This window comes from Scardinius erythrophthalmus, assembly GCF_964197995.2.
Source record: "Scardinius erythrophthalmus genome assembly, chromosome: 1".
Lineage (NCBI taxonomy): Eukaryota > Metazoa > Chordata > Actinopteri > Cypriniformes > Leuciscidae > Scardinius > Scardinius erythrophthalmus.
This window is the reverse complement of record NC_138221.1, coordinates 62133720-62205808: the sequence shown is the minus strand read 5'-3', so window position 1 is coordinate 62205808 and position 72089 is coordinate 62133720. Positions and strand designations below refer to the sequence as shown.

The 72089-nt window shown below is 42.0% G+C and overlaps 2 protein-coding genes across 3 annotated transcripts; both read right to left on the bottom strand.

Annotated features, from left to right (window-relative positions):
* Positions 1–20931: 20931 nt before the first annotated feature.
* Positions 20932–30640, bottom strand: LOC308702756 (tripartite motif-containing protein 16-like). The gene is made up of 6 exons (XM_081385829.1): positions 29958–30640; positions 28719–28814; positions 28390–28623; positions 27287–27446; positions 22699–22746; positions 20932–22451 (listed from the first exon to the last, which is right to left on the bottom strand). Exons 1-6 carry the CDS (start codon positions 30528–30530, stop codon positions 21931–21933), a joined length of 1632 nt encoding a protein of 543 aa, XP_081241955.1. The 5' UTR covers positions 30531–30640; the 3' UTR covers positions 20932–21930.
* Positions 30641–38503: 7863 nt separating this feature from the next.
* LOC308702897 (5-hydroxytryptamine receptor 3C-like) lies at positions 38504–45223 on the bottom strand. 2 transcript variants are annotated; one of them, XM_081386057.1, is made up of 6 exons: positions 45046–45220; positions 44914–44951; positions 44639–44799; positions 39630–39840; positions 39215–39346; positions 38504–38928 (listed from the first exon to the last, which is right to left on the bottom strand). In XM_081386057.1, exons 2-6 carry the CDS (start codon positions 44945–44947, stop codon positions 38687–38689), a joined length of 780 nt encoding a protein of 259 aa, XP_081242183.1. In that variant the 5' UTR covers positions 44948–44951; positions 45046–45220; the 3' UTR covers positions 38504–38686. The 2 variants fall into 2 exon arrangements, with proteins under 2 accessions (XP_081242183.1, XP_081242184.1); XM_081386058.1 differs by having other exon boundaries at positions 38510–38928; positions 44639–44747; positions 44914–45223.
* Positions 45224–72089: the final 26866 nt, after the last annotated feature.

Sequence of the window (72089 nt, the reverse complement as noted above, 5' to 3'; positions counted from 1 at the left end):
CCATTTCAAAAGTGATTTTTTTGCTATAGATTTGGCCTTAGAGACCCCAAAGTTGGTCAAATTACTATTCATGACCATCACTATAATATTTAAGAGGATTTAACAGCAAAATTGCAACGCATTTAGCATTTACATTATTTATTCTGTTAAATTCCCCCTATAATTACATTCCTTAAAATTCATCTTTGATCACCAAAATGACATTTAAACATAGACATATAAACAACATTAAAAGCTTGATTTTTGCCACAGGGGGACTTTAAAACTTTTGTATTTATTTGAGCTGTAAAAAAAAAAAAGTCCAGTTATCTCTAAATTTGTTATGTCTAATCCTAAAAAAAAATTGTAAAGGGTAAAAACACCAAATAGCATATTTCAAACATTTTTCTGACTTTATGCTTATTCCATGTCATTGTACTGCAAAATCATAAAACCAATTTTCCAGCATGAATCATCATCTGTGTGATCCAGACACTGTATAACTAAGGCAAAATAACAAAACCAACACAGCAGGAAAAAGACGATCACTAAAGCACGTAATGAATGACTGGACTAATTTCAGTGTATTGTGTATCAGTGTATGTTTACCTGCAGACACACATGCGGCTGTACGGCTTTCCAGGATGGCTCTTTTTGAACTCCGCCACCGTGTCCGGCTGGTAAACATCAAAACTAATCTGCCACTGGTCTGACGGGGACAATCTGACAAAAAAATATAGTTTGTTTAAAACAGCAGTTCAATCATCTCAAAGGCTTATTTGACTTCTCTGTCAATTTCAGGAGAAAGCTACCAGGTTTACTCTGACAGCGTTTAATTTCATCCCTGAATATGATCTGGCTACAGGACAGTAGATGTGGGCTTATTCACCTGGAAACTCCCTCCGACCAGCTCGAAGACTTGACAATGCTGATCTGGTCCAGCAGTTCACCTGCACCATGATAATACAAAACTGATGAATGTCACATGAGAGTGAGGCAATGACACGCATCTTTCACAAACATTACATTTTCTAACCACAAAAACCAAGATCATATATCAGACAAACCTAATCATCTAGTTTTTATCTGAAAGTACTTGGTTTCACTATTATGCTGGAAAGTTTTCAGTTCTGAAAGTTTTTGTAAAACCCTTCTTTCCTTCCTTGAGTTCCTTCCTTCTTTACTTACTTATCACTGTACCAACTACTGTTGTGGTTTAATTCTTTTCAGGGGAATGACTTCAGAGATATTTGATGCCAGAAAAAATTAGACTTTATTAACAAACAAAGCCGAGTGCCCCTCTGCAGAAAGACCCCTCCAGAAAGACCCTCCAGCAAACGTATATACCTACATCCTTCTCCCAAATATGGTAATGCATTCTATAGATTATTTTGAGAAATAGTTTGTACCATGTGACTTTACTGAAATAGAATTTTCTGCTGTAACAACACCTTGTGCTCTCAGGTTCCAAAGTCAGCCAAAGTCACCCACAGACAAGGAAATAATAGTGTACAAAAAACAGTTAAATTACTTATTTTCTAAATAATAAAATCTTCAACACTACTTAGCACTGTACCAACCCTGCAAAGTTATGGATATAATGTTAACAGTAATTAGATAGTGGTCAACCGACTTGGTCCAATGTAACTTTGATAAATGGCTTTTTTATTTTTAATTTTTTTTAAAAAAAAATTTAACAACTTTATTGAGTTTTTTCCTTATCACAATAAACAATAAAGACGTTTGACAAAGAAGAAAAATGACATTCTCAAAATGTACAATATAAATCTTATTGTATTATAAACTAAGAGTCACACCTCCTGCAAATCATCTGAAAAGACATTTTCTATACTGTTCACATGACAAGGGAGAACAAACTAGATTGAAAGAACTCAAAACAATAAAAATAAACTAAAACAAAATAAATAACATAAAACAAACCAAATAAGAGGGACTCAGCTCATCTGAAGTGTTATTAAACTTTTATGCAGTTTTTTAGCCTGGGCATTCTCAACCTTTATAAGACAGTTTTGAAACAGCAAAAGTTCATTTTTAAGTGCAGACCATGTGGGGGAGGACTTAGCAAATCGACATTTATGTATATAATATGTTGTTGCTATAATTAGATTATTGACCAAAAATTCATCATTTTTATTTTGTAGGATTACACCCATCTGAATGTTTTGATATGAAAAGAAATCTATGTTTATAGATATGGAGGACAACAGGTTGTGAAGAGATTTCCATAAATTCTGAGCCAGTTGACATTCATAAAACAGGTGTTCAGTTGTTTCAACATTAATGTTGCAGATATGACAATTGTCTACCTCAAACTTGAATCTTTTCTTTACAAACTCATTAGAGGGATATATATTATTTATTGTTTTAAAATGTACTTCCTTAAATTTAGGGGGAATTGGATATTTTAGGAATTTTGTTCTAATTGAAGATATTTCAGATTTGTTATAACCAAGAAAGAAGAGAGTGCTTCTTGTTCTACCCGGGTACAAAATGTTAACAAGAGTTTGCTTAAGGAATTTATTATTACATTTTGTATCTACCAGGTCCAAATAATCTATTTTAATTTTGTGTAGTCTTGGTGATGCAATGTTCAAAAGATTATTCTTTATTGCTTGAATAAGGACCTTTGGAATGTTCTGTGTTACTTTGTTGTAATCCACAATTGAGCAGTTAATATTATATTTAGAATTAAATTCCTCCAATTCAAGAATATTACCATTTTCATCCAATATATGAACAATTGACCATATTTGTTTTTCCCACCAGTCTTTCAGAAACATAGATTTCCTTCTACACAATATAACTCTGTTGTTCCATAATGGAACATTGTGGGGACTGAAGTTATGTTTGAACATCAGTTTCCACTGTAACAAAACCTGTTGATGAAAAGTTGAAAGTTTTATAGGCAATTTAGATATTTCAAAGTCACATGTTATTAAAAATGTAATACCTCCCACTTTATCAAAGATATATGCCGGTAAGGAGAACCATATCTCTTCGCCGTTCCTCAAAAAAGATTGGAGCCATTTAATTTTCAATATTCCATTCATAATTTCAAAGTCGATTGCCTTTATGCCACCTTCCTCATAATTTTTCAACAGATCCCCTTTTCTAATGTAGTGATGTTTATTTTTCCAAATAAAATTAAAATTGATTCTATTAATTTCTTTAATTAACTTTGGAGAAATAGCAAGAGAGTAGGATGGATATATCAGTCTGGAAATAGATTCAATCTTGGTCAACATCGTTCTTCCAAATAATGTTAAATCTCTTTGTAGCCAACTGTTTAATGTTTTTCCAAATTTATCAATATTATCTTGGATATTCTTTTTTTCACTTGTATCTGATGATTTGGTAATCCAAATACCTAGATATCTAATGTCATTTTTGACTGGTATATTATATAGTGAGGATTCGAGCAGTTATGAATGCTCATCAGTTCACATTTACTCAGATTCAGATATAGGCCCGATGCTAGTGAAAACCGCTCTATTACTTTTACAGCCACTGGTATTTGTTCCTTATTTTGTAAAAACAGAGTTGTATCGTCAGCGAGCTGACTTATGAGTAACTTGTGGTTGTTTATCTCTAAACCTTTAATATTTGAATTTTTGACCGCAATTGCTAGTAGTTCAGTCACTGCAATGAATAAAAGAGGAGAAATACTACAGCCCTGTCTTATTCCTCGTTCAACCGTAAATCTAGGACATGTACCTTCTGAGAGGGAAACACAGCTATAATATCCGTATGCAATATAGTATCAAGAAACTTATTTCCAAAGCCAAAGTGTCTCAGTGTGTTAACAATAAATAAATGTTCCACTGAATCGAATGCTTTATGGAAATCCCAAAAAAAAGATAAAACCATCTTCCTTAATTAAATAATTATAATCAATAAGATCCAGGACCAGGCGGATGTTATTATGGATGGATCTTCCTTTAAGAAAACCAGATTGTGTTGGGCTGATTAATTTAGATATACCTGTCTTTAATCTTGCTGCCAAAACTGTTGTTAGAATCTTGTAGTCTGTATTCAACAGTGTAATAGGTCTTAAATTGCTTAATATTTTCTTATCTTTTCCAGGTTTTGGAATCAATTTTATTATTCCTTGTTTCATAGTTTGCATCAGTTCTTTTTGATTAATACATTCATTTATAGCCTGAAACAATAGGTGTTTTAAGTCTTCCCAAAAGTGTTTATAAAAGTTAGATGTAATACCGTCTGGACCCGGAGAACGATCAGATGCCATTTTTTTTATAGCATAGTCAAATTCTACAATTCTTAGTTCCTCATCACAAACTTCTTTAAAATTTTCATCAATAACAGGAATCAAGTTGTTAATTTTATCAAAAAAAGATGAGGCATCTTGTTCTGAGTAGGAAGATTTATAAAGATTCCTATAAAAATTGAAAACTTCTTTTTCAATGCGTTTGTGTTCTGTACATTCCTCTCCATCAACTGTTAGACTACAAATCGAATTATATTCTTGTCTGCGTTTTTCTAATTTGCAGAAGTATGCAGTATTCTTTTCTCCTTCTTCAATCCACCGGGCCCTGGATCTAATATATGCACCTTTAGCTTTATCTATATACATTCTATCCAATTTGGATTGCAAATTACTTATTTTTTCTTTGTCCTCTTCACTCCAATCTGATTTACTATAAAGTGTCATGAGTTCTCTTACGAGAGGTCTCTCGTACTGCGTTGAAAACGCTATGGGGGAAAACTCTTTTTCACGAAATACTGAAGCAAAAAATTATCCTTTAATTTTAGAATTAATGTAAAGCGCGTTGCAGCAGCACACAGCCATGGGCGAGACGGCTCGCTCGCCCATTGGCTGCTCTGCGGCAACTGTATACGCCTATCGAGCGAGGCCTGCGGTGACGTCCTTGCCACTTCCCGCCGAAACGGGCGTGGCTTAGCCCTATAAAGGTAGCTCGAGAAGGCTGATTTACTGATTTTTCATCTCTTCAGCGAAGCTCACGCATCGTTGGATCACGAGAGAAGCAACGCGTCGTCTGAGAAGCACCTCAGCGGGACGAGCCACTCCAGAAGCTGCTGGCCAACGCCGCCTTCACCGCCGTACCTGCTACGCTATCCGGCGCCTATATCCTTTCTCTATATACTGTGTTTTTATGTGTATTATATATGCACTAAAAGAGCAGGGCGTCTTTTTCAAGATGCCCCCCTTTCCTAGAGGATCTCGCAGCTCTCGCGCTCGCTGACGGCGACAGGCAAAACACTCACGCTTGCCAGCAACGCCGATGAATACATTATGACGCTCAACGCATCCAAAAGCCTGTATCCCCCTGTGGCTCAGTGGTGGAATTATAGGCTTTTTGCACGGGAGACCGGGGTTCGATTCCAGGTCTAGCCGCATATATTTATGCCGCCAATGCTTCGCTCTGTCAGTCCCCTGAGGGCGACTGCAGGGGTGCATTTTGCAGCCAGCAAGCGCGTAGTACCCGCTTGCCTGCAACCGAACACCGTTTCTACGGTTCCCGTGCGTCACTGGCAAAGGAGAATGGAGTGTTTTTAGCCCCGCTGAAAACCGGGCGATATCCACTCTTCTCACATTCTGGCATTTTCAGGCGTCTGAAAATGTCAGTATTGCATGTTGTGCCTGCAAACAAACGCCAGTGTGGATAATACTCGCGCTAACCGAATTCTAATCCCGGGTCTACCGGCAGAAAATATTTATGCTGCCAAATGCAAATCACTCTGTCAGTTCCCTGAGAGGCAGCTGCAGATGTGTTTTTTGCAGCCGACGAGCACGTGGTACAGCCCGCGCTCGACTAGCCGCTCGTTCAGTCCCAAGAATTGTGACTGCTCCAGTGTATTCTGCAGTGCAGAGCTGCCCGCTTGCCTGAAAAAAAAAAAAGCCTTTTACGGCTACCCAGATAAATCCCACGGGATGTATCGTCTGGTGTCCCGGCCACGGCCGATGGTGCTATACGTGTAGAGAGATGCCTACTGCCTAGTGCCCATCCCTACACACAAGCACAGCCCGCGCTCATAAACTCGACTCAGGTCGATCACGCACACAACATAGTAAACGTGCCCACTACCTAGTGCCCACAAACACTATGTTCTGCATATCTCATGGTTTCTGTAAAGACGAAACATGTGTGCATTCACTCTGCTCAGGCAGACAGTGCGCTCACTGCAGTAAATGTGCCCACTCTTCCGAGCCCACATTCACTCACAGACATTACATGTCCTACGGGACTCGCCCAGCCCTCCCTCACTCGGTTAAACACCGCAGCGAGGTCGAGTGCGTCTGAAAATGTCAATATTGCATGTTATGTTAGTCTGCACGCTTGCAGACAAACACTCGCGCTAACTGAAAGCCAATGTGTCTTCCCCTGTGGCCCAGTGGTAGATTCTCAGGCTTTCGCGCGGGAGATCCGAGTTCGAATCCCGGGTCTACCGGCAGAAAAAATTATGCCGTCAAATAGCACAGCCCTTCACACAGGGCCCCATAAAATCGACTCAGGTCGATCGCGCACCCAACATAGTAAATGTGCCCACTTCTCAGTGCCCACAAACACTGTAGCTGTGTCCCAATGTGAAGACTGCATCCTTCGAAGGCTGCGGACTTCAAACGATGCAGCCGATGCGTCCTCCGAACGACACACCATGTAGCCTTCATAGGATTTCCTAATTGTGCAGCCAGGTGTTCCCGATTATCGCTCCAGGTGCCAAGCAACGGTGCGAGAGTATGCTGCCATCCTGACAATTCATTTGATATAATTGACCCTTTGCTAAGCCACGCCCGAAAACCGCCACAGGCCAATCGTGGCTTAGCAACCGTAACTACGCGCGGGAGGTCTGGCAAGCTTTCGAGCGAGAGAGACATGCCGAAGCGTTGAGCGTATGGATTGTGCAAATCTGATACCCGGTATCCTAAAAGTTTGGACGGGATGGTGGATTTTGTTCCCTTCCCGAAACCTAAAACCCAAGGGGAAAAAATGCCGGGCGTCATCTTCATTTATATAGCGCTTTTAACAATGTAGATTGTTCCAAAGCAGCTTTACATTGATAATAGGAAATTAAAAGTAAAGTGTTTTGGCTTTATAGCAGCTCTAGAATAAGTTATTGTCCAGCTCGTGGATCAAGCAGTGTGATTAAAGGCCTTTTAGTGAGACGGAGGCTCACTGACATAACTTAACGTTAACTTACTTAAAAATATATTTCAGCATTTTGTTAATCGACGGCCAAACCAGTAACGAATCCGATCGCGACTCTCCCGATGTTAGTTCTAGTAAAAGTAAAAGGTAGTTAGTAAAAGGAGGGAACATCAGGGGGCTTTCCGGAGATCTCCAAGGAAAAGTTTGGTATGCAAACTTAATAAGTTCATAACAGTAAGTTAGTCACTTATGTGACCCACGACGTGTGAGCAGTAACGTTAGCCTGGCGCGCTAAAAATATAAGCGGGAGAATGTTATCATTGCAAAGTGGTCAGGCTAATGTCTTGTGTTTATTCCACAATACTTATGGATAAGCTGTTTGATTTATAAATATTAGAATATTTTCAAATTTCACTTACCCTGCTGTGTATGCACATAGCTGTTCCTCAAATTTGTGTTTCCCATTTGAATGGTCAGCGTATGAGGCGGCTGCTGCTTGCGCTGGGACCTAACGTTATGCTTTATGTAGCAGGCTACAGCTGTCTGGCCCAAATGGCAATTCATTTGCAGTGCTGTGAGTGGTGCTGGGCAGTGAACAGTGAGCCAACCGCGATGGTCGAGTCCCTATATAAATCGGGACCTTTCGTTTGACAAGCTACGTCATTGACATGCGACTGTTGTCCTGTCTACCTGCCGGCCTATCCGTCTGATGTCTGTCTTGGTCTGCCTTGGTCATTTATTCTATCCTAGCGTTACAGGTAGGAAAAGCTCTGGTTCTTTGTTTCCACTCTTTTAACTTTATGACTGGGGCTTATAGGGAATGTTTTAATTTTAGAATCCCCGTTGCTGTAGTAGCCCTGTTAGCAGCTAAAGTTGTGCCCGGTTATTGGATCAGAGCCTGGGGCCGTGACTGGATGCTGTTTAGCAAAGGTATGTGACTACGATAATTAATAGATAAATGTTACGGTGAGATGCGTTTATAAGTAGACATTTTTTGTATTTCAGGGAAGGCTTTATAGCCGGGGTGTAGCGGCCAGTGGGCGACATCAGCGCCGAACGCCTGCTGCTTTGCTTACGTTTTTTGTCACGATTTGTTTGCGGATATAATACGCTCATGTCAACAACTGCGGCTGCCTTTTTCACCCGGGACCTAGATTAAGTGGAACCGTGGTTTGCTCACGTTAATCGGCAGCTTCCTGGTGATCTTGTTCCTCCTGTTATACCGTGAATTGGTTTCATTCAGCATCATATGGCCAGTTTCATGGTTTAAGTGGGGAGTGTTGGATGGACTGACACCACTAACTGTAATTATTTTGGTCTATATTTTATAGGCTCAGTGTTGTTTTGTTTGTTTATTTAAACTCTTGTAGGGAGGCTTTTGTCTGCTGCTGATATACAAGAGCATTATTCTGATTTATTTGGGTTGATTATTTATTTGTTTTGCTTTGTCTACCCCGACCAAAGATCGTTAAGCCAGAGGGCATTTTTGCCCCATTGTGCTGGATGGGCTATGATATTTTGTTTGTTTAATTTGTATTTTGATTTGTGATTTAATTGCTACCCATATCTTTAACTCTAGTACCATCTTGGGTTTAACAGTGTTTTGCAATTGTTGTGTTTAGTTTTGGTTGATTTTCACGTGTTTGTCTTTTGTCTAGGTGCTGAAGACCGCCAGTGGGAGCAGTGCCCCTTGTGGTGGTGGGTCCCTTGGTGTGTGCAGTGGCGGTGCGTTCACCAAATGTGATCATTTCCCTTGTGGTGCGTGTGTGTGAAATTTATCACGTGTGAGTGGGGTGTTGTGTTATGGATGTTCATTGCTCGGGCCACTAGCCTCCCACTGGTAAGTTTCAGCCCTAGCTTCACCTTGTGTGTGTGTGTGTGTGTGTGTGTGTGTGTGTGTGTGTGTGTGTGTGTGTGTGTACATTGTGACCAGAGTATATTGTGTGTTTGTTATTTGATTTGGTGTCAATTACATTCTATTTGCTGTGAAATTCGTACTATATGTTTGTTGTGAAATCTTGAATTTTTGGAGTGACTTTGGTGTGTATGGCTCCATTGGTCGTACATTTTTATAAAAAGTAAAAGAAGAGAAATTAATAATTGTAATAGCAATTTTATCTCACTAGGAAAACACAGCATCAGAGGGTTAAAGAACACTCAAGAGGCAAAATTGTAATAAAGAAGGTAAAGGTTTATTCACTGAGGATGAGTTACAGAGCCGCAGCCACCCGGCTTGTAAGTTACAATCCCGTAGACTCCATAAAATACAAACATTTTATACAGTTTCTTGGCAAAAACTCCTCCTTCCCCGGCTCCTTGTAAATTTCCAGAATGATATCCTCTATCTTGAGCTGGTTTGGACTGGTTTTCTACCCCCTGGTGCAGATCACCCTGTTCTTTGTCCCTGAGACACCAAAAGGCCTTCACTTATGACCTAAATTGCCTCCTCTTCCCTCAGGAGAGGGCCTGGTGCTTCGTTTATTAGTTAAATAACCCTGTATTCTTCTAACCAAACTCTTTCTCATGCTCAGGTATAAGTATTTTTATTACCCTGTCTTCCTGTCCCTGCTTCAGCTATTAGAAAACCCTCACAGAAGCATACGGTCAGATGCTATCACATAGTTAAAATGAAATCAACAAGTTTAAATGAATAAAACACAAGAACAATGAATTTTTCATTTACAATAATAATAAAATTATATTTTTGTATTTGACCACTGTCTCTGGCTGATCCCTTCACGAACCTGAGTGCCTTGTTAGCGAAAAACCATTAAGTCTTTGGGTGTAAGTCCCATCGTGGCGTAGTCTGCTATTTGTCTGGGTCTAAGCCCAGCTATATATATTCCACCTGCCACATTTAGCTTCAATTTTGATGAAATTATTCTCTAATCGTTTGCATATTATGTCGTGGATGTAGCCCTTGAATGCATACTGCAGTCTTGCTCTCTCAGATTTTCACCTGTTCGCCAAAAATGACTAATCTCCTTAGGAATGTCTGAAACCAGTGCATACATACTGTAATAGACGTGCCAGGCGCAAAAGCTTGACAGGCGTAGCAACAGTAACTAAGGAGGGCGGGGCTTAGCGAAGGGTCAATTAAGTAAACAGCTATGGAGCCAGAATTGGCTATTGTCATTTTTATGTTTTATATTTTACTGGAGGACCAGGCTTAGCCGAAGATTCAAATGTTCATTTATATCTTACCTTGATGCGATTTTGTAGGCTAGTGTATTCTTTTTATTATGCACATAAATGGACCATGGTAAATATATTTACACAGGTTTTCAACCCTATTTGAATATAAAACTCAGTTGAATATAAAAAAGTCCAGTGCGATGTTATTCCCGCTCGTCCTCGGCAGCTGTCAGTCACTGTTGCTAGGCGACAAGAACAATCCTCTGTAGGCTAGACCGGTCCGAGCGCTTCAGATGCGCCCTTTGAAATGGGACGGAGCTGTAGTTAGCAACAATTTGTTAATATTGTGACAATAAGCCTACATTTTGTTAGTTTAATTTTCAAAATAACCATGGTGGTATGTAAGGAACTAGGCTACATCGTTAATACTCGAAGTGATTTTCCCACACAGGACAGCAACACTACAAAATTATGTTATTTTACAATATGATGCATTGTTTTACAATAAACTACACAAAAGTATATAGTTTAAATGTATCAACCTTGAAAATATTCAGAAGTAAAATGCAACATATGCAGTAATATAAAAGCAGAACCATCATAAAAACCCTGACAAGGTTTTTTTCCTCCAGAATTCCTTTACTTTTACTCTTGATACCTTAAGTACATTGGAGTATGCAAGATAAGTTTGCTTAACTAAGGTTTGAAATATATGACTAGTAGTTTTTCGCCAAAGCGGTATTAGTGGTTATTAAAAGTACTTCAGTGTAATAAAGTATCTCAATATTTATTCCATGAGTCAGCCCTGCAAACCTGTTGGTAGACGTGGATAGTGTAAATATGCAGTCAAACACTCTGGAGACCATCCCAGATGATGTCCCACCAGCAGGAGGCCTTACCAGGGTCTCTATTGTGGAGCCCCCATCCCGGTCCAGCAGCACACCAGGGTCTCCCACTCAGCTGAATAAAAGTCTACATAATTTTTTCTTATTTTATGTACTGTAAATGTAAATGTTTATGTTGATTTTGATATGTTTAAAGTATGTTGTAAATAGTTGGGGGAAAAAAGTTATAGAAGAATTTGTTTCATGTAGAAATTATGACTGTCATTACAAAAATAAACAATGTCCCGAGCAATGAATTATCTTTTATTTACACATTTAAAGTTGCAGAATTTTTTTTCCTTTTAAAAAATATAAGTGAAAAAAATATATATATACATATTTCTCAATCATTCTTTCAAGAGGAGATAACAGCCTGTCCATTCTCTCCAGTGCTCTCCTCGCCTCTGCAGTCCCATGTCTTCTCTAATCAAGTCCAAAAACTCGTCCTCTCTGTCTTGCCTTCATCGTGGTGCTGGTGCTGGTGCTGGTGCTGGTGCTGCTGCCCCTGGCTCCTCCTCTTCTTGGTCACACACTGCTGAACTCGGCCCTGGTGTGTCCTCAGGGATTGAGGCAATGAGGGTGCAATGCCTCTGTCCCAACATCTCATCCATGAGGACAAACCAGGGCCAAGTTTCAGCAGTGGGTTTCCCACTCACACTCTCTCCTGTCCCAGGACACGTGCAATCCTAAGGCAGAGCAAATTAACCATGGCTTGTTAATAACAACAGCACAATACATTTCAGCAAAGATGTGATCTCAACTTTCTTACTTTGTATTTTTAAAATCATATTCATGAATACTCAAATTTGGTTAAAACCTTTGTAGACATAGCTTGCATGACAGTACAAAAACACATAAAAGTGAAACCCCATTGCCTCATCTACTGCTTTTCTTATTGTTGTGGGCTTTATATGGTGAGTGATATTTCTTATTTACACAAGTTAGACAGACTAGTGCAAATATTACAATAAAATTTAATTTAATTTATTTAGTTTATTTATTTTTTTAATTGCAGTTTAATAAATTGAGCTGTCTGCTCCTTGCTCCCTGAAACAATTATTAAACTAATATTAGCACAAGTTTTGCCTCAGACCACCTGACAAATGAAGCCACGCAATGGTGATGGAGTTAAGATGAAGTTGTGGCTTTAACTGTGGTTTCACTAGCTATTTGAGTAAATGAAAACATAATACTTACATTTAAATGTGAATTTGCCGTCCACCAGCGAACTCTCGGCCGTCTTTTTTTTTTTATATAAAAATGCTGTCGTCACCGACGCGCGATGACTTAAGGGGTAGGATAGTCCGCTAAGTGTCCATTTATGTATCCTTCCTTTCACGGGGAAACGAAGGGTGCATTTGGCGTCGCTTAAGCCTTCATCGCGCCGCAATGACACAACCGGCCTTCGAATACGGACTTCGGAGGATGCAGAATTGAATTGGGACAGCCTTCATCGCGCCGCGGTGACGCAATCGGCCTTCAAATGCGACCTCCGAAGTGTGCAGCTTTTGAATTGGGACATCCTTCGTCGCTCCGCTGTGACGTTTCGACGCGCCGCTGTGACGCAATCGGCCTTCAAATACGGCCTTCGGAGGATGCAGACTTCACATTGGGACACAGCTTATGTCACACATGTCACATGGTTTCTGTAAAAACGAAACCTGTGCGCGCTCGCTCTGCTCAGGCAGACAGCGCGTCCAAAGCAGTAAATGTGCCTGCTCCCCCGCGCCCACACTTACTCACAGACACCATGAGTCCTACGAGACTCGCTCAGCCCTCCCTCACTCGGTTAAGCACTGTAGTTGGGTCGAGGACGAGCGCTCTGCCCGCTGTGATCAGCGCACTCCCCGCCTCGAATGTCACAGGCATGACGCCTATGTTACAGCACACCGAAGTGCTTCTGTCGCCCAGCGAACAGGGCGCGCTTCGCATCCAACCCTTAGCCGTCCATGCAGCCGCATGGGCAGCGCTTCCAGGGGTTTCGGAGTGGGTGCTAGATATTATAAAGAGAGGCTACTCGCTACAGTTTTGTCGACGCCCTCGCCGCTTCTCAGACCCATACTGGATCTAAGACAGCTGAACAAAGCATTAATGAAACGCAGTTTCAAAATGCTCACGACCAGAAAAATCCTCGCGCATATTCGCAGAGGAGACTGATTCATGTCGATAGATCTGAAGGACACGTATTTTCAAATACAGATAGCGTCACATCACAGGCGATACTTGAGATTCGCCTTCGAGGGCCAGACATACCAGTATACAGTCCTGCCGTTCGGCTTATCCCTGGCACCTCGTACATTTACGAGGTGCATGGACGCAGCGCTCGCACCTCTCAGACTCAGAGGCATGCGAGTGCTGAACTATTTGGACGACTGGCTGATTCTAGCTCAATCACGATCAGAGCTCGTGGAGCACAGGGCCATTTTACTCGATCACCTCGAGAATCTTGGTCTCAGAGTCAATTGGACGAAGAGTTCGCTGAACCCCAGTCAATCGATTTCGTTTCTGGGCACAGTTCTGGACCCACAGTCTATGATAGCACGGCTGTCACCACAGCGCGTGCTAGACATTCAGCGCACAGCGAGCCTTTTCCGCTGTGGCGCGACCGTCACGTTCAGGATATTTCAGAAGATGCTAGGTCTTATGGCCTCAGCATCGTCAGTTCTCCAGCTGGGCTTGCTCTGCATGCGCCCTCTGCAGTTCTGGTTGAAAGCGTGAGTACCGCGCAGAGCGTGGACATCCGGTCAGCTGCGTCTCAAGGTCAATCAGAGCTGTGTGGAAGCTCTAAAACCTTGGATGACGAGCGACTGGTACCAATCAGGTGTAAGCCTGGGGACTTCCTCGAGAGTGAAAGTGGTGTCGACAGACGCCTCCACATCGGGATGGGGAGCGCTGCTCGAGGGCAGGTCGTTCTTCGGCCTGTGGTCAGAACGGGAAAAGCTCCAACATATCAACTGCCTGGAAATGTTGACAGTGGACAACGCGCTGACGCGTTTTCGTCCCCGAATCAAGGACCAACACGTCTTAGTCCGTTCGGACAACATGTCTGTGGTGTCCTATATAAATCGCCAGGGTGGTCTCACATCCCTAAACCTGTACAGGCTGGCAGAACGCCTCCTGTTATGGGCTCAGCGCAACTTGCGTTCGCTGAGAGCAGTGCATGTGCCAGGAATTCAGAATCTGGGTCCAGACAGACTGTCCAGGAACAATGTTCCTATGAGCGAATGGTCTCTACACCCCCAAACAGTCCAGCTGTTGTGGGAGAGATTCGGCAGAGCGGAGGTGGATCTGTTCGCGTCCCACGAAAACGCTCACTGCCCCGCGTTCTTTTCCAAGAGCGAGAGCGCGCTGCCCCAAGCGTGGCCGCGCTGTCCGCTCTACGCCTTTCCCCCCGTCTCCCTCCTGCCTCAGGTGTTAGAACGGATCAGGGAAACGAAATGCTCAGTGCTGCTTGTAGCGCCGCTCTGGATGAACCAGCCATGGTTCCCAGTTCTGATGCAGTTATCAGACACTGCCCCGTGGTCAGTGCCATTGAGGAGGGACCTCCTCTCGCAGGCCAGGGGTTCGATTTGGCATCCTCACCCGGAATTGTGGTCCCTCCACGTGTGGACGCTCAACGGGTACCCGCAGATCTCCCAGCGGGAGTGCTAAATACTATCACTCAGGCCAGAGCTCCGTCAACTAGACGGCTTTACGCCTCGAAGTGGTCAGTATTCTCTAGCTGGTGCACAGCTCGGGGTCGTTCACCCCTCGATTGTTAGGTGACGGAGGTTCTCTCCTTCCTGCAGGAGCTATTGGATAAGGGCAGAGCCCCTTCCACGCTCAAAGTCTATGTGGCAGCTATCGCAGCGTTCTCTGAAACAACGCTCGGTCAGTCATTAGGAAGGAATAATTTAGTCATCCGCTTCCTCAGGGGAGCTAGGAGGCTGAATCCTCCCAGACCTCCCTCAGTCCCTACGTGGGACCTCTCTACGGTTTTGGAGGCCATGAAAGGTCCCCCTTTCGAGCCCATCCAAACGATTAGCCTCAAACATCTGTCATTCATAACAGTGTTTTTGTTGGCTCTCGCTTCAGTGAAGCGCATAGGTGACCTGCACGCGCTCTCGGTGAGCGCAGCGTGCTTAGATTTTGGGCCAGGTGACTCAAGAGTCATACTCAAACCTAGGCATGGTTACGTGCCAAAACCCCTCAACACACCGTTTCGGGCTCAGGTTATCTCCCTGTCCGCCCTGCCGGTGTCAGGAGAGGAAGGGGACTCAAGTTTTCTCTGCCCTGTTAGGGCTCTGAGAGCTTATGTGTCTCGCTCTTCTGTTTTTAGACAGACTGAGCAGCTATTTGTCTCGTTCAGTGGACGTTCCAAGGGAATGGCTGTTTCGAAACAAAGCCTATCCAGATGTATAGTAGATGCTATAGCGCTAGCATACACTACCAGGGGTCTTCAGTGCCCGTTGGGTGTCAGAGCGCATTCCACGAGAGGCGTTGCCTCGTCGTGGGCTTGGTCTAGTGGGATTTCCTTACAGGACATATGTATGGCGGCAGGCTGGGCCTCGCCGTCTACATTTATTAGGTTTTATAACCTAGAGGGTCCCGCCCTACAGGCTAAGCCGGTATAGCCGAATCAGTGGTCTGATTAGGACTCTGAGATCGTGAGCGCAGTGCGCTGCCGACTGTCATATGGGCAGTATTGCGTAAGACTCACAATTTCCCACATTAGTTCAGGCTCTCCGCCTTGTCTATGTGATGTCATGTTATTGTGTCTGTGGACGTCACCATATAGGGGCAGAAGGGTTCCCTTCCTGTTCCAGGACTCTCTGTGAGTCCCTCTAGTGATTATGCATGATAAACCCTGGGTTTCCAGGTTTATGGTGTTTGATTACAGCACGCACGGCGTTTTGCAATGGGTCCCCATAGCGTTTTCAACGTAGTACGAGAGACCTCTCGTAAGAGAACGTACTCGGTTACTAACGTAACCTCGGTTCTCTCTAGAAGAGGGAACGAGTACTGCGTTTCTTGCCGTGCGCGCGGTTCACTCTGGTTCGCTTCGCCAGGGCTAAGCCACGCCCGTTTCGGCCTGACGTCACCGCAGGCCTCGCTCGATAGGCTTATGCAGTTGCCGCAGAGCAGCCAATGGGCGAGCGAGCCGTCTCGCCCACGGCTGTGTGCTGCTGCAACGCGCTTTACATTAATTCAAAAATTAAAGGATAATTTTTTGCTTCAGTATTTCGTGAAAAAGAGTTTTTCCCCATAGCGTTTTCAACGCAGTACTCGTTCCCTCTTCTAGAGAGAACCGAGGTTACGTTAGTAACCGAGTACGTTCTTTAACCACTGTTACTTCTTGAGCTGCGTTTCCCGTACTCTTTTTTCATAAATGTGATGAATATGATCGAACACAGACTGAATGGGCCAGTAGCTAACACTGATGCTAACTGGCGCTCAAGGTCGAGCAGACAGCGGCACTCAGCTCAGAGTGCAGCCGAGCCCAGGACTCTGATAGTGGGGGACCCCATAATCAGAAACATTAGCGGCAGGGATACAACTACATGCTGCCTTCCACAAGCAACAACTTTTGATGTAAACAGGGAACTTCAGAACATTCTGATGAAACATAAGACTGCAAATCGACTCATCATACATGTGGGGAAGAATGATATTCATAAAGAGCAGTCAGAACTCCTTAAGAAGGAATTCAATGAACTTTTTGAAACACTTAAAAGACTGAAAGTTCAAACATTCATCAGTGGACCACTCCCAGCAAGAGGAACAAACAGGTTCTCATGGTTGCTTGGGCTAAATACATGGCTGCAAAAAACCTGCAATATAAAAGGAGTGAACTTCATTGACAATTTCAATCTTTTCTGGAGTCAGAGACAACTGTTTCATCGGGATGGCCATCACCCAAACAAACTTGGTTCAAGAGTGTTAAAGGACAATTTCTACTTCTCCCTCAATCATCCTTCTGCAGTTTGTGCCAATCCACTCAATCTGAACGGCACACACACACATGGACACAGTATGAATGACCACGGGACTTCACTTCAGCAGCAAAATGGACATGCGGTTGACATATCACACAAGGACAATGATAACACCAATCCGCCACAACAACCTCTGCTCACGGACACAATCTCAGCTGAGCCCTACCCACAGAGAGACATATCAGAACTGCTTGAAGATTCAGCACCCAAGGACGACTTCCTGGAAAACAGCCAGGGAAGCCAGGACAGCATATCACAGCCTCCTATAACACCAGAGCAACACCCCCTTTCACCAGACACTTTCTCCCTCTCTCCAGCATCGCCACTACTGTGTTTCTCACAGAAAATGGAAGAACTGGTGTATGCTGGAACCAGACTATCCCACTCTTTTGCTGCAAGCCCCCAGATACCAACCAAAAAACGACAGGCACCCTTACCACCCGCACCAAAGCCTGCGGGCCCAGCTCGCCCTCCCCCTCCTGTGAGAGCTCTTCGGCCTCTGCCACAACGCCAGGGCCCACACCATCCTCCTTCTGCTCGAGGTGAACCAAAAACAACTGATACCAGCTCTCAGTGATGTGTTTTGGGTCCCCGCTCTGATAACAGTAACTTTCTCAAATGCTTACAGAACAAGCGGGAACCCAGTGTGCCTGTATCTTTCTCTATTGCTGCTCTATTACAAGATAGAAAGTCTAAGGCCTTCAATAGCCGTGCAGCAAACCTAACTAATCTGGTGCCTATTACACGTCAAACTAAGATTGATGTGGGGACAAAAAGTAAGACTGTTAAGTTAGCACTTTTAAACATTCGTTCACTTAAAAATAAATCACTTCTAGTCAACGATTTAATAACCACAAACAACCTGGATTTTATGCTTCTAAATGAAATCTGGCTAGAAGACAGCTGCAGTGCAACAGTCCTCAATGAAACAGCCCCTCCGAACTTTACTTTTATGAGTCTCTGCAGAGCTGTTAAGAGAGGTGGGGGTCTAGCTGCTCTTTTTAAAGATATCTATCAATGTAAGCAAATATCATTTGGGAATTACCCTTCTTTCGAATATCTGGGTATTGTGTTGAAAGGTGCTCCACGCATTTTACTTATCATTATTTACAGGCCTCCAAAATACTCTCCAGCCTTTGCTGAGGACTTAACAGAACTGTTATCAGCAATTACCTCAGAGTTTGACTGTTTTGCCATTGCTGGAGATTTTAACATTCACATAGATAATGCAGAAAACAATATGGCAAAAGAAATCAAAACTGTTTTAAAAACTTTTGATCTGACTCAGCATGTACATGGACCCACACACAATCGTGGACACACTCTAGATTTACTTATCAGTAAGGGTCTAAACATTTCATTAATTGTTATTAAGGATGTAGCACTGTCTGATCATTTCTGTATTTTCTTTGATATATTGATCTCTCCTGCCATTGAAGCTAAATCTGTGTCTGTCAAGAAGAGATGCTTAAATGAGAACACCAGTGTACTATTTATGAAGGCTATATCCTTAACACCAAGTATATCTGCTGACTCTGTTGATTTTCTCCTTGATTCTTTTAACTCAAAAGTTAAAGGTATGATTGATGATATTGCTCCTGTTAAAGTCAGGAAAAAGAGTGGCAGACAAAAAGCACCTTGGAGAAACTCAACAGCAGTGCAAAATATGAAAAGACAATGCAGAAAAGCAGAGCGCATGTGGCGGAAGACTAAACTTGTAGTCCATTATAACATCTACAAAGACAGCCTTCATGCTTTCAATATGGAACTAGGCAAAGCTAGACAGACTTTCTTCTCAAATATTATAAACAGTAATTTAAACAACACACGCACTCTTTTTGCTACTGTAGAGAGACTGACAAACCCTCCAAGCCAGATTCCCAGTGAAATGCTCTCAGAGAACAAGTGTAGTGAGTTTGCTTCTTTCTTCTCTGAGAAAATCAATAATATCAGAAAGGTGATCAGCACATCCTTGAGTTGCACTGAGGTCAGACAGATCAAACCACCTGAGAAAGTAGTTACTATGTCTGATTTCAAAGAAATTAATGGCAAAATTTTGGAAGAAACTGTACAGCACCTTAAAACATCAACCTGTGCTCTTGACACACTTCCCACATCATTTTTCAAAAGTGTGTTAAACAGTTTAGAAGCAGATCTTCTAGAAGTGGTAAATGCCTCACTTCTCTCTGGGAGTTTTCAAAACTCCCTGAAAACTGCAGTTGTCAAGCCCCTCCTGAAAAAGAACAATCTGGATAAGACCATATTAAGCAACTATAGACCGATCTCAAATCTTCCTTTCATAGGCAGATCATTGAAAACGTTGTCTTCAATCAGCTGAACAAATTCTTGAGCTTGAATGGATACTTTGACAATTTTCAATCTGGTTTCCGACCGCACCACAGCACAGAGACAGCGCTCATAAAGATAATAAACGATATTCGCTTAAATACTGATTCAGGCAAATTATCAGTGCTGGTACTACTCGACCTCAGTGCTGCATTTGACGCTGTTGATCATAACATACTTCTTGACAGGCTGGAAAACTGGGTGGGGCTTTCTGGGATAGTCCTAAAATGGTTCAGGTCATACTTAGATGGGAGAGGTTATTATGTGAGTATAGGTGACCATAAGTCTGAGTGGACATCCATGACATGCGGAGTACCTCAAGGCTCAATTCTTGCACCACTCCTGTTCAACCTGTATATGCTCCCAATGAGCCAAATAATGAGAAAGAACCAAATTGCTTACCACAGCTATGCAGACGACACACAGCTCTACTTAGCCCTATCGCCTAACGATTACAGCCCCATTGACTCCCTGTGCCAATGCATTGACGAAGTCAACAGTTGGATGTGTCAAAAATTTCTTCAGTTAAACAAAGACAAAACTGAAGTCATTGCGTTTGGAAACAAAGATGAAGTTCTCAAGGTGAATGCATACCTTCACTCTAGGGGTCAAACAACTAAAAATCAAGTAAGGAATCTCGGTGTGTCCCTAGAGTCAGACCTTAGTTTCAGTAGTCATGTCAAAGCAATAACTAAATCAGCATACTATCATCTGAAAAATATTGCAAGAATTAGATGCTTTGTTTCCAGACAAGACTTAGAGAAACTTGTGCATGCTTTCATCACCAGCAGGGTGGATTATTGTAATGGACTCCTCACTGGCCTTCCCAAAAAGACCATAAGACAGTTGCAGCTCATACAGAACGCTGCCGCCAGGATTCTGAGCAGAACCAGAAAACATGAACACATCACACCAGTCCTCAGGTCTTTACACTGGCTCCCAGTTACATTTAGGATTGATTTTAAAGTATTATTACTGGTATATAAATCATTCAATGGCCTAGGACCTCAATACATTGCAGATATGCTCACTGAATATAAGCCCAACAGATCACTCAGATCATTAGGATCACATCAGCTAGAAATACCAAGGGTTCACTCTAAGCATGGCGAGTCCGATTTTAGCTATTAGGCCAGCCGCAGCTGGAACCAGCTTCCAGAGGAGATCAGATGTGCTCCTACAGTAGTCACATTCAAAGGGGGACAGAGGTCCACTCAGCAGTGGATTCAAAAATTGCCAAAATTGTTGCTGCATACCCCTCTGACACTGGGTAGTTGCGCCCCTGTTTATGTCCAAACAGCATGCAAAAGTGAATTTTGCATAATAGGTCCCCTTTAAGGGAACATAATATTATAGTTATAGTTTACTATTTATTATTTTTACACTTGCAGTATACTACTATGTTCAAATGTAGATATTATTTGTTTATACTTGGAAAAAAAAACCCTTTAACTGTACTTTAATTTGAAAAACATTTTATTAGCTTCATGCATCCTTTTTTATCAAACAAACGATTCATTCAGTTCTTAAAACAGACACATTTCTCAAAACAAAAATGTATTTCACCTGTTTTCACACACATTACAATTTTCTTAATGATTTCTGCAAAACTCTACACAAAAATGCCCTGATTTTACACGAGTTTAATCATGTTCTCATGATGATCACTCTCCACACACTCATATGAAGCAAGAAGAAGACAGACAGAAAAGAAAAAGCACAGAGTAACTATTTTCATATTTTGCATCCTTTATAAGAATTATTTCATCAACAACTTTATCAAACGTTGTGAAAGTAATTTATTTCTTGTAAAGAGTTCATGATTTCCATCCCTTGTGACCCAATATCTGAAATCTCAGAAAGTGCTTCTTCATCCCTCATCTTCTGCATCACAATTTTCCTCACATTTTGAACTGATTGTTTTCCAGCACTATTTTCTCCACTACTAATGTCATTTTCCACATCTTCACTCCTTACATTGTTCACAACCATTTCTGTTATTTCATTATTCACAACCACACTATCCTCAATCTGTTCATTTTGTAATGAAAGATACTTTTTGTACTACTATTACTGTTTTAATCATTATTCCTTAATCTTTTCATTTTGTTTGTGTTTAAAATTTTCAAATGAAAGGTACTTTTAAATAGTAATATTACAATGATTATGTGTGACTACAATAACAACTAAAGGAATAAGATTTCCATCAATACAATTATAGCTTGATAAACACACACAAACACGCACACACACTCACACACACACACACACACACACACACACTGTTCTTACTGTCTCTATGAGGATTTGATACACACATTTATTCTGTTTTATTTCAGTGAAGTTCATCAGTATTAATGTAATGAAGAGGAAATAAGAGTCTCTGTATCTCACTGTTACTGATTTATCGTGCAGCTCAAGTATTATGGGTAAAATCTCTCTACAGTCTGTTCTGAAATATCAACACAGTTTCACTGATGATCCATAATTAACCCAATACCCAGGATAGAGCGTCTGAGTGAATGTGGTCTGGACTGTGTGGATGAGGCTCATTGTGTCAGAGACGCTGTAGAAGGACAGAGTTCCTGCACTGGGATCCACATACACTCCTATTCTTCTGCTGATGGGCATTACAGGGAGAGAAGTGAGTATGTTATTGTGTATGAAAGAGTAACTGGAGGAAGAGCAGATCAAACTCCAGGACTGATCATTATATCCAAACAAATGCTCAATACCCGATCCCTTCCTGCTGATGCTCTTATATGACACTGATATATACACACAACTCCCACTCCACTCAATCTCCCAGTAACAGCATCCACACACTCTCTCTCTACACAACACCTGCCACTTCTGATCAAATCTGTCTGGATGTTCAGGATACGGCTGCTCTGTGTCAGCGACAGTAATCACTCTGTCCCTCTCAGACAGACTGAGGCGTTTATTCACTGTGTTCAGATCCAGAGTGAGCTGATGGGAATCTGATGGAGAGAAAACACATCAGAAACAGGAATTATGAATCTGTCTGATCTTTTAATGCATCTGAACTCTTCATGAATCAATGTTCAATGTATCATCAGTGACTCAGTACAGCTGACCAAATATCCTGTGCAAATCATCATTTACATGATCAATTATAAAACTCTTCTATCATGATTTATTTCTCCTTCTACAGGAAGAACATGAACACATTCAGTGAGTTTTTCTGCTTGTTTTCTAGTGACTCACATTGTAGGAAGTCGTTCCTGGTCTTGGGATTCATGTTGATGAAAGTGACTGTGGAAATAAACAGACATGAACAGTGTGAAGAGAAATGACAAGATAAAATACATTCATTTCTGAGACATTTCTAAAATGCCCTCACGAAAAAGAAGTATACTTAAAGTTCATTTTATGAAGTATACTTAAGTAATGTTCAAGTATATTTTTAAGTATACTTTATGTAGTAAGTATACTAATGTCAATATGTACTAGTAGTAAACTTGTAAGTGTACTATTTTAATACTGCTTGGGACTAAATTGGCCCACTTTTAGTATATAAAAGTATATGTTAAGTGTACTATAAGTGTAACAGTAGTAAACTTTAAATGCACAACTAGTTCATAATTACGTTTCTCATTTGTACTGCAAGTGAACTTATGGGTATACTAGAAGTTTACTATTTTAATACTTGTAGCAACTTTGAAGTATACTCTCAGTAAACTACTAGTTTAGTAGTTTTATACTACAAGTTTTCTTTAAGTGAATTTAACATCATACTTATAGTTTACCATTTATATATTATTTTTGCTCTTTTAGTGTACTCTCAGTAAACTACTAGTTCCCTTTCAGTCGCTCAGGGAGCCCAATCACTTCAGGGAGCCCTTTGTTTTGACTTCTGAAAAATACAGACTGCCTTTGAGAACGAGAGGACTCTCCTTCGTGTTGGTGTGGCGGCGTGATCAGCGGTGGCCGCGAGCATTGCAGCTCACTGCTGTTTTCACAGCACTGCTGTTTTGTGTATTGTCTGTGTGTCGGTTCGGTGGGCGTTTCCCTCTGTGTGTTATTCACACTGCGGCTAGCCCTGGGTGCCTCAACACTGAGAGAGTTATTTCAAACCTTTTTTGTTTTCACTAAAAGAGCAACACAAGCGTGACCCTGCGTCTTTTTCAAGATGTCATTCCGCTTGTGCGTTTCTGGATGTCGTCGTTCCCTGGCGCCAGCAGATGGCCACAGTAGTTGCCTTTCGTGTTTGGGCATTCAACACGCTGAGGCAGCTTTTGTGGATAGTTCATGTTCCCATTGCAGGAATGTGACTATCTCAGCGCTTAGATCGAGACTCGCTTACCTCAAGGGAGGTGTAGATCCCTCGCCTATGCCCCGATCTAGTGTTTATTGACAAGGGTGATCTGAGGATTACCGTGAGGGCTTCCCCGCCGAGACAACCTCCGCGGGCCCCTCACGCCTCACAAGCGCTGTTGCCATTGGAGTCCCTTAGTGAACGTCTTGGTCCTTCTCCGGAACGACCAACCGTTTCCTTTGGGGCTCCAGCTGACAATCAGATGTCGATCGCAGCATCGGAGGGGGAGCTTCAGTTCTCTGGAAATGACGACTCGGCTGCGTTACCCCCCTCGGGGCGTGTAGCGTTGCCCGAGTCCTATCCAGAATGGACGGCTATGCTTTCCCGGGCCGCCAAGAAGGTTGGGCTTGCGTGGAACCCTCCACCATGCCTCAAACCTTCTCAGTTGGACGATTGGTTTCTCGGCTGGACCTTTCTTTCCGGAGGTGCATGAGGAGCTTTCTAGCATGTGGACGGCGTATAGTGCCAGAAGCCGTTCTAGTGGCTCCTCCCCCCTAAGCTAAGGGGGTAGCTAAGGGGTATGTGGATATCCCCCCAGTGGAGCGGGATGTCGCGATGCAACTGTTTCCGGTGTCTGCCTCCTCTTGGCGGGGTAATCCACGCCTCCCGTCCAAGGCCTGTAAGTTTTCGTCCGGTCTAACGGCGAAGGCTTACAAGGTCTGTGGACAGGCTGCTTCCGCCCTCCATGCCATGGCACTCTTGCAGGTCCACCAGGCCCAGAAACTCATGGACATGAACGAGGGTGGTTCTGACCCAGAGCTCCTCCGGGAGCTACGAATGGCACCCTCCGGGTGACTAAGGAAACTGTACGTTCAGTCGGTCAGGCGATGCCCACCTTAGTGGTCCAGGAGCGCCACCTTTGGCTCAACCTGACGGATATGAGGGACACCGATAAATATCGGTTCCTGGATGCCCCTCTTTCCCAGGTTGGGTTGTTTGGCGACGCGGTCGAGAGCTTTGCCCAACAGTTCTCGGCCACACAGAAGCAGATGAAGGCCATCCGACACATCCTGCCCCAGCGGACCGCTGCTCCCACCCGTCCGCCGGCTGCAGATCCTCTGTCTACTCGTCGCCGAGGTCGGCCTTCTGCGGCATCCTCCACTCCCACTAAGCCCCAGCAGCAGCAACCATCTAGGCCTCAGTGTGGAGCAAGCTGTAGGAAGCCGACCCCGCCCATCCAGGCCGCTGCCAAACCAAGAGGCAAGCGACGGTGCAAACGACCCTGAGACAGGCGGCCCAGAGGTGGATCAAGTTGCTCTTCAGGATGCTATGCTACGCCTTGTCACCCCCAAGCCCTTCTTTCATCGCCAGCGGGCAGCAGTGGCTGTGTTCCGGACGCACTGATGCCTCCACACACTCATTCTGCCCTTCGACGGAAGCAGGTATGTGTTGCACCACACACTCAGACCCCACTTCGGGCCGCTGTGCCATCCGCACATGGGTCCCGGGTTGAAAGCCCACTCCACTAGGGGTGTCGCTCCCTCTTGGGCGCTGGCACACGGCGCCTCACTGACAGACATCTGTAGAGCTGTGGGCTGGGCGACACCTAACACGTTCGCTAGGTTTTATAGCCTACGTGTTGAGCCGGTTTCTTCCTGTGTGCTCGCTTCAAGTAGCCGGTAACACCAAAGTTTGCGCTCTAGTGTTGGCTTACTGTGCCACTCCCTTCCTTGGAACGGATACGTGCGCTTTTTGCTCCAGTCGAGTTCCCCACTTAGGCGAACCCTGTGAGTTCCTCTGCACCCCTCCGGCAGTCGGACGTTGCGGAGCGTCCGACGCCAGGCCTAGTGCTCGTATGCTTGTGTAACTTGTGCTAGGCTGGCCTGCTAGGCTGGGTTCCATATGTGTGATCCCTGCTGCGATACCATATGCATATTCTTCCACGACCAGCTCCCTGTGGTGAGCCCGTGTCTTTCCCTTGGCAGAGTCTGCTCTGCCGTCACTGTCCAGTGTAGCCTCCCCCTTCGGGCTGGAGCCACCCCAGTGACATTCCATATGTTGCACTGCCCCTTTGGCCAGTCCATATGTGTATTCTCCACATGTTACCTCCCTTCGGGCAGGATGTGGCTCCGCAGCGTCCTTACTTAATTATACTTTTAAGAATATCTCGATCAACAAGTATAGGCCAAATATACTTAGACTTTTCTGTCAGTATAAGTCAAGTATACTTAAAGGAGAACTCCGGGCAATTTTTAAGTTAATCTTGATCGTTAGACCTTTGTGAGTACTGTCTATAGGAAAAAAAACGAACCGGATCGGAGCTTGCAACACGGAGCTGTTACAGCTAATGCCCCGAGCTCCCACTCAGCTAAAACGGCAGTTATGGGGGCATATGCATAAAGAGTGTCTTTGTGCCTCTTAACAGACACAACATGCTATTAAAATGTCTGTCAAACATGAACAGGGCCCTTACATGACAACAATATGCGTTTAGCAACTTAGCCATTGTTTAAATTCACCTAAATAGTGTTTTAGACAGCTAGCTGTAGTCTCGCGCTGAAGTCCCGTGGGAACTCAGTTGTAGCCGGAAAAAGGTAAACAGCACACAGTGGGGAGGAGCGTAGTGTGAAGAGTGATGATCGGAGTTGCTCGCAAGTGAAGAAGAAATGGTTCGCGTTTGTGCCGTTCCAAATTGTGGCAACAGAATGTGAAAATACAAGAACTTACATTTTCATCGTCTTCCTTTCCATGACCTCGAGATTCTGCAGTTGTGGCTAGTTGTACTTCAACTTGATGTGCAAACTCCCATACAAGTACTACGCGCTAAAGATTACCGCATTTACTTTTAATAGCATTTTGTGTCTGTTAAGAGGCACAAAGACACTCTTTATGCATATGCCACCATAACTGCCGTTTTAGCTGAGTGGGAGCTCGGGGCATTAGCTGTAACAGCTCCGTGTTTCAAGCTCCGATCCGGTTTGTTTTTTTTCCTATAGACAGTACTCACAAAGGTCTAACGATCAAGATTAACTTAAAAATTGCCTGGAGTTCTCCTTTAAGTGCAATTTGAAGTATATTTCTGAGAAGTTCATAAAAAGTTTTAGTTTAAAAGAAGTATTCTAATAGCACACTTGAATAAACTTCTTTTTCGTAAGGGTGATGTTCTATAATATTAGATGATGGACTCATTTCTTAGTGCAGATTAATAATCTCCAGGGGCTTCATTTTTAAAACACACACATCGGATTGATCCTAAATTCCATGGATTTCACCCTCCGTCATGTGTATATAAACGCTTGTCCACGATGATGAGTCCGTATTTCTGAACCATCAAGAGATATTTGTGGTCGTTCTGTAGGAGGATTTGATGGACTTGAATTTAATTTATTAATAACTGTGATTTAAAACTGGGATGCATTTAAGGACATTTTGTGCAAATGGACATTTTATAAATCATAGAAACATTTCGGAAACGGTTGTACGTTTAGATTTTGGATCTTTCTCCACACGTCTGTATAACGAGGCGCAGGACTTTACCTCCATCTGAGATCTTCTTGATCTCCTCTTTGCAGAAATCCTCCAGTTTGTCTCTCAGCTGACGGACAGATTCTCTCACGCCATCAAAAGAGGAGAGAGAACTGAAGGAAACATCGGGTTTGTTTGTAGATTCAGGAGGTGCTGAGAGAGACTGGAAACTCTACAGAAAACAGAAATCAAAACTCATCATCTCCACACTTCAGCCAATAACCTGCACTATATCAGATCTGAGCGGCTCTTGTTGACTTGACTTCTCTTCAGTGACTCGCTTCAATCCAGCACTTTCACACAATCAGCACATTCTTCTCATATTCATCATTTAATGCTACACACTCTAGTATTTGACACTTAAATAAGAGTATAATTTAAAATATATATATACTTAAGAGCAGATTGAATGTAATGCTTTCAGACACTTACATATTTTTAAAATTATAATTAAAATAATTATTTTAATTAAATGAATGTCTTATAGTCTAAATTTAAATTAAATGCAATTAGCTCAAATTTAGAGAGCTTTTTGACCAACTTAAGTAGGATTTAAGTATCTTTATATGTAATTTCAGAATTACCTCTATTTTCTTTGAAATATGGTTAGTTACTGCTGAATGAACTGACACACATTTATGATAAACTAAAATATACTCAATGTAATTTCTATTGAAAATTGTTTGTTTAATTTTAGCAACATTATCAATATTATCAACTTTGAAGATCACCTGACCCAATTTTGGTGCCAATTACTGAAAATATTTTAGTAGAAATAAAAGATTTCATTAAAAGAGGATGAAAAATCTAGTTGGCTGGATATTGATACCATCAAGTTCACTGATTTCATCAAGACAGAAGAAACCAGAAGGAAAAATGAGTTAATATTTAATGGTAAATTTCCCAGGGCTTTGTAAGTGTGTCTCTTTAAACAGAAGATGATCATATGAGAGTCTGACTGATGATTATATGATAACACAACACTTGACTGAATCTGACTGAATTCCTGACAACATCTCAGTCAACGGCTCATTCTGCTCTCATGAAATGTTTCTCTGTCATAGCAGGATCTTGCTCAAGTCCACTATGATCCTGTTCTTCTAGATCTCTGTTACCTGCAGGAACTGGATGTGATCTTGTGTGTGTGAAAGCTGCTCCAGCTCAGCGTCTCTCCTCCTCAGATCATTGATCTCCTGCTCCAGTCGCTCCAGTCGTCCTTCAGCTCGACTCACTGCAGTCTTTTCCTGATCTCTGATCCGCTGTGTGATCTCAGATCGGCTTCTCTCAATGGAGCGGATGATCTCAGTGAAGATCCTCTCACTGTCCTCCACTGCTGTCTGTGCAGAGCGCTGTTACACACACATCACAATCACACAGTGGCTTCAGCACGACTGACAGAGTCCAAACTGAGACGTCTCAAACTTCTCTTCTTCTCCAGACTCACCTTATGAGACTTCACACCCTCTCTCAGATGCTGAAGATCTTTCTGTCTCTGCTGGATTCTCTGACGGATCTTCATCTGCGTCTCCTTCAGCTGTTTCTGGAGGACAAACCAATGACAGGGAATGACACATAAAACTACTGTCATACAAACATTAAAGTTACATGAATCCAGAGTTGGTGAAGTGGTTAAAGATCTTGCATGGTAAGTTTTTACTGTCTGGTTCAAGCCACAGATTCATGGTTTCCTGAAATGTCAGCATTATTTCATAAATTCCTAGTTTTATATGAATTCTTAACCCTAAAGTTTTAATTCTGTCATCATTTACTCATGTTGCTCCAAACCTGTATGACTTTCTGTCTATTGTGAGACACAACAGAAGATATTTAGAAGAATGTCTCAGCGGTTTACAGAGGCCAAATAAAATATGGTGACGCGCCAATAACACGTCTTTCATGTCACAGTCACATGACTAAACACCATGATGTCATGACACAAACACCAGTGAAGTTTGATGTTTTTGATGTCATCATATTTGATTTGGGCTCCACATACATAAGTTTATTAATTATTTGATTTCTTATTAAAGATTTTGCTCTTTTAAAAGTAGCATATTTTCAAAAGTGCACTTATTTTGGAAATTATATACTTTAAAAGAATATAATCGTGAAATAAGTGTGAACTGAGCGTAATGTTTTCAGATACGTAATTGCATGTTAATTGCTATTAAATGAAAATGTATATAGTTTAAATGTACTTTTTGACCCACTTAAGTAAGATTTAAGTATATAATGTAATTTCATAATTCTATTGAGTTACATGGACATTTTAAATATTATTAAAATATACTTTGAAGTGAAACTTTTAATTTAAATTATAAAAAAGTGTACATTATAAAGTGTACTTATGAAACTGTCATGAATTTTTTTCTTAATATACTTTTAATTTGAAGTACACTACAAGTGCATGTCAATACACTTAAGCGTACTTCTTTCTTTAACCACTAGTTGTTTAGATTACTTTTATGTTTTTTCTCCTTTTTGGAGCTTGAAACTTTTTTACTCCATTGACTTAAAATTACTTTCAATGTATAAACTAAAATAGACGAGACATTCTTCAAAATGTCATCTTTTATATTCCACAGAAGAAACTCAGTCAAACTGGTTTGGAACAACATGAGTAAATGAGTGAGTAAATAAAGACACTTTCATTTCTGTGTGATCAATCCCTCTCAGTTCATACCTGTGTCTCTGTCCTCTGTGCTGCAGTTGATACAGTGTTGTGGTTTTTATGTTCATATTCCTTACACCACACACAGATGCACACTTGATCAGTGATACAGAACATTTCTAGCTCTTTATCATGTTTACGGCAGATCATGTCCTGCAGTCGTCCAGTGGCATCAATCACTTTGTGTGGCTTACGAGAGGGAAATTCCTCATGACGGTCTAAATGAGTTTGACAGTAAGATTCCTGACACACCAGACAAGACTTGACGGCTTTGTATTTTCTTCCAGTACAGACGTCACACTCCACGTCTCCAGCTCCAGCGTAACAGTCAGCAGGAAGTTTAGTCTTCTTCAGTTTCTCCACCACTTCAGCCAGAATGGTGTGTTTAGCTAAAGCAGGTCTTGGACTGAAGGTCTGTCTGCACTGAGGGCAGCTGTAGACTCTCTTCTCATCCTCCTGATCCCAGCAGTCTGTAATACAGATCTTACAGTAACTGTGTCCACAGGGAATGGCCACTGGATCCTTCAGGAGATCCAGACACACTGGACACATGAACTCATCCTGAGAAAATCTGGCTTCTGCCATTTTATTGCATGAATACAGAGAGACACAAACACACAGCAGCTCAACAATACTTCAGTTTCTGTTTCTCTGAACTGAGGAGTTGAAATCGTTTCCTGCTTCTGTGTTTGAGTGACATGTGTAAAACAGGAGTGTCTGTAAAGCAGCTTCCTCATTCCTGGCCAATAAGAGTCACTTTACTGCTGTTTTTATGTGCCCTAGTGGAGTCAAAAACATTGAATTACGAGTTCAAAGCACATGAATAACAGAGAGAAGTTTTATTTATGAATGACAAACTCAAAATTCATGACTCTAGATGACAATCTTCTCCAGACTGGAAATTAGGGGGAAATATCTGGACAAAAGTCATGTAGTGTATTCACCTTAAGACTACAGCATTTTTAATTATTTTTTAAAAATGTATAGTTATTTATATAGCGCTTTTAACAATGGATATTGTTTCAAAGCACCTTTATAGAAAATGATTGATTCTACTGTGTCAAAGCAATGTCCATTTGTCAGAATCTACAGTTCTAAGATAATATAGATCATGTAGTTAGCTAACATCATGTATTAATTTAGGCAGAAACCTAAATTCCAAATTTTATTATAGCTTCATGTATTATTTATTTTTATCAACACCTGAATGTTGGTTCGAAAGTTTGAAGTAAAAAAATGTAGCATTCAATTTGGAAAAAAAAAAATGCCTATGGAAAAAAGAACACGTATTCAAGACATAATTAGAGAGATTTCAAATTTAACTCAAACTTCTACCCACCCATCCAATAACGATGTTTTAGAAAATTTGCAGAAAGAATTAGACCACATTTATCAAGAAAAAGCCTAAGGTGCTTTTGTAAGATCTAGAAGAAAATGGCTGGAAGAAGGTGAAAGTACTTGTTTAGTCTCGAGAAAAGGAAGTAATCAGTAATCGTACTAGGTTACTTACGTAACCTCGGTTCCCTTAGAGAAAAGGGAACGAGTACTGCGTTGCAAACGCTGTGGGAAAACTCATTTTCTCAAGAATATTGAAGCCTTTATTTTAAAACGCATTGCAGCTGCATAGTGAGAGCATCATAGCTTGCAAAGCGAGCTGATTGGCTGTGCTGCGGCAACTGCACAAACCTATGGCAAGTGAGCAGGAGCGCGCAATTCCAATAGGAGTGCTTGGCGCCCTGCCAGACTTGAGCGCGCCAAATTGGACGCGTCAGGAGAGTATAAATTCGGAGAAAACTCGCCATATGACAGGTCTATATCGACTGAAGCGAAACACCTGATATGAGCGAATAGCACGGCAAGGCAACGCAGTACTCGTTCCCATATCTCTAAGGGAACCGAGGTTACGTAAGTAACCTAGTACGTTCCCTTACGAGAACGTTCTCGCATACTGCGTTGCAAACGCTGTGGGAGCCCCATTTAAAACGCTGTGCTATTTGCCTGTGACTATTCTGAGAATCCAGGGAGTCCCGGGACTATAACAGAGCACTCTGAATATCACAGACCAGAATGTCGTGTCTAAGATGATATGTAAGCATGTAGTGAAGCACAAAGGCCACTAAAGTATGTATAGACCCGGGTCGAAGAGCCAGGGACATAGAATACCATTCCCACATAAAATAGTGAAGTCACAACAAGTGTCTGAGTTATACACTGGCCTGGGTCCATAGAGCCAGTCTCTCCAGCGTGTCCTAGGTCTTCCCCGGGGTCTCCTCCCAGTGGGACGTGCCCGGAACACCTTCCCGGGAAGGCGTCCAGGAGGCATCCGGAACAGATGCCCAAGACACCTCAGCTGACCCCTCTCGATGTGGAGGAGCAGCGGCTCTACTCTGAACTCCTCCCGAGTGACCGAGCTTCTCACCCTATCTCTAAGGGATCGCCCAGCCACCCTGCGGAGAAAGCTCATTTTGGCCGCCTGTATCCGGGATCTTGTCCTTTAAGTCATGACCCAAAGCTCATGACCATAGGTGAGAGTAGGAACGTAGATTGACTGGTAAATCGAGAGCTTCGCCTTGCGGCTCAGCTCTTTCTTCACCACGACAGACCGGTACATAAAAATTATGAACAGAACTGGCGACAAAGGGCAGCCCTGCCAGAGTCCAACATGCACCGGGAAGAAGTCTGACTTACTGCCAGCAATGCGAACCAAGCTCCTGCTTCGGTCGTACAGGGACCGGACAGCCCTTAGCAAAGGACCCCGGACCCCATACTCCCGGAGCACCCTCCACAGGCCGCCGCGAGGGACACAGTTGAATGCCTTCTCCAAATCCACAAAGCACATGTGGATTGGTTGGGCAAACTCCCATGAACCCTCCTGCACCCTGTAGAGGGTATAGAGCTGGTCCAGTGTTCCACGGCCTGGACGAAAACCACACTGTTCCTCCTGAATCCATCCCAGAGGCACTGTCCCCGAGGCTGCAGAGGCGTGTCAGCCAAGACAGCCCCACAACATCCAGAGACTTGAGGTACTCAGGGCGGATCTCATCCACCCCCGGTGCCTTGCCACCGAGGAGTTTCTTGACTACCTCTGTGACTTCAGCTTGGGTGATGGACAAGTCCACCTCTGAGCCCTCAGCCTCTGCTTCCTCAATGGAAGACGTGACGGCGGGATTGAGGAGATCCTCGAAGTATTCCTTCCACCGTCCAACGACATCCCCAGTTGAGGTCAACAGCTGCCCACCTTCACTGTAGACAGCGTTGGTAGGGCACTGCTTCCCTCTCCTGAAGCACCAGATGGTTTGCCAGAATCTCTTTGAGGCCAGCCGATAGTCCTTCTCCATGGCCTCACCGAACTCCTCCCATGCCCGAGTTTTTGCCTCCACAACCACACGGGCTGCAGTTCGCTTGGCCTGCCGGTACCCGTCAGCTGCCTCAGGAGTCCCACAAGCCAGCCAGGCCCGATAGGACTCCTTCTTCAGCTTGACGGCATCCTTTACTTCCGGTGTCCACCACCGGGTTCGGGGATTGCCGCCTCGACAGGCACCGGAGACCTTACGGCCACAGCTCCGAGCGGCTCGGACTCGAGTCCACTCGGACTCAATATCTCCAGCCTCCCTCGGGATCCGGTCGAAGCTCCGCCGGAGGTGGGAGTTGAAGATCTTTCTGACAGGAGACTCGGCCAAAGCAGACCCTTACAGTACGCTTGGGTCTGCCGAGTCTGTCTAGCTTCCTCCCCCACCATCGGATCCAACTCACCACCAGGTTGTGATCAGTTGACAGCTCCGCCCCTCTCTTTACCCGAGTGTCCAAGACATACGGCTGCAAGACAAATGAAACAACCACAAAGTTGGCCTAGGGTGTCCTGGTGCCACGTGCACTGATGGACACCCTTATGCTTGAACATGGTGTCCGTTATGGACAAACTGTAACTAGCCCAGAAGTCCAATAACTGAACATCGCTCTGGTTCAGATCTGGGGGGCCGTTCCTCCCAATCACGCCTCTCCAGGTGTCACTGTCGTTGCCCACGTGGGCGTTGAAGTCCCCCAGTAGAACGACGGAGTCCCCAGTCGGAGCACTTTCCAGAACCCCTCCCAGAGACTCCAAGAAGGCCGGGTACTCTGTACTGCCGTTTGGCCCGTAGGCACACACGACAGTGAGAGACCTATCCCCGACCCGTAGGCACAGGGAAACGACCCTCTCGTTCACCGGGGTAAACTCTAACACATGGCGGCTGAGCTGGGGGGCTATAAGCAAACCCACACCAGCCCGCCGCCTCACACCATGGGCAACTTCAGAGTGGTGAAGAGTCCATCCTCTCTCAAGGAGTGTGGTTTCAGAGCCCAAGCCGTGCATAGAGGTGATCCCGACTATCTCTAGTTGGAACCTCTCAACCTCACGCACAATCTCAGGCTCCTTCCCCGCCAGCGAGGTGACATTCCACGTCCCTAGAGCTAGTTTCCGTGTCCAGGGATCGGGTTGTCGACACCCCCGCCTTTGACTGCCGCCCGATCCTCTCAGCACCGGCCCCTTACGGTCCGTCCTATAGGTGGTGAGCCCACAGGAAGGCGGCCCCACGTCGCTCCTTCGGGCTGAGCCCGGCCGGACCCCATTGGGGAGGCCCGGCCACCAGGCGCTCGCATACGAGCCCCAACCCTGGGTCTGGCTCCAGGGTGGTGCCCCGGCTGCACCATACCGGGCGACGTCACGGTCCTCGATTTAATATTATTCATAAAGGGCTTTTTGAACCACTCTTAGTCTGACCCGTCGCCTAGGACCTGTTTGCCTTGGGAGACCCTACCAGGGGCATATAGCCCCGGACAACATAGCTCCTAGGGTCATTCGGGTACTCAAACCCCTCCACCATGTTAAGGTGGCAGTTCAAGGAGGGGTAAATTAAAATTCGAGTTAACTAATTTCACTTGCAGAAATCGACTGCCTTAAACTGACCAACTATCTTTTAAATGTATTAGCATTCACAATGCACTAATAATGTGGGCAAAGTATTAATGTGAACTTATTTAATCTGAAACCACTAAAAAATATTGTAAATAAAGAGATTTCCACTGGACCAGCAACTACACAGTCACCACCTGTTAACCCCCTGGGGTCGACAATCGCGCCAGCGCGATAGGCGCGTTTTTTTTTTATATCAGTGCAAAAGAGATTCAAAATACTCTGTTGACTTTGATCTTGCATACCAGTTTCATACATCAATCGATCCTGTTAAGTGTGTATTATTTTTGTGTATACTCACAATAAAAAACAGCGTGTTGTGCTTTTTGCCAAATAAAGAAAAATAAACATGATGCGAGATCTGCTTTCTCTCTGTCAGTGAACTCCATTCTGAAACGCGTCCGAAAATGAACTGTAACTCAGCGAATACTCAGTCAAACAGGCATACAGACACACAGGCATGAAGCTTGAATTCTCTTCTTTTAAATGAAGTAATTTTTATAAAAAAAACAAATATTCACAGTTTATGTAATACGTATGAAAAGAGAGAGATGTCAGTCGTTCTCATCTCAGCTCATTATGTTTTAATGTGACTCCGCGCGCACTATTCAAACGCAAATGATCTGAGGACGCAAACCTGTGAACGCCCACATCAGCTGGATAACACACACCGCAAGTTCACTTTCAGACTCATGTACTTTACGACGCTGTGAGGAATAATACTATTTTAATAATAATCCTGGAAAATTTACCTCAGAAGTGCTGGAAGTTTCATTTCGAGGATCAACGGATCCAGGAAAAGGTCAGTTGCATATTTGCTTTGTTCTAATCCCAATAGTGTCTGTACACGTAAAAATACTGTTTAAATATGAATCGCGTTTCTGTGTGTGAATGAATGAACGCACAGATGCGCGCTGTTGTGTAGCTACTACAGCTGGAAAAATACTGTTTCAAAATGAATCGTTTTTGTGTGTGAATGAATGAACAGCTTTTACCAAACTCTATTGCTATACTGAGATGAGTAAAAATCGACTATAAAAAATCGGATAGATTATAAAGTTTTTACTGTAAAATAGCATCAAATAAAATTTGATCATCAAATAAAATTTGATGTGTGGTCTACTGCCACACATCAAATAAGCTTATAATGTTGCCAATTTCTGCTCATGTTAAATATATATATAGCCTATATTATGTTTTGTCAAAAATAAAGTAATCAACTAAGATGTTATTATAGTGTTTCAATGTAGGCTATATTCAAACTAATGAATCCTTAACTTTGAAATACGTATAATAAAATGTATACTTTAGTTTTTACAAAGAAAGATTACATTGGAAATATTGTTAAAATTTTTATTGTTGTTGTAATTGTATAACCTTTTTAATGAAATAGCAAAAAAATATATATACAAGGATAGATGTAAACAAAATCTTAAAATGTCAATATAAACCTTCTCTTTAAATTATTTTTATTGTGTTTTATTAGTGACACATTTGGGTAGAAAATATATTCAAAAACTTTCTGAAAATAGAGTATGGGAACAATTAACTACACTATTACTAGAAATGGTTACCTTGGATATTATACAATTTGCAAGCACAATTTGTGGAAAAAAAACAACAACTGTGAACCAATATTGTATATATATAGAGAGAGAGAGATAGAGAGAGAGATAGTCCTTGCATTCTTTCTTGTGGCTCAGTCACACACCTGAATGAAAGGCTCATTATGCGGGCCCCATTGTCTCCTCAGGTGTGAACTACTCAATATGCATGATGGTGTCATTGGATCATTCACGCCCACTCGCATATTGCCTTTCCAAACAAAAAGTGTCTTACAAAATTTAAATCAGTGTATTGTTTTATGTGAATGATTAGGCAGGATGATTTTCACATCATTTTGAAGAAAAAACTCTAGGCGACAAAATGCATTATTCAGAAGTCTTGTGGACACATATTTAGTATGTGTTTTGTGGCCTTATTTCAGAAACTTTCGTTTTTATTTTTTTTCAATAACCATGCATAAACATTATTCTCTCAAAAATACAAACCATGTACATACATGTTGCTCACATATTATGGTAGCCCTGTTTGTGCCAAATAGAGTGTAATGACGCCTTTGCCATTAATATGTTTATAAGCAACTGAAAAAAGCACAAATGTCAGGGCATGTCAGAACATCTCAAGGACCCCAAAAACACCTCAGACCCCTGAGGGTTAAAAAAAGCAACTTGCAGCAAATCATCAATGTTTCTAGATGTTCTCCTGGACTGAAGCACAGGCTCTACTCTTCAGCACAATGGTAACCCCAAAATGACATTTTACAGTAAACTACTGGCAACAGTGTTGCCAGTATATACCTGTTTTATAACTTACAGTTTATTACTGTTAAAATGTTTTGTGGGTGTCTTTTTATCTTGCACTGTTAACCCTTACAACCCCACAGGAAAATCCACACTACAAAGAGTAAAAACTAACATTGATGCAGTGTTGCAGTGAGATAATTAAGTGAATATGTAAGTGATTGTTGAGCATTAGTGATGAACACCTGCTGTTAACAAGCAGATTCACTGAAGAAAAGAGGAACACACAAATAGAAAATAGGGCAACACAAGAACTACAAATGACTTCCAGTCATTACACATTATTACACTTATTGTTAACTAGTATACCTTTATTTCTGTCATACATCTACAGAAGTTGTTATTGAGATGTTTTATTGAAAATGCTTGGGTTGAAGTTACCATTATGGAGATCAGTGTTAGCTTTAGTTGGGATGCTGATTCTCTTTCTGCTTGAACAGTGCTTCTGCAAGCCACACTTGTGCACACACACGGTTTGTGAATGATTGCGGTTATATTGATTATGATGACGATATCATCATATAGCCGTTAATTCACTAATCTCAATCAGAGTTTAATCCATTATCAAAACTGTTACATTACCACCACTGTGAAACTACAGCAATGAGTTACAATGACGAATTTTTTAACACATCATGCGCAACCAAAGAAACAGAGCTACACTGTCTTGTAGAAACATAGATAAAAAAAAAAAAAATCAACACCTCTCTCAACAATGGTGGCAAATAATGATTTATTTATTTATTCATGCAGCAGTGCACACGTAAACACAAATTTTTATTTTGGATGTGATCACCTGTTGCTCAGCCCTAAAAAAAAATGCAGCAAATGTTTTAAGAATAATAATAATAATAATAAAGAATGGAATATTTTCAACCTTTTTCTATTTTTATGTCAAAATAGTATAATTATCTTGTTTACATGTGACATCAAAAAATGCAATTGGTAAAAATAAACCTAAATAAAAGTCAGATAAATTTACCAAAAATGTGTTATCAAAGATATTATATTACTATAATTTTTATCATGTACATAAAATTTGCATTTAGCAAGGGATTGCAGTTTATTTAAGTTGTATTTGATTTTTTCTTTTCACAAATTACATATCACAGTCTTACACTCTTGCACCTGTGGGTCCATGAAGAACCTTTAACATCCATGGAATCTTTCCATTTCCCAGGTTCTTTATATAGCGGAAAAAAAGGTTCTTCAGATTATTAAAATGATCTTCACACTAAGAAAATGGCATTGCTGCAAAAATCCCCTTTTGGAGCCTTTATTTTCAAGTTAATGTACTTCAGTAGAATGTACAGTACAGCAACTAAAAAGGAAAACTATTGGCTATCTATATTTTAATATTTCAAATGAAACATGCAGAAGTTATGAAAGCCTGCATCTCATGTACAGGCCTATAAGAGGATATTTACTCATGTGAACCAAGCCATGGACAGTGATATCAGAAACACAATAACAGAGGTTACGTACAGAAAAAAGAAGATAACATGTATTATTGTTGCCACTCTGGTCCAGCACAGGGGTTTCCCCTCTTGATGGTTTTGATGAGCCTGAAACTCCATGAGGATCTGCTTCAGAACATTAAGAGTGTACAGCCGCTCTTCACTGCTGTCTGCAACAGAGTCTGAAGGGCCCGTTGTGTCCTTTACGCTCTCTGTGAGAGGAATTATACATGTATTTATTTGAAATATAAGATGTTTTATCAATGATTAATTTCTTTTAAAGAACTCATAAAAGAGTGAAATAAATTTTCATTGTTCCCTGCCTAATGCAAAAAGTTCTGATATAGAAAGCTCAGATAGCATTTATAGCTCTTGAACAATAACTTCATGGAGCAAAGATGCCAACCTCCAAATCACATTAAGATGAGTAATGGGAATGTGCATAGATAACTAACTAATAAAATGCCCCTCGTTATTAGATGTTGGGTGAATATTTACCAGAAAGAGCAGATGTGCTTTCCATTGCTGCTACTGAAACGGTCTGATTTCCTTTAGCCATCAGAAAATTCACAAAAATAGTCTCCAGAACACTGATGCCCATGAGAGTGAAGATGACAACACAATAAATCCCTGTAAAAAAACATTTTAAAAAAATAGTCAAAACTTTTTTTTGAAAGCAGTGTCTTATGCTCACCAAGGCTGCATTTGCAATAAAAAGCAGTAATATTGTGAAATATTACAATTTAAAAGAACTGTTTTCTGTTTTAATATATATAATAAAATATATTAATTTATTCTGTTATAGATATACTGACTTTTCAACATCATTACTTCAGTCAGTGTCACAAGATCCTTCAGAAATAATAAGAATATTTTGATTTGCTACACACACACTCTACTCTAATGAACTCACCAATCAGAGGGATATTACTGGCAGTCGAGGGCAGCATGTCTTTAAGAAGCAGCAGTAACACAGAAATAGCCAGAAGCAAAGTTACTTTAAAACCAAGCTTCTCTCCTCCACTTGAATTGATGAAGAATGAGGCCAAATCCAGCACAAGGAAGTACAATACTGGCATCAGAAAAATAATGACATACAGTACAGGTCTCCTCTGCATGGTGATCTGCAAGAACAGAAACATTTTTAAATGCTTCAACAGAGCCATGGCTGGACTGGCCATTGGGCATACCGGGCAAATGCCCGGTGGGCCGACGTGCTTTTTGGGCCGATATATCTCATACTCATACTTTTTTTTTTTTTTTTTTTTTTTTTAACGGCCCATAAAATTTGTACATCTGCGGCCCATTCGTTTTGTTTTGTTTTGCTTAATTGGCGGCGCTGGGTTTGTGCCGGTTTAATGCATTGGTCAAAGTCAGTGTTAGTTTTTTTTTTCTGACAGACCAGCCCATGAAACACGTAGATCAGCGGCCCATTGGCTCTTTTCTTGATTGACACTGGGCTGGCCCTATCATAACTTTAAACGAGTGAGCGAGCGTGCAGCAGTGTCAGTGTGTATCTGTCAAAATAGTCAGCGAGATGGAGAAGAAACGCAAGGAATGTGCAGAGAAATAGCGTGAAAAAATAGAACCAGGCCCTTAAAGCAGACACTGTAAACTGTGTCAAAATATATGTTTTCTGACCTTCATCAGCTCCTGTGGCAGATGATAGTGAGGACGGAGGATCAGGAGAGAGATGAGAGAGTGTAAAGTCCGCGGTAAGCAGCATTACTTTCAAAACACTTAAGGCGGGCGTACACGGTGCGAGTTCGGACCAGGATCGGACACTCGGGAGGTCGTGAGATATTGCACACGTTGCGAGTCAGTTTAACTGATAATCGCGTCAATGCAGCTGGTACACGGCACGACTGTCCTGCACGAATTTTATCCCGAGCCGGCAGCAATCACGTGAGCTTTCGCGCTAAACACAGAGACCGTCAATATTGCATGCAGGCAAAGCTTCAGATAGAAAAAATGACAGAAATGTGTGTGCAAATGATTTGTTGTAAAGCAGAGAACAGTAGCCATTCAACGTAAAAACTAGAGAGAGAGAGAATTATTATTTTTATTTTATTATTTTTATTTAATATTATTATTATTATTTTCTGTAGTACAATGTTCAAAATAATTTTCTATGCTGTTTTGATGCTTTGGCAATACAATTGTATTTTTGTCATGCCAATAAAGCTTTATTGAATTGAACAGAATTGAATTGAGAGAAGTGTGTGTGTGTGTGTGTGTGTGTGTGTGCATGTGTGGACATGTTTTTCTACACCGGTGGGGACTTAAACCTGAATGCACACAGACTCATGGGGACTCGTGTCACCGTGGGGACCTAAATTGAGGTCCCCATGGGTACAAAAGCTTATAAATCATACAGAATTAGTTTTTTTGAAAATGTAAAAATGCAGAATGTCTCCTGTGATGGGTAGGTTTAGGGATAGGGGCAGTGTAAGGGGATAGAACAGTTTGTACAGTATAAAAACCATTACGTCTATGGAGAGTCCCCACAAAGATAGTGCACCAGACATGTGTGTGTGTGTGTGTGTGTGTGTGTATGAGAGAGGGAGAGAGACAGTGTATGCGCACGCTGTATGGTTGCTGCCACTGAGGTATAGCCCCACGTGGTTGTGTATAATTTGGAAATAGGAGACAGCTGGTGAAAATCGGGCCGACTCCCCGAATTTTTTAAACATGTTTAAAGATGATCGGGAGGTCGGGGAGGTGCTTATAACGTGCTCGGCTCGGCTCGGCTCGTAATTCCTCTCACACGCTGCGAGCCGCGAGCATGCGAGCATCACCGATTCCACTCGATTTCTCCCGAGTGAAAAAAATCATCTGCGAGCTCGTAAAAAAAGCAAAAATCGCACCGTGTACGCCCGCCTTTAGGCCATGTCATGAGTGTAGATTATTTCCACATCTGCATAGTTGACGATTACCGCAATTCACTAGAAATTTAATAAGAGGCGTTTGTAAACCATGTTTTCCGCCAAAATAAAAGCTCATGTGCTTATCTCTTTCAAATATAGAAATTGGTACAACACTAATTATGAAAGTTTCCTTTATTTTTTAGTGCATTTGTTTTACAAAATATGGCTATTACTGTCATTGGATTAATATTATAACTATTATTATGTAGTAGGTGTAATGCAAATAGACACTAATAGACCAACTAAAAGAGGTTTGAATTTTTCTTTGTTTAATTTGCACACTGAATATGGGTTGGAGCTTTTAATTTTGAACTCTCAAAGTGCACCAGCCCTGATCAGAGCAGCTTTACATTAATACTGGAAACCGGAGCTAGTTGTTACAAAGTCAAAAGTTCTATGACTGAAAACTTGTTTTCTCTAGCAGTGGTTTTCGTATTTTGTAATAGCTGTTAAATGAATGCTATGAAGTTACACTGAGATACATGAACTATATAATGAAGGAAATTTTTATCTGAAAGGTGAAAAACTTTAGCATATTTTTTAAAAAAAGAGTACTTATTATGGAAATAATATACTTTGAAAGAATATACTTTGAAAGTGTGATCTGAATGTAATGATTTTGGACACTTAACTGCATGTTATTTAACAGTTAAATGACAATGTTGTCAGGGAATATACCAGACTCAGGTATCAGGTGAGAAGACCAGTGCTCGAATTGAGGGGGGGCTGGGGGGATCCGGGACCCCCCATAAGGTATTAGGGACCCCCCATAAGAAGTAGAAAATAGAATTAGGGGGGTCCCTCGGAAATTTTTATTTTAGTAAAAATAATAATGACAAATCAAAATAAATGCATGCAAAGGATACGGTAAATATCGTGATTCGTGAACTGATTATTTACAATAATTTATTTTAAGTGAGTTTATAGGCTAGTTGTAGTGTCTCTTTAAAATGTAAACGCCCCGCCTAAAGAGCGCTGTGCGCGCGCATGACATCGTCGACTGACAGGACTGTTTGTTTGGCGCCGCTCCGGTGAAGGAAGCTAATTTTAGATTTTAAAATATGGAGAAAAATAAACCTCCACTCGCAGTCGGGAAGAGAAAGCTTCTTACTGACTTTTTTGAGGGGTAATTGTCTCTCGCTATATATCTTTCTACTTTATATCTATCCACTCCATGTCGGGGCTTTTATATAGCATAAATTGGAAACATTTAGGCTCAAGTTACTATTTTTTTTTCATAATTAATAGTCCTGGTTCTATAGGAGTGCTAGAGATCTCGATGAAGATAACAGCTTTTTAGTAATTATAAAGGGAGCGCTCGTTGTGCGCTTTCTATGCTTTCTAATATCCATTCTTTGTATTTATTTGTAACTGTTAGCGCTAACTGTTATATGACTTGTTTTTCATGCTGCTAGGACCAAAGGCTGTATAAACACGGCAAAATTTTGGGAATTACATACGCATTTATGCGGGATTCACTCTTGAAATAGCAATGATTTATTTTGATTGCAATAGTATTGTTTGTTTATGAATAAAGCAGCCTTTTTCACTGAAATGGTTGAATAGTCTGCTGACTCACTCACTCATGACAGTGCTTTGCCGCCACCCCAACTAGCTGCTAACGTTACTGGACGTAACTATTTAAAAATCATATGTGCTGAAATAGTTGAAAAATCCCAACCAACACACAGGCTGACAGCCTGTTTTGTCACAATTTATAATAAACAAGTTTCATGCATTTAATCAAGTCTTTTGGAACAAACATTATCACAGTGTCACATCAATCATCCAGTTGTTTTTAGGGTAAATACTACATTGGTAAATAAAGCTAGAATCATTCTGTTGGATGTACAAAATTCAAAAGTCTCTTCTGTTCACCAAGCCTGCATTGATTTGATCCAAAATACAGTAAAAACTAATATATTGAAATATTATTACAATGTAAAATAATAATACAATAAAATATAATTTATTTCTGTGATCAAAGCTGAATTTTCACCATCGTTACTCCAGTGTTCATCACATGATCCTTCAGAAATCCTTCTAATATGATGACTTGATGCTCAACAAACATTTATGATTAATATCAATGTTGAAAACAGTTATTTACAGTATTTTTTTTATTTATTTATTAGTTTGATGAATAGAAAGTTTATCTGAAATATAAACTTTTGTAACATTTTACACACTACCATTCAAAAGCTTGCGGTTATAATTTATAAAAAAATGTTGGGAAAGAAATTAATACTTTTATTCAGTACGGTTGCATTAAATTGATCAAAAGTGACAGTAAAGACTGAAGATTATGTTTCAAATAAATGCTGTTCTTTTGAACTTTCTATTCATCAAAAAATCCTGAAAAATAAAATGTATGATGGTTTCCACACAAATATGAACTGTTTCCAACATTAATAATCATAACTGTTCATCAAACCATCATATTAGAGTGATTTCTGAAGGATCATGTGACACTGAAGACTGGAGTAATGATGCTGAAAATTCAGCTTTGATCACAAGATATAAATTACACTTTTCTATATAAGTAATTTAAAAGAATTATATATATATATATATATATATATATATACAGTATATATATGAATTCAAGCGTTTTTAATACATAGTATATATTTATGCATATTCAAATATATTGTATATTTTGTATAAAGTGTATATTGCGAGACTAACCAACCCCCCGCCCAAAAAAACTTGGGGACCCCCCATAAGACTTGACTCAATTCGAGCACTGGAGAAGACAACACATATTGAACAGTGCAAGTGTCATTGTGTCCAAGCCTAATCGTCACAGTTACATCATTGTTTTACTGTTGAGATTTGGCTGAAACCCCTTTAGGCTATTCAATGACAGGGTTCTGCTGTGACAACTTGCCCCATATACAGGATTGTGACTGCATGAGTCTTATTCTTACTGAAGTGAACCATTCACATTAATGATAATCTATAATTATGTGATTCTTATCGTTCTGCTCTGTACCGTATATATCAGCTGATCCTGGTCTTGTCCTAGAGGATTGGCACGGCCTTTAGAAATATTTATACTGAGGAGTTCCCACTCTCCCTGAGTCTGAAAGGCCTTCTTGGAGCTGAGGGTCAGGAATGATGCATCAGAGAAAGGGTTAATTAGGAGCTCCTTGCCTGAGAGAAAATCAACAACAGACATTACAATGACTTTCATTTCAAATATGCATTGGATGGGGTTTGTTTGTTTGCCTCACTACCACATGAATGCATAAAGGGGGTCAAACTGACCCGTATTCACCAGATGACCTTCTGTTTCTGCCATGATTCTGAAGGTCACATACAATGGACACTTTACTATCCATAAATCATGGGAGAGGAGTGGTGAAAGACATGGAAATTACATAAATCACTTCAGCTCACATGACAATGCTAACATGGTGGCGGATGATGTACAGTCAGACTGCATTCATACCACACACATTCATGCTTGATAATATTCACACTATGTATATTTTGTAACAGTTCTTCATCAAATGTAGGACCTAGTCAGACAGTATATGAGTTGACTAGAGCAGTGGTTCCCAAACCTGTCAAACACACCTGATTCAACTCATTAGCTCATTAACCCATGTGATAATGAGCTGATGAGTTAAATCCGGTGTGTTTGATTAGGGAAACTTGATTAGTTTCAGATGTACTTAAATGTATTGGAGACTGAAGGGTGAAATTGCAGCTTTGGACGTCAAAGGGAAACCGGTGAAGGTCCATCTTGCAGGCCGAGGTCAGAGCTAAAGTGTTAGATGTGAGAACAATGCCTTGATAAAGCAACTGCACATGTTGATTCTCTTGTGTCGCAAACTCTGTCTTGATGCCAAATAGATAGAAAAAGAAGAAACGTAGTTCAATAAAATCAAATGCAAACTTTAAAAGGTATAGATCAACCAAAAAGTAAAAATGCTGGCATCCATTACTCAACCTCATGTTGTTCCAAATGCTTTCATTCATCTTCAAAACATAAATGAAGAATATATTTTTATAGAATTTGAGATTTCTGTCCCTCAATAAAAAGTCCATTCTACCAAAATGTTCAAGCTTCATTAAAAGTCTTCATAAAATTAATCCATTTGATTCGAGCGGTGTAATCCAAGTCTTCTGAAGGAATATAACACCTTTAAATAATAAGCAGGTTTAATTTAGGCTTTTATTCACATTTATTCACTCTAAGGGAATGAAAGTATTGTGGGTTTAAGACAAAATAAGGGTGAGCAAATGATGCCTGAATTTTCATCTTTGGATGAACTAACCAACCCTTTAAAGGGGGGGTGAAATGCTCATTTTCACTCAATCTCCTGTTAATCTTGAGTACCTATAGAGTAGTATTGCATCCTTCATATCTCCAAAAAGTCTTTAGTTTTATTATATTTATAAGTGAAAGATAGACTGTACCGAGTCTTTCCGGAAAAAACCGAGCGGCTGGGGGCGGGCCGTGTGGGCGATGTGCTAAAGCTGTGCTAACGCGCCGAGCTAGTAACGTTAACAACACACAGAAACATTTGTTCAACAGTTTTACTCACCGTCCGGTTCCAACGCACGACTGCGGACCTTTATCATTGTGACTGCTCGATCCTTAAGCATTAGACGATCTGCAAATCCGTGATCTGGGCTTTGTTTATAAAACAATCATCGTCGAAATGCAGGGAAACAGTCTTGCTCAACTCGTTTTTGCCCCGGAAAAACAAACTGCATCCACTATTCCCTTAACGCTGGGTTCTTTGGGAATCTGTGCAGGTTTGTCTTGCCCTGGCAACCAAAAACCCACTTCTTTGGTGACACTGACTTCCCTAAAGCCGAGCAGAGCGCTTAGATGAGGTACTGCTTTCGCTCTCTTGCTCTGGTGTACGAGTGCGCGCGCGCCCGCGATCTTACTGGAGAAGTGCCCTTAGGACCCGTATAAGGAAATTCCGTTACATCTGACGTCACACATGCCCATACTCGAAAAAAACTTTCCGAAACTTGTGACAAACCGGAAGGACAATTTTTGGCACAGAAATACTCCTTTAAACGTACAATTTAATTTTTGAAACTTTGTCCATGTTTAGCATGGGAATCCAACTCTTTAACAGTGTAAAAAACTCAGTATGCATGAAATAGCATTTCACCCCCCCTTTAAAGACTATGGAGATTCAGAGCTTTTTTTCACTTATAATGTAATGGATCTTGTTAAAAACAGACATTGGTAGGTTCTACATGCAGCCAGGAAGTGCTTGGTTTCACTAAATGCTGGAAAGTTTTCAGTTCTGAAAGTTTTTGTAAAACCCTTCTTTCCTTCCTTCCTTACTTACTTAGCAAACCACTTACTCACTTAGCAAATCATGCTGAATTACACAAAATGTTTCATACCTTTCAATTATGTTGATGTCTGGAATCCAAACCATATCTTTTTTAATTGAAGAGACATTGATCCCACAAAATTCATCAGGATTCCATATTGTGAACTCATTGTACCAACCCTGCAAAGTTATGGGTATAACGTTAACAGTAATTAGAACTAGTGGTCAACTGACTTGGTCCAATGTAACTTTGATAAATGGCTTTTTAATTTATTTTTTATTTAAGTGTAACTTTGTTTTTATTTTTCAGTATCTACATATATAATACATGACTTAAAATAAATTAGACCTTTCAATGTCTTGCTTTGGTTCATCATTCAAGTAGTTAATGGCCGACGCCAAAAAATTGTTTAATTGGCCTGTTATTTAATTTGACAGTGTATCAACACATATTATTATCATCATTGTTTCCAGATAAAACATCTGATTACACATGTCATGGTTTTATAAGTTGAGTAAAACTGTGAGTGAAAAGGGTTCTGAAAACACTTACAATTATAACTGTGATTTGTGTTGAGATGCTCTGGGCTTTTTCATCCTTTAGAAAGAAAGAAATGTTGAGTGATGATAATACATCCGGTGTCATTGACATTCAAGTAAATCATGCTGGATTTATACCACTTCTTTGATGGAGGTCACAAGCAGGTTCATAAAAATATTGGTAGGAGTTGTCCAGTTATGCACGGGCCGTAGGGACGTCATCTGAACGTCACTGTTGTCCAAGCCGAGATGCTCGTTAAGTGCCCTGTAACTGCAGTTTTCAGCAGCAGACACACACCCTGCACAGATGACACTTCATGTCCGTCATTTACACCTTTTTCTCTGTTCAACATTCATCCTTCCATAAATATACTTCTCAACTAGTGTGCTTGTTCCAATAATAACAATGCTAAAATGAAGATATAAAAATGCAACTATGCTTATAACCTGTTCGATGAACGTGGTTTCTCCAAGTAAAACAAGTTTCTGCATCAACATCTTTGTTGATCCTGGAACAATAATCCAATCAACCAATCAGATTACAATCAGTTTACAGTTTATGTCAAGTTTAGGCTTACAGCCAGGGTTAGGTGCTTCAACATCAGCGTTATTCACCATCATTTCCCTCTGGTTTTAGGGATAAGTTATGGGTAGGGTTAGGTTTAGGGGTTGGGATAGGGTTATGAGTACATTTTCAGACAGGAATGTTGTTCCAGGATCAACAAAATCTGTTGAACCGAACATGTCTAACTCGGCAAAATCACAGTGACCATAACTGTTCTTAACTGTTGATGTTACCCTTGGAAAAAAAAAAGGTATACACTTTAGCATACTTTTTAAAGAGTACTGATTGCAGAAATAATACTTTCAAAGAATATACTTAAGTGCAAACTGAATGTAATGTTTTCGAAAACTTAAATGCATGCTAACTGAAAATTAAATGAAAATGCATTATACTTTAAGCAGTTAGCTGAACTTAAGAGTGTTTTGACCCACTTAAGTAGGACTTAAGTACATCCTTATATGTAATTGCATAATTACATCTACTGTCTTTAAAGGCACACCATGCATTTTTCCATTTTTGTCAAACAGCGACCCCTAGAGTCGCTGTGGAGTGCTTGTATTTAACGTTACTGTCGTAAATACCACTTGTGCAGAGCCGTCTCTGCAACGAAAAAATGCATAGTGTGCCTTTAATATATAAATAAAGTCACAGCTAAATGTACTGACAAGCATATGATAAACTAAAATAATGTAATTTCTATTCTATTCTATTTATGTCATGTATTTATCATGCTGTTGCTTAGATACCTATCATCACGCGCATGAACTCGACAATTGACTACTGTGGACTTCGACCAAAAACAGGAAGTAAATACAGGTATGTGCGGTGGCTGAATTAACATCAATTTTATTAATATTTTTAATATTAATATCTTTCACATCTACTGCAGTCAGATTCACCGTGTTCACTCTGAAGGAATCACTCACATTGCTGTGCACTTGTAATGACACATCAAGGATGTTAAGAGGCTAAAAGCAGGTTTAAAACTTGCCCCATTGAAGTCAACAGGGTGCAAATTTTAAAAAAGAGGATAACACGGTGGCAACACCGATTTCTGTCGTTGTTCTCTGTACTGACAGCACTCCAAATTTACAGAAAAAATATGACCGGAGTTCTCCTTTAAGTGTGTTAAGAAACATATGAGTCTCTCTTTAAGTGCACTTAAGTGGCCTTTTATTTTATTCATATTATATTATCAGCAAGTAGTTTTTTTTTCAAATATACTTAAGATCTGACATACACTACAAGTGAATGCAATTAAGCTCACTTCTTTTTCATAAGTGTAGATAGCAAATTAAATATACATATCAAATCAAAAGGCTCTGGATCAAACCAAACTGCAGTATTTTTGTGCAAATTCATCTGTCATGTGACTACATGACATACACTCATCCTCAAACACCAGGGGCAAAACTGCACAACACAACAACAGAAACTGTTAAACAGACATTTAAGAATCGACTTACCGACTGAGGCAAGATAAAATATTAGCCACCGGAGATCCATGGCAAATAGTCGAATAGAGATGCAGTATTGAACAGATGGCTGTCATTTGGTCACATTTATATAGTGTAAATGAAAAGCATGTCCAACCTCCTCTCCTGTTTTAGTGTGTGGCAAAAAAAAAAATTAAAAACCTATTCAAACTGCTGATGTCATAGCTATATGTCATTAATATACATGCTTTGTATGATGTTGTGGATTTATAAGGGGTCTTTGTTCTAAACAGAATCATTTTGACACTATTCTTTTCCAGACCATTATTATTTAGTCTGCTTGAACAGAACTTGATCAGATTTAAATAAAGTTAATTGTCAGCCATGATTTATATGCTATATTTACCTGTGCATGTGACATCAAACAGACGGATAAGAGATGCCACAAAACCCACTGGTGCAAACGCAAACAAACCGTAGTGAGTGAGTCTAGACCTTTGTTCAATACTTCATTCAGAGCCCTTGTACCGTACAGTGTTGTTTGCATTTATTCATTAAGCAGATGCTTTTATCCAAAACGACTTACAATTGAGGAATACCACAAGCGATTTATCTTAAAGCGGTTGTCACGGTGTGACAAATAGTATGCGGAACTTATTTCCCCTAAAGTAGTGTTTCCGCTGGGACACTTTTGAGCGTAACACCGCCCCCAGGCCTGTGTGTGCGTCTGTTGCCATGACAACCTCAAATGACAGATTGTCAACAGGTTTGAGGAATTTATTCTGAGAGTTCGGGTGAGGCTCTGCCAGCGTTTGAGAGAGTATAAAAAGGAAGAGAGAGAGGCTGTTGGCGTTGGTCTTTCTCCCCCGTGAGAAGTCGTTTTATTTGGGCGGTTGCAGTTATTGGAGTACCGGTGAACGAAGAGGAGAGTGTGGGCTTGATGAGAGACTTGAGGACAACAGAGGGAGAGTGAAATACCCCGTTTGCATTGGAGAAGAGCTAAGTAACTGAGAACTGAGTCTCGTAATTGCAGGTATTTGACACTGAATTGGATGTGGCTGGGAGTGTTTGGATCACGATCATAAATATCACTGAGTGGATTGTATTGATTCATTACTGGTCTTTTATCTCTCCCTCCATTAAAAATGGTGATGTGAACTCTGCCAGTGTATGTGAAGAAAAATATCCCAAAGCATCCTCAGCAGTATTGATGATTATGGCCCCCCTCGCACAGAGACCCAAGGGTGAGTGCTGGCTTTAAATTGCACTTTGTGAAGTGAGTTTGCAGTGCCTAAGATTGACGTTTCCCCCACATTATATGCTTGAAGTGGAATTGCTGTGTGTGTGTGGAAGATACATTCCCTTTGCCGTGCACTCTCCCTGTGCTATGCTGGTCTACTGTCAATAGTGAGTTCTGTGACATTGATCTGTTCTAACTGTTTGGATGTTGAAGAATTATCATCTGGGATTTGAATTAACCCCTCTGTTTGCGCTAATAGGAGAGGAGATGCCCTGTTGCAATGTTCACGGTCTGTCCCAGTAAAAGCTTCGTGCAGCCTGTCGATTTTGAGTCTGCTGTATCCTTGTAGCCCATCTGTGTTGGGAGAAGTGACTGTTTCTCCATCACGAACGTAAGGCTGGCACGCTCTGTCTGAAATATCCATTCTGTCTGTCTCAGTAGAAGCCCCGTTCAGCCCGTCGACTTCGAGTCTGCTGTATTCCTGCAACTCATCTGTATTGTGAGAAGTGTTCGCTCCTTTCCATGCATGTGAACTGTATACTTTGTTTGAAGCACCCATTCTGTCTGTTTCAGTAGAAGCCCTGTGCAGCCTGTCGACTTCGAGTCTGCTGTATCCTTGTAGCCAATCCTGTGCTGGGAGAAGTGACTGTCCCTCTGCCACGAACGTAAGGCTGGCACGCTCTGTCTGAAATATCCACTCCGTCTATGTCAGAAGAAGCCCCGTTCAGCCCGTCGACTTCGAGTCTGCTATATCCCTGCAACTCATCTGTATTGTGAGAAGTGTTCGCTCCTTTCCACGCATGTGAACTGTATACTTTGTTTGAAGCATCCATTCTGTCTGTTTCGGTAGAAGCCCGGTGCAGCCTGTCGACTTCGAGTCTGCTGTATCCTTGTAGCCAATCCTGTGCTGGGAGAAGTGACTGTCCCTCTGCCACGAACGTAAGGCTGGCACGCTCTGTCTGAAATATCCACTCCGTCTATGTCAGAAGAAGCCCCGTTCAGCCTGTCGACTTCGAGTCTGCTGTATCCCTGCAACTCATCTGTATTGTGAGAAGTGTTCGCTCCTTTCCACGCATGTGAACTGTATACTTTGTTTGAAGCATCCATTCTGTCTGTTTCGGTAGAAGCCCGGTGCAGCCTGTCGACTTCGAGTCTGCTGTATCCTTGTAGCCAATCCTGTGCTGGGAGAAGTGACTGTCCCTCTGCCACGAACGTAAGGCTGGCACGCTCTGTCTGAAATATCCACTTCGTCTATGTCAGAAGAAGCCTTGTTCAGCCCGTCGACTTCGAGTCTGCTGTATCCCTGTAACTCATCTGCATTGTGAGAAGTGTTCGTTCCTTTCGGCGCATGTGAACTGTAAACCTGTCTGCAGCATCTATTCTGTCTGTCTCAGTAGGAGCCCCGTGCAGCCCATCGACTTCAAGTCTGCTGCATCCTTATAGTCACCTGTGCTGGGAGAAGTGGCTGTCCCCCTGTCACGAACGTGAGGCTGGCACACTCTGTCTGGAATATCCACTCTGTCGGTGTCAGAAGAAGCCCCGTTCAGCAATCGACGTGGAGTCCGTTACCACTTTGTAACCCCCTTGTACTGGAGAAGTGTCTACCCCCGCGGTAAGCAAGCGTGGGAACAGTGTGCCGTGTTGGAGCCACCATTTAGTGTGCCCCCCTACTTAGTTACTTACCGGCTCGCCGTGTACCTGCTGAAGGCCCTGCTCTGGTGTTGCAAAGAAAGTAGAAGAACCTGATCACACCTTACCCAAGGAAGACTCCCCTAGCCACCCCACCATAAGACCGTGTACCTGCCGTATACGTACCTGACTGATATCCATCTGCTCCAGATTCCGTACCTGTGAAGGAAGGAAGGTTGGAATTATTTACTTACCCACAGAAGACTCCCCAGCCACCCCACCATAAGACCGTGTACCTGCCGTATACGTACCTGACTGATATCCATCTGCTCCAGATTCCGTACCTGTGAAGGAAGGAAGGTTGGAATTACTTATTTACCCAAGGAAGACTCCCCAGCCACCCCACCATAAGACCGTGTACCTGCCGTATACGTACCTGACTGATCTCCACTCGCCCCAGAACTTTGCATCTGTGAAAGAAGGGAGGAAGGTTGGAGGTACCTACTTACCAGAGGAGACTTATCGGACCGCTAACTTGCTAACCGCATCCCCACCTGTGAAAGACCTACCTGACCACTTACCTGTTCACTGTCCCATCCACTACAGGGCCCGCACTGAGGAAGAGAGCGGGAGAGACCCCGGCTGTTGCACCGTTCACCTTCGATCCCTGAAGGAAGAAGATTTTAGATTAGGATTTTTAAATTGCTTTTACTTCTAAATAAAATTTGTTGAATTTATCCTCTGTCTCCGACTCCTCCCTCTGACACGCTCCTCGAGGTGGTCCTGGTTCAGGGGTGGGCGCAGTCTGGCTTGGCCCATCCCGACCTGTGACACGGTCCTTGATTATGATTTCACTTTTTTAACTTTAGTTAAGTGTTTAATGTTGCTGTTTGAGCATCAACAAAATCTGCAAAGTTACGACGCTCAAAGTTCAATACAAAGGGAGATATTTTCTTTTACAGAAATCGCTTTTTAAGGACTACAAGAAACTGCTGATAGGGACTACAGTGAGCAAGGATACGAGAGAATTGCGTTTAATTTACCTCAGCTAAATAAGATACCTAATTATTCAAACACAACTTACAACTTCATTGTCTAATGTGACTTGTCTTGCTTCCCAGGAAAGATGTCATCTTGATGGCAGTTTATGTCTCTGTACAATCCAAATTTATGCCTCCAAGTCGATGGTACCTTCACACAAATGCAAGATACCCATGCCATTTGCACTGATACACCCCAATACCATGACATATGTTTGCTTTTGCACCTATCACTGATGAAAGTCTGGATGGTCCCTTTCGTCTTTGGGACTGAGAACTCGTCTGGTTTTCCCCAAAACAAGCTGAAACATGGAATCATCTGACCACAGCACACATTTCCAGTGGTTTAGACCATCTGAGATGACCTTGGGCTCAGAGAACTTGCCGGCATGTCCACAAGGAACTGATGTATAGCTTTCTCCTTACGTAACAGAGATTCAAGTGGCATTTCTTGATGCAGCGTCAGACTCCAAAGTACTCCTGAGCACATGTGGCTGCATTTAACAGAGTAGCATGATGGTTTCTCATGCAATGCCTTCTGATGGGTCAAAGGTAATGCACATTCAACAGAGGTTTCCTGCCTTGCCCTTCACAGACTGAGATTTCTCTGGACTCCCTGAATCTTGTGGCAATATTATGTATGGAAGATGGTGAAAGACATGAATTCTTTGCAATCTTGCATTGAGAAATGTGATTTTTGAATTGTTTGACAATTCTCTCATGATATTTGGCACAAAGTGATGAGCCATCTTTGCTTACAAAGACTGAGAGGCTCTTTTACACCCAAACACTATACCCTCAACTATTACCAGTTCACCTGCTCATTGTGGACTGTTTCTAAAGAGTTGGTAAGAAATGTGGAGAAATATGTGCTCATATTTTGTGTCAGTGAAAACAATGGAACACTTTTCTTTGTACTTTTGTCAGTTAAATAAAGGTTTAAAAAATATTTACAAATAACAGATTCTTGATTTTATTGTGTTTTACAAAATGCCCCAACTTTTCTGGAAATGGGGTTATAGTAAATTATTTTAAATTAATCAAAATTTTAATAACTAACATTTATTTTCCTTGCAGGAATAACATTTATATGCTTTTGAAACCTAAATGTTTCCAAACACTTTGGTTAAAGTTAGTCAGCATGTGTGTGAATCATCTCTGAATATAACAAAAGGGGAAAGGAAACTATACAGATGTTTCAGTATATAAACTCATGGCTTGTCGTCCGACTCGAAGCCAGTTGTCGACTGTAGACGCAGTGAGTATAAATATTAAGTGTCGACTGTAGATGTTTGGGTGTCCACTGGAGACGCCCCAGGTAAACTTAAGTCAGATGCGTAGGGGTAAATCTATACCTTTTCTAAGACTTTCTCTTCTTCTGACCCCCAAAGCAGACAATGCGCTGCTCTGAGCTTCTAAAGCTGGTCATTGAAGAAGAGGGAGTACCTAGGTGCATTTTTATTGCTTTAATAATTGATACCCAATTATTGAGGGAATATAGGTTTGAGCGTCAGTCGATCCTTTGTCTCACCGCAACACTCAAGCCTTACATTGAGCACCAAACCCAAAGGAGTCATGCACTCCCAGCACTGCTTCAATTGCTTTGCTTGCTGTACTTTTCAGTTTGTCCACTGTCAAATCCACTGTCTGCAGAGCTGTCCATCGAGCAGCCTTAGCCCTGTGTCGCCGAATTGATACCTATGAGAAATTACGTTTTTTCTACTTTTGGGAGACAGTGGTTATCTCTGTCATTTATGGCTTATGACACCTTTTAGGAATCAAGTAGGAGCTGCAAAAGTAAAATTCATTTAAATAACATCAGCTTAGCTATTTAGATGAATAAGTCTAAAGCAGTGCATACTCAAAGCGTGAACTCCTAGCCTGTGGTGAAAAGAGGGGGGTTTGGGAGTGAGGAAGCAGTGCGTCTCTCACTGCCAACGCACACCCTGTTTGTCCCAAAGAGTGAGGAAACAGCTCTCTCTTTGATCATTGAAACAGCAGTCCCCTCCATCTCTGGTCGCCCATCTCAGGGCCGCTTCGTTGACCGTTGGGAAGTAGTGTTGGCATGAGGGATGGGCTGCATCATCTTCTTGTGGGGGGGCTCAACGCCTCAGTCTGCTTCTGAACTGCTGTGCAAAGTCCTCGACAGTGTCGCCGAAAAAGCCACCTTGCAATTGGGAGCGTTGAGAAAGCGCACTCTGTCGACTTTTCGCATGTCTGCAAGGTTTAGTCAGAGATGGCACTTCTGGACCATCAAGGTGGACATTGTCTGGCCGAGGACCTGCACCGTGACTTTCGTCGCCCGGAGGACAAGGTCAGTCGCTGTGCACAGTTCCTGCATCAACCCCGGCTCAGAACTACCCTTGTGCATTATGAGTGGTCTGGTGGACTTGCAGGATGGCCATCGCATGCAAGGCGAAGGCGGCCTGTCCAACGGCACTGTAAACCCTAGCATAGCAGCCAGAGCTGCCGTCGTCTCACAGGAGCCTTGGACAAGTGCGATTCGTCCAGGTGGCAGCACTTTACAAGCATAAATGCACCACAATCGCACATTTCACCTGGGGAATCCCTAAGAATCCCCTTACCGGCCCCCCGTCGAGGGTCGTGAGAGAGGAAGAACTTTTTGAAGCGGATTTTGGCCATGCCGTTTGCCAAAGAAAGGCGGCGGCCCGCAAGCTCTGAATCTGATTCAGGATGAGCAAACACCGCTGAAGCTCAGCATCATCTTCCTCTCCAGAGAGCAATAGCCCTCTATATCTGATGCAGCTATCGACATCTGATCCTCATCCAGAGCGCCGAGTGTGTCGTCATGAGGGGAACCCACGCTGTCATCTGGCACATGACATGCCAGAGGAGTGGGAGGTGTGGCAAATGCTGATGATTAAGTTTAACTTGAATGAAACCTCTGAATATTTCTTTAACTATTAACAGAGTAACTATCATTAATTAAAACCATAAAAAATCATTTTCATTACTTAAAATAAAATATAAAGACACTTAAACTTACTTTATTTCAGCTAGTTGTCACTATAATAGTATACTATAATAGAAAAAAACTATAATAGTATATCAGTGATACTAAAATACCACTGCTGTAAAAAAACAAAAATAACACTTGTTTTGTTGTTATTAAGAAACAACAAAATACAGTACAATACAAAGACAGTTTTATTATTAAAAATATTATTATGTGACATGAGAATCACAGACACATGTGGTCAGTCTATTGTGCCAGCGTTTACGAGGATTATGAGTGTAATCTAATGCCTGATTCCTCTGAAACACAGTTCATGACACTGACAGATGAATGTGAAATGAGAAGTCTGCTTACTGACAACCTAATCAGCCATTCATATACAATCATGATGTAGATCTACTGTGATTCATATTCACCTGTATGACTCTGTCCATGCAGTGACATCAAAATGTACACAACTGTAATTGAATCTTATATCACCACTTCAGCTGTCGATGTAGTGGGTATTATGCTTTATTGACTCAGTATAGCTTTCCAAAGGCATAGAGACGGAGCGAATAACTAGCGTAGAAGTGTCAGATAAGGTGGTGTGCAGTTTCACTGAGACTTCAACGCTAATCTAATTAACACTTTACTATGTCAGTTTAAAGTATTATGAGCGTATATGTGGGTAATTTAATTAAACAACATTTAACAAAATTAAATTGATTATCGTTTTTGGTCCCAATTTGTATCAGGTGTCTTTAACTACTATGGACTTACATAATAATAATTGTTGGTTACAATGTACTTATAGTGTTGATGTAAGGCTAGGTTTAAGTGTGGGTTAAGGTGTAAGGTAAGGGTCAACAGTGTAATTAGATGTGATTACAGAAATTAATTACTGCTGTAATTACATGCAGGAATTTAACCACAAAACTATAAAAAGATAAAGAAATTACTAGTGCTGTCAAATCAATAATTCATGATCAATTGCATCTAACAAAAGTTTGTAAAAACAAATGGTAACACTTTATATTACGACCCGCAAACAACTGCGTAAGTAAACCGAAATTACGGTGTACGTTTCTGTAATTATAGTGTACTTCCGTGTAGGTATAAGGGAACAATATGTTAAGTTTTGGATAATAAAGGGGTAACAAGCAGATATACAACCTGCAAAGAACTTCGTAAGTAAACCGAAATTACGGTGTACGTTTCTGTAATTATAGTGTACCTCCGTGTAGGTATAAGGGAACAATATGTTAAGTTTTGGGTAATAAAGGGGTACAACCAGATATACAAGCAAATTATTTATAATGTAATTATTTTAAAACTAACAGGTACCTATTCTGTTAATATATCCCAGGCAAAAATTGTACGTCTGTTGTATATAAAAGTTTTTATCACATTTCTGGAAAAATATGTCTTTGTGCAATGTAGTTACAGGGTAATTTTGACATCTGTGGGTTGTAAATTAAACTTTTTGGCAATGCTATTTATTGGCTTTTCTTACTAAACTACTTAACGTTAAGCGAAAAAAAATTTGTTTTTGCTATGATTTTAATTTAAAACGTACCATGTAGTACTTAGTACTTACCTTATCACATTGTATTGCAATAACACTTAAATGTCAGGGCAAATATACTGTGTAATTAAAAGTTTTTTGTTTAGTTTTTTTAATAAGAGTACCTTTCTCTGTAATTACTGTGCAAATAGTGTTGTTTCGTATTGTTACATAGTAAGTAGTGTTTGTTACCCGTTTCAACTGTGTAGTTACAGGGTAAGTGTAACTCCTGCGGGCTGTAAATTAAAGTGGCGCTTGTTACCCCCTTGTTCTGTGTATTTACAGGGTAAGTGTAACTCCTGCGGGCTGTAAATTAAAGTGGCGCTTGTTACCTCCTTGTTCTGTGTAGTTACAGGGTAAGTGCAGTAAATATACAATAAAGGATCCAATTTAATTTCTGACTTTTATTTTACAAAAAAATGTCAAAACATTTTTTCATCTTAATAAAACATTGTCTTTTCTACAGTATACTCAAACAACAAAGTAACACATTATACCCCCCCCCCCCTTTATTTGCGTCCCTTGCTTTTCTTCTTTCTTTTCTTGCTCTTCTTTTTCTTAACTTCCACAGGGGACTCTGAAGTTGAGGAGTTGATGGAGTCCCATTGGTCTTGCTGCACTGCAAAAATATGAATATACAGTATATACATGCTCTTAGCAAGCTACACCTTCAATTTTAAGTTGTCGAACAATCCTCCGCTCTAAACATTTTGTGCCACCTGATATTACTGTAGTAACTGTAATTTTGAAGAAAACACATTTTGGTGAAGTTTGAGGCAGATCATGGGGGGGTTGTGATATTTTATAGTGATAATGACTGTAGTGCAGCAGAAAATGTTTTTTAAAAAGGCATAGTTGTTCTGACAGCAACAAAAAAACAAAAAAGCATGAAACACAAACCTGAGGGCTGTGGCAATAGTTCTATCTAGTAATAATTCTGATGAATATGAATAGTAGTTCAAATAGTATTGCCGGCACAGGCGTGACCGTTCAACGTGATGACGTAGTTCCCTGTCCGTTTGTTGATCAGCTCAATCCGAACTATTGAAGGTAAAAAGTCTATAAATTATATATTCCTTTTTTTTTAAATGACCTATCGTTTCGCTAGATAACAACCTCTTCTTCAGCTGTGATCACGTACAGCCCGTTTAAACACTTAAAATACTTTTGAAACTGCATTGATTTGGACTTAACGATGGTGACCAATGTTTGTTACCGTTGTCCATTGTAAATTTTCATTTTGGGGTGAACTAATCCTTTAACAAGTGCATTTATAATGTACAGTACCAGTGATGTTTAGTTCTTCAATTTGATGTTTTAAAAAATAGGAAAGTGGTCACAAGTATAAGCCCTGGAGTAGGGCAGGAGTAAAATTTAAACGTCTAACTTTCTTTCTTTCTTTCTTTCTTTCTTTCTTTCTTTCTTTCTTTCTTTCTTTCTTTCAAAGATAAGATTATCACTCTTAAAGCAGAGATCACCTTGCTCAAAGATGAGTGTGATTTTTTGAAAAAGGAAATTGAAAAGATGAAGTCTGCTGTCCCAATGACACAAAGATATGCTGTTCCTATAGTGCCACAGCCCTCATGTTTGTGTTTCATGCTTTTTTTTTTTTTTTGTTGCTGTCAGAACTATGCCTTTTTAAAAAACATTTTCTGCTGCACTACAGTCATTATCACTATAAAATATCACAACCCCCCCATGATCTGCCTCAAACTTCACCAAAATGTGTTTTCTTCAAAATTACAGTTACTACAGTAATATCAGGTGGCACAAAATGTTTTAGAGTGGAGGATTGTTCGACAACTTTAAATTGAAGGTGTAGCTTGCTAAGAGCATGTATATATATTCATATTTTTGCAGTGCAGCAAGACCAATGGGACTCCATCAACTCCTCAACTTCAGAGTCCCCTGTGGAAGTTAAGAAAAAGAAGAGCAAGAAAAGAAAGAAGAAGAAAAGCAAGAGAAGCAAATAAAGGGGTTGGGGGGTATAATGTGTTACTTTGTTGTTTGAGTATACTGTAGAAAAGACAATGTTTTATTAAGATGAAAAAGTGTTTTGAAATGTTTTTGTAAAATAAAAGTCAGAAATTAAATTGGATCCTTTATTGTATATTTACTGCACTTACCCTGTAACTACACAGAACAAGGGGGTAACAAGCGCCACTTTAATTTACAGTTATTACAAACTTTGACCATTTGAAATGCTCATCCATCTTTCCCAATCTTAAGAGAATATTTGTATTGTGGCAGCCTTTTCTACTGAAGCGCAGTAATGAATAAGCAGAGAATGATGAAGAACCACCATCACCAATATATGTGAACCAAGATATCCATATATTACTGTATTTCCAATATGGAGTACACAAACAAAGCCAAAAACAAAACTTAAACATGATACCCTGAAAGCTTTTTCAATGAAATGTTTCTTCAATAAAAAACAATTTTAATGAAATCCAACCAGTAGAGATGGTCCTGAAGGCAATACATAATTAACCTACCAAAGTAGGCTTTAATATTTTCTGTCCAAACAATAGACATTTTTGATGACATAAATGCTGGTGTAGTTTCTGGCATAACTTGCACATGGCAAATTCTTAACAGTTTTTTATTAAAATGTAATTAAAGGGTTAGTTCACCCAAAAATGTAAATTCTGCCACCATTTACTCACCCTCATGTTGTTCAAACCTGTATGACTTTCTTTCTTCTGTGAAACACAAAAGAAGATATTTTGAAGAATGTTGTTAATCAAACGTTTTTTTGTTCCCATGTATTACCATTGTCCAGTGGAAATCAAAAAATACAATGAAAGTCAATGGGAACCGAGGGTGACATGAGGGTGAGCAAAAGATGACCGAATTTTCATTTTTGGGTGAACTAACTTTTAATACCCTGAGATAAATACCCTTTTTTTTCAGTAGTTTTAGAAATGCTCCTTTAATACACATCTGTTGGAAGTTTGAAATCCTTGAAGCAGTAAAAAGAGATGTCACCATGATCCACCACTGCAAACGTTACTGGGACATCTCCACTTTGGAAGGACAGCTGCTTCATGGCATGCAGATCTGGCACGGGACCGTCAAAACTGTCAATGAATGAAGACATAAATCAGTTGGCATGCTCAGATTAGGACCTTTTCAGATTGTACAAATTTCTTGTCACATGTTAATAATAATAAATATAGCCGAAAGCAGCAATTACAGGACCAAGCACTTAATAAGGCCATTATTGACATAGACTTTGGCCGTTTCTCAATACCAAGTACGCAAACTTCGGACTTGCGTCCTTGGTAGTTCGGACTTGCCAAGTTCGACTCAGGAGAACGAACTCCCGAGGACGAGAGGACGCAAGTCCGGTTATTCTGCAAATGGAACAGCAGCGTTCTTGATCGCGGCGCTCGCTCTGGCTACTCCGGTCATCTCTTTATGTTTATTTTAGTCAACAATAAAACGAAATATGGTATAAAATACAACTCTGCCTCTTTTCGTCAACAATAAAACGAAATATGTAATAAAACACCACTCTGCCTCTTTTCATTTAAAAAAAACTTTAACATATTAATGGCCACATAAATGTGGTTCACGCAAACGCGTACATTGATTATCTTCACTGCATATATTTATAACAACACGAAATATAAAACACAACCCTGCTTATTTTTGTTTTCATTTTAAAAATATGAAACATATTGATCATTAAAACTAATATTTAACAAACAGAGACAGGGTTGTGTCATTTTATTTTATTATACATGTACAAACAGTGAAGAGAATGTACTAAAATAAATATAAAAAATATTCTAAAAATATATAAAATAAAATTACACAACCCTGTCTCTTTTTGTTAAATGTCAGTTTTAATGATTAATAATATCCAGTATAAAAGTACAAGTAGCGTAAAAGGTATAAGAAGCTATACAATGAGAAATAAAGCAAACAAGCAATAAAAACTCAGTGAGTGTTTTAGCGCAATCAACTAAGAGATAGTAAATCTTTTCCTGGATTTTTTTTGTGCGTTCCCGAGATTAGACCTTCCTTAACATAATGCCGAAAACCCGAAGTCTCTAGGTGGTCTGGTTGAGGAGTAGATAGAAGTGCAAGTTTGGTGCGCACAAAAAAGTGCAAGTTTTGTCCGGTGGAAAATTGCGCTAAAAATTCAGTCATAAGTCAGTTCTCTAATAGGCAACAAAGTTAAAGTTAAATAGCCTAAATATATAAAGTTGTGAAACTTCACTTTGCCATGGAACAAACTATAGATTAATGAGACCAAAGATCGACTTATAAGACGAATTATATCTCATGTTTAACCAACAGACTAGAGACATCAGAGCCAGCGGCAAACATCAGAAGGACTAGCCGAGGAAAAGCTGTTCCAGTCGGGGTTAATGAGCGTTGAACGCCCGGTGTTCGCCTGGATCTCACAACTCCGAAAACGTCAGATGCATTTTTCAAATAGGCGCTATCTTTTTTTAAATAAACCACAGATTTGAGCTTTAAACAACTACATTCTCGCCTGAAACACTCAAAATTACATTTTGTGACACAATAACAGTAGTATTTTGATATTACGCGGGTTTTCTCCTTTGCTATTGACGCTTGCTAGTTGGTGCGACATGCATTCTGGGATACCTGGCTGTCTCAAGTCCGCACAAGTCACGTCTCGATGCATCCTCGGTAAAAGGGGCGGATCAAGAACACATCTGGGGATTTGAACTGGACTTGGCTAGATGTGAACTCTGAATTGGAACAGTACTTGGGCAGCGACTGATGACGTTTCAGAAGTCCACAAGAACACAAGTACAGACAAGAACGCATATTGAGAAACGGCCTTTATTTAGGGAACTTTATGAACCTTGCAAAATTCACAAGGCTTAACACTTGCCATAGACTGGATTTGATCAAACAGCCTTTAAACCGCTAACCTGTTGCTTTACACATCATGCCACTCATACACCGTGGTTTGCTTAATTTAAAAGTAGTGAATTTTTTACAGGAAAAAGTGATATTTTACTTGGTGCTTGTCACTTGTCACTGGGCGACACAAGGAAGACATGTTTTTAACCAGCTGTCAAGGTTCAGAATACAAAAGTTGGACAATGTTTTCAAAAGTTACGCGTTTTTTGCAAAAATCCTTTTATCTCTGGAACACTAGGTGGCGCTGTGATCAAACTCCTCAGGTACCTTAAGGACATGCTGTCAATGATCCCTACCTAATTTGTTGCCGATAATGTCAAATCGGTTAAAAGATATCGTAATTTATGTCAAATTTCAAAATGGTGGACAGAATATTTGTCTGATCTCGGCAAAATTGGTATCTCGAGGGATTCGAATATGCAGACACCAAGATCTTGACTTTCTGATAAAGATTTCAAAAGTTGTGAGCAAAAATAGCCATTTTCGTAATGTGCTAGTTTTTCCCAACTTACACATATACCCTCTCAGATCTGGGTGCTGACAAAGTGCACCAAGTTTCATTTCGATTGATCAAAGTTTGGCCAGGATATAGCATCTTACTGGATTTTGGGTCAACATCGTTAACTTTTTTTGTTGTTTTTTTTGTGAAGAAAAAGGTACATCAAAATTATGTCATTTTGGTAAGAATTGGACCAAATTTAAAGGTGGAGTAGTGAAAAAACTGCATACAGCACATTTCAAAATGGCCACTACTGTAACGAGTGAAGTCTTAATGTAAGATTTTGAATGTGATCAGCAAATTACGTGAACTAAGACTTTTGTTTCTATGACAAAGGTTTCAAAAGTTATAGCCATTTCAAAAGTGATTTCTTGCTATAGATTTGGCCTTAGAGACCCCAAAGTTGGTCAAATTACTATTCATGATTATCACTATACTATTTGAGAGGATTTAACAGCAAAATTGCAAAGCTAATAATTAGCATTTAGCATTTACAGTATTTCTTCTGTTAAAGTCCCCCTGTAGTCTTTAATTATATCCATTTAAAAAATTAAAATTTAAGCTTGATTTTTGCCACAGGGGGACTTTAAAACTTTTGTATTTATTGGAGCTGTAAAAAAAAAAAAAAAAAAAATTCAGTATCTATCTCCGGTTATTACTAAATTTGTTATGTCTAATTCTAAAAAAAAAATTGTAGAGGGTGAAACCATCACAGACGGGTCATATTATGAGGCCAAATAGTGTATTTCAAACATTTTTATGACTTTATGCTTATTCCATGTCGTTGCTAAGTACTGCAAAATCATAAAACCAGTTTTCCAGCATGAATCAGCAGTCTGTGTAATCCAGACACTGTATAACTAAGGCAAAATAACAAAACCAACACAGCAGGAAAAAGACGACCATTAAAGCTAATTTCAGTGTATTGTGTATCAGTGTATGTTTACCTGCAGACACACATGCGGCTGTACGGCTTTCCAGGATGGCTCTTTTTAAACTCCGCCACCGTGTCCGGCTGGTAAACATCAAAACGTACTCGGTTACTAATGTAACCTCGGTTCTCTCTAGAAGAGGGAACGAGTATTGCGTAAGGTTAGCTTACGCATCGGGAAAGTCTTCTTTCTTCGAGATCTGAAGCCAAAAAATTATCCTTAATTTTGTATACATTGTCAACGCAGTGCAGCAGCCGACAGACCTAGGCAGGCTGTATAAGCGTGCTCATTGGCTGCTCGGCGGCAACTGCTTAAGCCTATCGGTGAGCGCTCTGAACGCGGCAACCAACCAGCTTCGCGCCCTCCACACCCTTCTAACCGTCAGAATGGGTGTGGCCAGCCATATATTCAGCGCTCATAGGCTAAAATTCTGGTTTTCGCAGTCTGAAGCGCAAAAGCTCGTGGCGTGACACGGCAGGTTACGCAATACTTGTTCCCTCTTCTAGAGAGAACCGAGGTTACATCAGTAACCGAGTACGTTCTCTTACGAGAGGTCTCTCGTATTGCGTAAGGTTAGCTTACGCATCGGGAACCCTTTGTCAACGCCGTGTGCGCCGAGCATCCAGCCCATGAATCCCAGGGAAACCGGGGAAAACACTCTGCTGGGAAATGTGGCCGGTCGGAGAGACGGGCCAGCGCAGTACAGGCACTTATGCAGCATATGAAATAGAGCGGCGCGGCCGGTCTATAAACATATAACAGTACAAATAGTAGGGCCGGCAGAGCGAGCCCATACAGTACATAAGCACTCATAAGGGTAGGAGAAAAACGACATAGTCGGTCTCACATGAAGGGAAAAATTCCCGCGCGACAGAGAATAACACGGGCGGCCAGCAGCGCGGGCCAGCACCGACAACAGCGCGTAACGGGAAATAGGAAACAGAGCGGATCAGCCGGTCTGAGTCAAACACTTCACCCTGAGTATAGTACCAGAATAGCGCCAGCATATGAACGTAGTCTGCACACGAGAAATGGGCAGAGCATACATGTCACTTATGCTGACAGTATTTTTGCCTGTAGGGCAGGAACTTCCAGGTTATAAAACCTCACGAATGTTGACGGGGAGGCCCAGCCCGCCGCCATACAAATACCGTGATTAGAAATTCCGCTGGACCAGGCCCACGACGAGGCCATGCCTCTAGTGGAGTGGGCTCTGATGCCCAGAGGGCACTGCAGGTGTCTGGAGGCATAAGCTGCTGCTATCGCGTCCACTATCCACCTGGACAAGCTCTGTTTCGAGGCGGCAAGACCCTTGGTGCGTCCGCCGAAGGAAACAAAGAGCTGCTCTGAACGCCTGAAAGCGGCGGAGCGCGTGATGTAAACTCTCAGCGCCCGGACAGGGCATAGGAGGTTATCACTGTCCCCACTGTCGGATGCTGGCAGAGCCGAGAGGGACATAACTTGTGGCCTAAACGGGGTTCCAATCGCTTTGGGGATGTAACCGTGTCTCGGTCTGAGAATGACTTTCGAGTCATTCGGCCCGAACTCAAGACATGCAGGGCTAACAGATAGCGTGTGCAAATCACCCACTCGTTTGACTGAAGACAGAGCTATCAGAAAAACGGTTTTAAGCGACAGATACTTTAGATCCGCGGATTCAAGCGGTTCAAAGGGAAAAGCCTCTAGGGCCGCTAGGACCAAGGACAGATCCCACGAGGGAACCGAGGGGGGCCGCGGGGGATTCATCTGTCTAGCTCCTCTGAGGAAGCGGATAATGAGCTCATTCCTTCCCATTGCCCGGCCGCGCGTCGTCTCAGCGAACGCTGCAATAGCGGCCACATATACTTTGAGCGTGGAAGGGGATCTGCCCTTTTCCAACAGCTCTTGTAAGAAGGAGAGCACCCGTCGCGGGGCTATAAGCAGCACTGAGTGGTGCGTTTCTCTGATCCTCGAAATGACCTGTGGCAACAGGGAGATCGGAGGAAAAGCATACAGCGGGAGGCTGGGCCATGTCTGGGACAGCGCGTCCTCGCTCTTCGAATAAAACTTCGGGCATTGAGCATTGTCTTTCGACGCAAAGAGGTCGATTTCCGCTCTGCCGAATAGGCGCCAGAGAAACTGGACTGTCTGGGGGTGCAGAGACCATTCTCCCGGGGGAATGTTGTCCCTGGACAGTCTGTCTGGACCGACATTCAGGTGGCCCGGCACGTGCGCGGCTCTCAGCGAGCGGTAAGCCCACACGAGAAGGCGTTCTGTCAGCCTGCACAGATTCCTGGATCTGACACCGCCCTGTCGGTTCACATAGGATACCACGGACGTGTTGTCCGAGCGGACTAGCACATGGTGATCCCGTATGAATGGGAGGAAGCGCCTGAGTGCGTTCTTGACCGCTATCATCTCCAAACAGTTTATGTGGAGGCATTTTTCCCGGTCTGACCACAGGCCAAAAGCCGGTTTGCCCTCGAACAGAGCGCCCCAGCCTGAGGTGGAAGCGTCCGTCGAGATAACTTTGCGGTGTGAGATAGCTCCCATTGTCACTCCCCGCTGGTACCAGTCGGCCGATAACCAGGGCTTCAGAGCTGAAACGCAGCTCTGAGTCACTCTGATGCGGATACCGCCGGAAGCCCATGCTCTGTGAGGCACTCGGGCATTCAGCCAGCGTTGTAGCGGGCGCATTCGTAAAAGACCCAGCCGAAGCACTGCTGCGGCTGAGGCCATACAACCCAGTAACCTCTGAAATGTTTTGAGAGGTACGGTGCTGCCCGGCCGGAGGGACGCGGCCAGGCGTCGAATGCAGCGCACGCGCTGTGTCGACAGGCAGGCCGTGTACTGATATACCTGACCGTCGAAGGCGAATCTCAAGAATGGCCTGTGACGGGGTATTATCAGGATCTGAAAAGCACGCGTCTTTTAGATCGAGAGATATAAACCAGTCCCTCGGGCGAATTTGCGCGAGAATTTGTCTGGTTGTGAGCATTTTGAACGGTCTTCTCATAAGAGCCTCGTTCAAACGTCTCAGATCCAAAATTGGTCTGAGAGCTCCGTCCTTCTTGGGAACGAGGAAATAACGGCTGTAAAAGCCCGACTCGCTCATGGAAGGGGAAACCGGTTCTATAGCCCTTTTGCACAGAAGTGTAGCTATTTCTGCTCGAAGTAGATGTGCTACTTCCCCATTCACTCTGGTCTCGATACGCGCTTGAAAGCGCGGAGGGCGGCGAGCGAACTGCAGAGTATAGCCCTGTTTTACTGTGCTTAGCACCCGTTCTGATGCGCCTGGAATAGTTTCCCACGCTTTTGCGTGTGCAGCCAGGGGCAGAATGGCCTCCGGGCTCCGATCGCCGCGCATCGCGGGCTCGAGAGCTCGAAACGGAGGGGCGGGCGCGGCGCGCGTGCTCTTGGTGATTAGATACGGCGGATCGCACGCAGCGATAGCTGGCCGTTTTACACACAGTGTCCCGGTGGCTTTAGACGGGGAACATAAAGTGTGAGGCGCGACGCGCGATGGCGGCGTCGGGGGTGAAAATGTTCGTTAGTATGTGTGAGCGCTCGAGGGCGGGCACAGGACTTACATTTAAAACATGACCGGTCGTGCGAGCATATAAAAAGCGACCTCATGTGTCGCGTCGGCGTTTGTTTGCAGGCGTGCGTGTGTTTAAAACAGGCTTGTTTACTGCAATAGTAATATTTCCAGTCGCCTGAACTTAAGAGGGGACTGAAAAATGTGTGAGGATTGGCGGTTGTCCAGCCGTAGCGAGACTAACACACTCTCTTCTCTTTTCGCCGGTGAGTGAGGCGCGCACGCTGAACGCTGCTCGTGACCGTCCGCTTTGTCATCCCTTGAACGGCGCAATCTGCGCGGCCCAACGAGGGAGAGAGCGGGCTTGTTTTCTGTATGTAAGAAAAACTGGCCGCGAGCTCGGAGAAGCGAACAGCATAAACTTTAACTGCCGCGAGAGCGGGGACCGAACCCCGGTCTCTAGCTTGACAGTCTAGGATTCCGCCACTGAGCCACAGGGGAGAATACATTAGTATCATGTCTTGTGACGGTGTTTGCTTGCAGGCGAGCGTGTTTTTATAACAGGCTCGTATACTGCAATAGTAACAATTCCAGTCGCCTGAACTTAAGAGGGGACTGAGAAATGTGTGAGAATGGAGGTTATAGTCCAGGCCACGGCGGGACGAAAACACTCTGTTCCCCTTTCACCGGTGAGTGACGCGCGAGGACGGAGTAGCTTTCTTGTAACGTAAAGAGAGCTCCAAGACCGTCCGCTCCTGCCATCCCTTGTGAGCGGCGCAGTTTGCGCGGCTCGAACAGAGGGAGAGGAAACTCGCTCCGAGACCGTCCGCTCCTGCCATCCCTCGTAAGCGGCTCAGTTTGCACGGCTCGAACAGAGGGAGAGGAAACTCGCTCCGAGACCGTCCGCTTCTGCCATCCCTTGTGAGCGGCGTAGTTGCACGGCTCGAACAGAGGGAGAGTACGGGTATCTATCACATTCGCCTCATCTCCTGACGCGGCGGCGGCGCGGGCAGAGCCGGTGGTTGAGCGGCCGGGAGGGAGAGGGCGAGAGAGAGCTCGAGGGAGAGGTTCCGGCGAGCTCCTCAGTCACAACAGTCTCCGGTGGTCACTGCGAGCGGCGCTTCTTATTGCGCGGCCCGGCAGGGACAGGCGGAGCGACAGCTTGGTCGAAAGCTTCAAGTCGAGCCCGCAGGGTCGACATTGAAAGCTCTTCGCACTCGGAGAGTGCGGTGGCGGCGTGCCCGCGGCCCAGGCGGAGAGCGCAGAGAGGTGGCGGTCTCCGTTGCTGAGCGGGGCGCGGCACGAGCCGCAAAAACGAGGCGTTTTTACAAAAACGCCTCGTGCTCTTTTAGAGTACACACAGAAACAGTAATAATGTAAAGGATATGTCGCCGGATAGCGTAGCAGGCACGGATGGCTGAAGGCGGCGAAGACGGCCGGCTTCCTCAGGCGCTGTCCTAAGCTTGCTGGTCGCTGGTTTCAACGGCGGCGGCTCTCAAGATCCAGCGATGCGAAGAGCGTCGCTGAAGACAAGAAAATCAGAATTTTAGCCTATGAGCGCTGAATATATACACGCTGGCCACACCCATTCTGACGGTTAGAAGGGTGTGGAGGGCGCTCACCGATAGGCTTAAGCAGTTGCCGCTGAGCAGCCAATGAGCACGCTTATACAGCCTGCCTAGGTCTGTCGGCTGCTGCACTGCGTTGACAATGTATACAAAATTAAGGATCATTTTTTGGCTTCAGATCTCGAAGAAAGAAGACTTTCCCGATGCGTAAGCTAACCTTACGCAATACGAGAGACCTCTCGTAAGAGAACCGAACCGTCCCGTGTTGCTCCCAATGCTCCAGTAACATTACATTATGTAAACTGCAACGCATTTATGACAAAGAACTGCACCGATGCAGATGTAGGCTAATATCATAGCTATCTATCAATAAATGCACTCACGACACACCTTGTACTCTCTGATGTTCGCTCTGCTCAGCGCCCCTGCAGATTGAAAAATGCGCTAACTCCAAGCAGACTCAGATAAGGGGAGGAGCCGGAACTTGACGCAGCTTGCCGCCGTTTCAAATGAGTTTTTTAAAAGGGGACTGAAGCGATCAAAAATGTATTAATCAAATATTTTTTAGGGGGGCTGGGCAGAAGGGCTGAAGCCCCCCTAAAAAGGGCCTAGTGACGCCCCTGGTGATTTCACTTTTTTAACTTTAGTTAGTGTGTAATTTTTGAGCATCAACAAAATCTGCAAAGTTCAATGCAAAGGGAGATATTTTCTTTTACAGAAGTCGCTTTTTAAGGACTCCAACAAGCCGCTGATAGGGACTACAACGAGCTTCTTCCCGGGTTGGTGACATCAAAAACCCTAACATTTACATAAACCCCTCCCCCGGGAACATGCAACAACCCCAGCAAACACAGAACACAATGTTTTAACAACATGGCCAAGAGGTTGCTATAAATACGTTGTGTGGTGAAGGTTGTTACAGCGTTGTCACAGTGTTGACATTGAACCACCGTTCAGGGCCATTGCTTAAGGTTGTGTCTAGGGTGTCTGGACAACCACTGGATGACATATGTACTCGTCACTGCCCTGAAGCGCGAATCAGCCTTTTAAATTTCAAGTGCCCTCATTTTTCATCGAGCAAGGATACGAGAGAATTGCGTTTAATTTACCTCAGCAAAATAAGATACCTAATTATTCAAACACAACCTACAACGTCATTGTCTAATGTGACTTCATCTTGATGGCAGTTTATGTCTCTGTACAATCCAAATTTATGCCTCCAAGTCGATGGTACCTTCACACAAATGCAAGATACCCATGCCATTTGCACTGATACACCCCAATACCATGACATATGTTTGCTTTTGCACCTGTCACTGATGAAAGTTTGGATGGTCCCTTTCGTCTTTGGGACTGAGAACTCGTCTGTTTTTCCCCAAAACAAGCTGAAACATGGACTCATCTGACCAAAGCACACATCTCCACTGTGTTTTAGACCATCTGAGATGAGCTCGGGCTCAGAGAACTCGCCGGCATCTCCACAAGGAACTGATGTATAGCTTTCTCCTTACGTAACAGAGATTCAAGTGGCATTTCTTGATGCAGCGTCAGACTCCAAAGTACTCCTGAGCACATGTGGCTGCATTTAACAGAGTAGCATGATGGTTTCTCATGCAATGCCTTCTGATGGGTCAAAGGTAATGCACATTCAACAGAGGTCTCCTGCCTTGCCCCTCACAGACTGAGATTTCTCTGGATTCCCTGAATCTTGTGAAAATATTATGTATGGAAGATGGTGAAAGAAAAAAATTCTTTGCAATCTTGCATTGAGAAATGTGATTTTTGAATTGTTTGACAATTCTCTCATAATATTTGGCACAAAGTGATGAGCCATCTTTGCTTACAAAGTCTGAGAGGCTCTTTTACACCCAAACACCCTCAACTATTACCAGCTCACCTGCTCATTGTGGACTGTTTCTAAAGAGTTGGATAATCTAACCTGGATAATCTTTTCACTTTTATTTGGCCTCTGTCCCAACTATTTTGGAGTGTGTTGCAGCCATCAAAATCAAAATGTGTTCATATTTACAAATACAATTATGTTGGTCAGTGAAAACATTGGAAAACTTTTATTTGTACCTTTGTCAGTTAAATAAAAGTTGATTTTATTCTGTACAAAATGTCCCAACTTTTCTGGAATTTGGGGTTGTAGTAAACTATTTTAAATTAATCATAATTTTAATATTCCTTGCAGGAATAACATTTATATGCTTTTGAAACCTAAATGTTTCCAAACACTTTGGTCAGAGTTAGTCAGCGTGTGTGTGAATCATCTCCGAATATAACAAAAGTGGGAAATTAAACTATACAGATGTTTCAATATATAAACTCATGCCTCGAAGCCAGTTGTCGACTGTAGACGCAGTGCTAGAGTATTAATATTATTAAGTGTGGACTGTAGATGTTTGGGTGTCCACTGGAGACGCCGCAGGTAAACTTAAGTCAGGTGCGTAGGGGAAAATCTACCTTTTCTAAGACTTTCTCTTCTGCTGACCTCCAAAGCAGACAATGCGCTGCTCTGAGCTTCTAAAGCTGGGCATTGAAGAAGAGGGAGTAGCTAGGCGCATTTTTATTGCTTTAATAATTGATACCCAATTATTGAGGGAATATACTGTAGGTTTGAGCGTCAGTCAATCCTTTGTCTCACCGCAACACTCAAGCCTTACATTGAGCACCAAACCCAAAGGAGTCATGCACTCCCAGCACTGAAAGTTATTTGCTTTGCTTGCTGTAC

Coding starts and splice junctions, on each gene's coding strand:
- LOC308702756 (XM_081385829.1), bottom strand. CDS start 30,530: ATGGCAGAAGCCAGATTTTCTCAGGATGAGTTCATGTGTCCAGTGTGT. Junction 22,747..27,286: donor CAAGAAGATCTCAGATGGAG/GTAAAGTCCTGC, acceptor TTATTTCCACAG/TCACTTTCATCAACATGAAT. Junction 22,452..22,698: donor CAGGAACGACTTCCTACAAT/GTGAGTCACTAG, acceptor TCTCTCCATCAG/ATTCCCATCAGCTCACTCTG.
- LOC308702897 (XM_081386057.1), bottom strand. CDS start 44,947: ATGGCAGAAACAGAAGGTCATCTGGTGAATACGG. Junction 39,841..44,638: donor AGGATCAGCTGATATATACG/GTACAGAGCAGA, acceptor CTGTTCTTGCAG/ATCACCATGCAGAGGAGACC. Junction 38,929..39,214: donor AAGCACATCTGCTCTTTCTG/GTAAATATTCAC, acceptor TTCCTCTCACAG/AGAGCGTAAAGGACACAACG.